This window comes from Diadema antillarum, unplaced genomic scaffold (assembly GCF_040938485.1).
Source record: "Diadema antillarum isolate AM-2024a unplaced genomic scaffold, OU_Dant_1.0 scf00000036, whole genome shotgun sequence".
Taxonomy (NCBI): Eukaryota; Metazoa; Echinodermata; class Echinoidea; order Diadematoida; family Diadematidae; genus Diadema; species Diadema antillarum.
This window is the reverse complement of record NW_027270925.1, coordinates 3,824,411-3,882,378: the sequence shown is the minus strand read 5'-3', so window position 1 is coordinate 3,882,378 and position 57,968 is coordinate 3,824,411. Positions and strand designations below refer to the sequence as shown.

At 37.5% G+C, this 57,968-nt stretch overlaps 2 protein-coding genes across 2 annotated transcripts; both read right to left on the bottom strand.

The window, feature by feature from the left end:
* Nucleotides 1-3,969: 3,969 nt before the first annotated feature.
* LOC139708335 (uncharacterized) lies at nucleotides 3,970-34,959 on the bottom strand. Its single transcript, XM_071620299.1, has 26 exons — nucleotides 34,942-34,959; nucleotides 33,964-34,033; nucleotides 33,088-33,215; nucleotides 32,395-32,551; nucleotides 31,913-31,975; nucleotides 31,406-31,467; nucleotides 30,695-30,772; nucleotides 30,096-30,223; nucleotides 29,347-29,365; nucleotides 28,924-29,078; nucleotides 26,983-27,088; nucleotides 26,166-26,284; nucleotides 21,934-22,114; nucleotides 21,278-21,400; nucleotides 20,684-20,877; nucleotides 20,442-20,644; nucleotides 19,127-19,147; nucleotides 15,879-16,005; nucleotides 14,926-15,058; nucleotides 13,687-13,942; nucleotides 11,218-11,400; nucleotides 9,923-10,019; nucleotides 6,562-6,695; nucleotides 5,834-6,056; nucleotides 5,276-5,349; nucleotides 3,970-4,259 (listed from the first exon to the last, which is right to left on the bottom strand). The coding sequence occupies exons 1-26, from the start codon at nucleotides 34,957-34,959 to the stop codon at nucleotides 3,970-3,972; spliced, it is 3,342 nt and encodes a 1,113-aa protein (XP_071476400.1).
* Nucleotides 34,960-38,136: 3,177 nt separating this feature from the next.
* Nucleotides 38,137-43,923, bottom strand: LOC139745393 (sulfotransferase 1B1-like). The gene is made up of 6 exons (XM_071655787.1): nucleotides 43,725-43,923; nucleotides 42,346-42,590; nucleotides 41,160-41,280; nucleotides 40,589-40,686; nucleotides 39,735-39,921; nucleotides 38,137-38,613 (listed from the first exon to the last, which is right to left on the bottom strand). The coding sequence occupies exons 1-6, from the start codon at nucleotides 43,900-43,902 to the stop codon at nucleotides 38,504-38,506; spliced, it is 939 nt and encodes a 312-aa protein (XP_071511888.1). The 5' UTR covers nucleotides 43,903-43,923; the 3' UTR covers nucleotides 38,137-38,503.
* Between the last annotated feature and the right edge of the window lie 14,045 nt (nucleotides 43,924-57,968).

The window sequence follows — 57,968 nt, the reverse complement described above, 5'->3', positions numbered from 1 at the left end:
GTAGTCGACTGCTGTATAAGACAGAACACAAGTAAACTTGACTATGAAAACCAATTTAATTCTGCTAGTCTGTAGCACGTCATGACGAGAAAAACAAGTATTTTTTTACCATCCTCTTGGAGAAAGGCAATGATATATTTGGCCCATACTATAGAATATATTGGTTTTAAAAAAAAAAATCCTCTAGAAATTTGAGTCTCAGCTCATAAAGGAGAAGCATCAGATAATTGCCTGGCTTTGTGGACAGCTGTATTTGGACGGTTGAATTTGGACGGAGTAATATAACTTTGTACACAGCTGACCTTCCCGTTTGATAATCACACCCTTTAACTGTTTCATCTTCAATTGCTCCATACATCCCCTTCTCTCTCTCTCTCTCTCTCTCTCTCTCTCTCTCTCTCTCTCTCTCATTGCTAGTAACTCTCTTCCTTCTTTAAAGGAAAGGTCGCTAATAATGCTGAGTGGCAGACTATTTAGAAACAGTAACCCTCAACGACATTGTGAAGTTTAGTACTATGCAAATTACGGCAAATACTGTACCTGTACCTCATTCTGCCCTTCCATATAAATACTACATTTTGAGTAATCTTCAACAGCACCACTGACATCACAGGATACATTACCTATGACATCACCATGGTCCTTTCTCTTCAGCAATGCAAAAGAAAAATCTAATTGCTCTGTTTCAACAATCTACAGGAAGGCAGCGAGTACCAGTACACGCACGGAGGCCCTTCACATTAACAAAACTGAAAAACAATAATGAACTGTAATATCAAACATGTATGATGTTGGCAAAGTCATCAAACCTATCATCAGAGGGGTGCACAACCCCTGATTACCAGGCATGTAATCTTTAATTGTGACCCTGCACCTCAAAACAAACAAAAAGTCGCCAGACATTAATTTTTAATTAAGACCATATTCTGAAAGAGCAGACTTTAAGCTTTAAAATGATGTATAACTCAAATCAAATGGACTCTCCTAACCTATCTAAATATTGGAAAGAAAGCACAAACTCAGGAAAAGTGTGAACTGAGAAAAGAGGCTCTGAAGTACAGTGTCTATTCAAGCGCTTAATCTTTACCAAACCGTGCTGGCTGTGCGATGAATGGGACAAAAAACAGGAAGTAAACCACCAGAGTAACAACAATGAAGGGATTATCAGATTAAACTGAAATTAAGCATGCCTCATTAACACACTCTTTCCATAATCAATGCCAACTTTCAAAGCAGTAGCACTATCTTTTCAAATGTTATTAGAGTTGAAAGTGAAGAGTGTGGACAAGGTTTTTCAGAAATGAAAAAGGATTCTAAAGACACACCTAATCACACTATTCTACCAAAAATGTTCAGATAAACTGCTAAAAAAACACACTTTCCTGCCCGTTTTATGATACCAAATTTTAGCATAATGTAAAAGAAGACCCGGTCTTTCAGAAAATATGAAAAAGTCAAGTTCAGCTAGGTTGACCCATTTCACTTATTTTCAGTCCTCTCGCAAAATCAGTGTGTGCGACTTTATGTTCGTTTTGAGGTGCACGGTCACAATTAATAGCAAATAAAGGGAAACAGACCAGAAATGTATGTAATTCCTAAGTGAAAAACTGAGCATAGAAAATGGGATTCTATCAGGATGAAATCCTATTTTCTTTGCCCAATTTTTCACTTTAATGAAAAGGGCGTGAAGTTGACCAAAATTTAAGGATAAACTGTTAGCCATGCAAGATTCCAATAATACTACTATATGAACATACATTATATTCAGCCTGAACATGTATGTATGATACATATACACTGCACACATAAAAGGCACCCTTAAAATGATCTATCACCAAAAACAAACACAACGCAAAACAAAGTATATGCAGCCCACTGGCATATATCGTTGTTCATGTAGCATGCTGTTATAAGAGGAAAATTTGGTCACATGGAGATTAATACTGATATGAAATGATTTTATAACTCCAGGTTGCTTTGATCAAAAAGAGCAATATGCATACATGCACTGCTAAATGGTGAGTGTAAAAACTTTGTTCAGTTTGGCTGAGAATACTCCAGTGACGCATCAAGTTCGTACATCGTAACTTATAAAACACATAACATATGCTAGTACATATTTTGAGCATGGTGAGGTAGAGGATAAAAATTCTGTAATGTGGACGGAAACACAGAAATACTAGTTTCAAGTACAAGTACTAGTGTGCATAGGAAAATAAAAATCCAGCAATTATTCAAGAAGTATCTTCCCACGAATATAAATGTTAATAAGCTTCTATAGAAGAAACCCTTCTACACAGGCAAACCCATTCATATTGAGGTCATTTGTCCATGCGGGAATGTGGTCACAATAATAACATAGATCTCTCTCTCTTTTTTTTTTTCTCTCTCTTTTTTTTGACAGTTCCTTTTTGCTGCTGTGCCAGAAAAATGTTGCACTAGATCGGAAGTCCATCATGACCATGCTCATTAGAATAGAATTTGCCTGTGTAATGTAAAGGTGTTTTTCATATTATCTATAAAAACAAGGTCAAATGCTGCTTTCAGCTTTATCAAAAAACCTGCACTTTCCATTTTACAATGCATCCCACATGGATTTTGTTCATTGCACAATCACACAGTATCATGTATAATGTTGAATTCTCATTTTATCTCATCATAAAATTTCAATTTCACTCACAAATTTATGGAAAAATACCTCCAATTCATACTATAAAACTTTATCACAGATTTTCGTCAAGCCTATTGCACACAAACATATACATTGTATATGTATCTACATCTGAACTGACTATGTAGAATATTAAAACAAAAACTGAATCTTCAATCAGCTGTTTATCTTGATATCTAAATAACATATTCTTCAACAAAATGAAAAAGAATGGAAGGAACTGGGAAGATATACATTCCTTTAACTGTTTCTCTCGGTTCAAAATTCTCAATTTAACCTCCAACAAAATAGAAAGTTTGCTTCAAAAATCTATCAGCCATCTAGTCTAAAATACACATCATTATCTTAGTCTACAGGGGAAAAAGTGCCAAAAACTGCAATAAAATGAGTCAAGGTGAAAACCTGTTCTTCATAGAATTAATCTATTTGACCTAACTTGAAGAAATGGAGAATTCTAAAACACAGCCAAATACATATTCTTCTGCTATATTGGTTTTAAAACAGGCATCATCATTTAACCCATTGAGAACTGTTTGATTTTGCTACAACACGCATTTCCCATAGATGCTTGCCTGAGTATACTCGGGACTCGTCCTCAATGGGTTAACAACAAATTTCAATAATAAGAAGTCAGAACATACATGGCTAAACATGTTCTTCTTAATTTATATTCACCTACTTGACATCATCACAAAAATAAAGGAGTTCCAGAAATTTCCAGCAGCCATTAGTCTCATACACATACTTCGGTGAAGTGGGACAGTGGATATAAAATGTCTTGCTCAAGGCTGTAAATGTATATCCAGGCCTAGATATGAAGTGAGGGTTTTGTGTACAAGAGTTATCAGCCTCATCTGATGCACCATACACAGTGCTCCCACAACTCATTTGGAATCACTGTGATGCTGCAAAAGTACATGCTGTGTGTGTATGCCCCTTCATACACTTCGTAAACTGACAAAAAAAAAATGATAGAAATAATCGTGATTTATATAGGCCTAGTGCATAATAATGATCAATCATTTACACGCTCTGCAAATAAGTAGTGGCATTCAGATATATAGAAACACTAGAATAATTATCACTTTAGAGTGAAGAAAGTTATGAAATGAATTTCTTACAGGAATGCAGGACGGATTAATTGGAAGGCTGACTATGACCACAATTGGTAATGGGTAATGGTTGAATTATTATACAAATAATGGATGGACAGTATGACCCATGTGTGATGCGGATGAAGTGGGCAGATATCCAAAACATGAGGAGAATCAAGAACATTTATGGTCTCCATATATCACTTACAAGAACTTTACAGTCATGTGGAGTGGGGAAGAGGGCTTCTTAGGGGCGCCGTAAGGGGGCGTGGTCGGTCTGCGCACAGCGCAGGCAGCAGACGAGGGGCGCGAAGCGGGCGATGCCCCGCCAAGAGCTGCCTCATCCAAAGCGGCTCCGCCCGGAGCCGCATCGGTAAAGTTGTGCTGACGTGCCTGATGGAGGTAGCTAGGCCCGACCTCGTTACCAAGTTGGAGGTCGGTGAGGGTTAGATCGGTGGAGGCGGGGGAAGGGGGTGGATGAGATGACAGGATGTCTGGAATTGATGTGTGGAAGAAACATGCGACTGTTTATTTATCAACGTCTACCCATCATCGTGTCCTTCTCATTGCCATAGAAAATACAAATCAAATTGTATTCACCTACGGTACACATTAATAGTATATAATGTCATAATTAATGTCTGTTTTTTTGGTGAGAGAAAGCTCAGAATAAAATCTAATGATTTAATAGTTTAGTCTTGTCAAATGCCCCTCCCCCCCCCCCCCCCCCCCATTATGCCAAATATAATCAATGAGCAAAAAAAAAAAAAAAAAATGATGCAGTGACTATAAATAATAATTCGATTGTATCAACAACAATAACAATGAAAAATCCCTAACTTACCCTGCACGGTCTATTTTTTCTTGATGTTGTTATTGTTTCAAGACATTTCATGATTATATATATATCAAGACATCTACAGGAAATGGTGTAACAGCAATGAATACATGACTGCAAAAATACAGGCTTTGGGAGCTTTCTGAATTCTCTTGATATTTGTGATGTTTAAAGAGGAATTCAAATCTATCAGAGGCCAGTTTTGGGCTTTGCTTCAGGAAAAATAGGGGATCAAATATTATAAAGTGACCTGTATCACCAAACAAATGAAAGAGTGGTGACAATGTACATTGAATTAAAATGAAATATGAATGAATGAACAATGACATGGTCTGTTTTGGGCAGCAATGTAAGAAAAGCTGCCATTTAAAATTATCTAATTTAATCTAAATTCTAAGCATTGAGGCTTTCAACAACCATGAAGTACACTGAGCATCACTTATATGAAAAAAAAAAATCTTCAAATGCAGTATAATATTCATTACTACATGTACATCTCTCAACAAAGTGTAACAATTCTCTGCATATTCTTTTTCAACCAATTCACACAATCTTGAGCGATATACACATCTTGAGCAAATAAATGGCAAGACTTTCTCTGTCACACCCACAGACATTAAAAGCACACAGTGTTAGAGGGAACCAGGCTTAGAGGGGGAAGCTTGAAGCTACCTTGACTGGAGAATGACTTGACTCGGGGTCCAACAGCCGATCTGGCACGACGCTCCATCACAACCTTGCGTTGTCTGTCACAAGAAAAAACAAAAAGATTTGAATGAAAGAAATATCAGACTAAGTTACATGTGAAGGTAACAACAAGCACTTCCAGCACTTACAATTGTATTTGTGAATACAAACATTCTGTAAATATCAACACTGTGCCTCAACCTCAATCTTGATCCTAAAGATTCATTCTCAATCCACGCTTCATTAAGTTACTCAGTTGTATTTTTTTTGATAACAGAGCATGTCTTATCTTTTAGCTCTGATTCATTCGCAGCACTTATGACAAACTGTATAAACATCGGTAGTAATTTCTGGCTTTCGCAAATGAAAAGGTCACAAAGGGTTCTTTTAACCCGTTGAGGACAGACTGATTCTGCTACAACACGCATTTCCCATAGACACCTGCCCGAGTATGCTCGGGACTCGTCCTCAACGGGTTAATCACACTGCTCACACGCAGGCAGCTGGAGTGACATTGAAACCCTGTATGATACAGGAACTCACCTGTACTTGTACGGTCCAACCGACTTTGGTCTCCGTGGCAACGAAGTTCCCTCCATCCAGCCTGGAGTGTGGAGGGTCTTCATCCTGTTGCTGACCCGCTCCCAGGAGGCGATGTCACGCCCCCCTGCCAGCCAGTAGTTGCCCATCTGGATGAGGAGGGGGCTGCCCTGGGAGGCCGGGGTGCTGGCCCGGCTCTTAGCAGAGGATGCACGGGATGGCATATCTGTAGGGTGTGGCAGAAGGCGAACATGAGAATGAACCACATGGCACATATATTTGTGTTTAATTGTGACAGAAAAATCATTTGAGATTTTGTTGGGATTGATGCAAAAATCAAACACATAGCATTATATCACCTAGTGTTAGTAGGATACCATTTGTTTCTTAAAAAAAAAAAGGTTAACAACTTGAATATCCTGTGTGTTGAATTTCACTCTGATAAAGACTCAGCAAAGTAGCTGATGTATTTAGAAATGACATGTAAAACGATGCAAATGTTGACAATATGCACTGAGCATTTTTCAGTTAACAGCTGATCAAAATCTCTCATGCACATTTGGAACATCATCTTTATTTTCAAGACCTACTTTTGAAAAAATCATGTTGCTTTTTATTTTACTTCACTTTACTTCTTACTTCCACTGGTGCAGCTTACAAGATTCACATTTTGTAATTCATAGTTTGACTGGTATTATCAATAAGAAACATTTCAAATACATCATGGTTACCTGTGCTGCGTACTGAAGTGGATGACTTGGGACGATTGACCGCCCGGTCCCACACTTTGGTTCGCTCTCTCTGGTAGTCTGTGTACACTCCTGGGTCCGGCCAAATGTGTAGGTCCACAACCTTAACATCAGCACTATTTGGAATCACATCCACATGAGGAAAGGCACATAAGAATCCATATAAAAGCAACATCTTGTCACATGGCATCAAAAAGATAAGCTGATGTATATATTTTGCCATAAAAAGTGATGGTAATTACCAACAGATGAGCTACAGTATCTAACAATTACCCTTGACCTCCATCAATGTTGTCACAGCATATGTGACCCGCTACAACAAAAGGATCCTACAGTCGCTGACGGGTGAGCCGAGAAAATCGAGTTTGAAGTCAGTTCACCAAAATCTGTCGAAACGTTTGGATTTCTGTTTTAAACATAATTTTGTAGTCTAATTTATCTTCTATCATCTGCTGAAATTTCGAAGCTAAATGATCAAAGAAAAGGCCTGAAAATAGCATTTTTCTGGGCCATGCTCGGCTCACCCGTCAGCGACTTTAGGATCCTTTTGTTGTAGCGGGTCACATATATGGAAGAGCAACGGTAAAACTGGACCAATGAAACTATCCACATTACATGATTTGTATCTGTTTCAATTTTTCACAAATCATCTTTCTTATAGTAACATCAAGAGCAATGGTAACACTGGATAAACTAGAAATGTCGCTACAGCGACTGGTTATACCCCCACCAAACAACATTTTTCAAAGCTTTGGTCAAAACAACATTTCATAAGCTTTGGTCAAAAAACTGAGGAAGTAGTTAAATCCGCAAGATCTTTCCTTGATCTTCTGCCATTAATATGCCGTTACCATGGCAACGTACTTTCGGGTACTGTCGAAAAATGCGTCTTGCACATCTACAACCAAAGGCACACATCTGTACCAAGTTTCATGGAAATTGGGCAAAAACTGAGGAAGTAGTTTGCAACACAAAATTTTCCATCATTTTGGCTCATAATATGTGAGCTGTTACCATGGCAACATACTTTTTGTCACTGTCAAGAAATGTGTCATGCTGACCTATATCCTAAGACAAACATTCAATATGAATTCCATGAGAATTGGAAGAACACTGATGAAGCAGTTTTGCCATGAAGCATTTTGCCCTATATTTTACCAATAACATGCCGTTACCATGGCAACGCACTTTTTGCCACTGCGGAAATATGTGTCTTGCACATTAACATATTCAGATGAACATCTGTACCTAATTTCATAAAAATTGATCAAAAACTGTGGGAGGAGTTCGCGACGCAAGATTTGTACCCATTTTTGCCCATAATATGCCGTTACCATGGCAACGTACTTTTGGGTACTGTCAAAAAATATGTCTTGCACATCTACAACCCAAGGCACACATCTGTGCCAAGTTTTATGGGAATCGGTTGAAAACTGAGGAAGTAGTTCGCGACGCAAGATTTGCAACGGACCGACCGCCCGACCGACCGCCCGACCGCCCGACCGACCGCCCGACCGCCCGACCGACCGCCCGACCGACCGCCCGACCGCCCGACCGACCGTCCGCTGATTCCTATATACCCCCTTCAAACTTCGTTTGGCGGGGGTATAATAAAATCATCCACATAACATGCTGTTATGCACTTTTAAATTTTCACAAATTATTTCATCATATTAAATTGTATGAATATAGCACTCGGAAAATCATATATTAATCGGCATAGAACTGAAATTCAAACTGGTTGTTAACGTTTTCCACACTTTGGTTGTGAAAACAAAAAAATCATGTAAAATACATACATGATAATCCCATACAGACAAGTGGAATATCTTTACTGCATGGGGACAATTATGTGCCTTCTTTTGTAAGTTCAACATTTGTGGTACTGAACTTTTGTACCTTTGCAATCATAAATTTCTACGTACAGAGTGGGAAATGAACAGATGTCTTAAAATCTTGTAATCTTTGTGGTGACAACAGGGCTAGCGTTTCAGAAGAGTAAGCGAATTTCTACTCAAGCATGCAAAGCACTGGAACTAGATAGCTCTAATCCTTTCAACTACACGTACTAGTCAAGGTATGGTCTAGTGCTATCACAGACAAAGCAAACAGAAGTAAGACAAAAACAAAAAGAAGGACAGTAGAGGAAGGATAAGATGACACTCACTGAGCACGAGCAGAATCACGACCTGTGTTTATGGCTGTGGTTGGTCTGCTGTTCGTTTGGCCGGCGGGGCTACTCAGCATGCACCAAGAAACCAAAATGCAGAACACACACGCACATATTGCAGAAGAAGTAGCACAAGTACATGTACATATATAACACTCCAAGTTCAAATATATTGCACGTTAACCTGGCTACGGCAATCACACATAGCAAACACTGCCCTAAAAGTTATTTAAAGAGTTTGATTGCAAAAGGATTTAAATCCATTCATGTCAATTTGAGATATTTTTTATTAAGGCTGCTCAGAAACATAGAAAATGATAATAAAATATGGGATATTTTTTATCATAACTTCAAACTTATTCCTTGTATTGTAAAAAGTGAGGATCACTGGAAAGGTTTAATCTTGCTCTATCTGATGACGTACTTACTTTAAAATGTTTGAAAATGGCACTTACTCCATTTTGCAATGAAACTCTTCATTTCTCATCCAGACCATAAAGGAATATTGACAAGGGAACCGTTGAAGAACCCAATAAAATTGTGACCATTCCCTAAAACATGTACAACAAAAATAACCCACAATATCTTTTCTCTGCTTGCTTTAAACCTGAATACAGTGTGAAGACCAACCCTCAGTCTTTTATTTTTATCAAGGGCACATATAATCTCTATAACCTGAAAGACAAAAAGCAAACAAACACACGTAAAAGGCAAAATCTCATATTGATATACTGTACGAGCTGAAATTTTCACAGTGGTTTATTTTCGCAAATTTCGCGAATCGCCTTTGAACCGCAAAAATAACAACACACGAAAATAACAACGTGCCAATAAGTAAGTTCAGTTAGACCCTCGCAACCACGAAATTAACAACACGCGAAGATGTCCTCCAAGTAGCAATTCGCGAAAATATCTGTACGCGAAAATTTCAGCTCATACAGTAAATGGACGCAAAAAAAATAGAATTTACAAACACATGTAGTTCGATCTAAAATCCAAAGTTTATAAGGCAATCCACCCTCTTAATCAACCCAAGTGAAGATCACTCCAAGAAAAATACACACAAAATAACAACCACGGGAGAGTGTAAAACTTCTTCCTCCGAAAGCACAAACAGCAAATCAAAAGATTTACCCTCAATAGTTTCATGCAAAATGTATGTGTTGAACATACCTTGACCCAAAGTCCTCAACATTCCGGTGTTCCAAACAGGTGTTGACTTCGGCCACCTGAGAGACCATGGCACCATTCCTTGACCGTTCAGTAGCACCTCTGCAAAGCACATACCATTAAAAGGGTGGGGGATTAGTGGCACAAATATGACATTTACCTCTCAAACCAGAAATTTTCGCATGCATGAAATCATTGCACATCTTGCAAGGGGTTAAGATTCACAAAAATCAAAATGCACATGAAAGCTTTTGTCTCCACTATATGCACTGAATGTCAGTGGCTGTTTACGAAAATTTTATGCGGCAAATATTTCTGGTGTTACAGTACATATGTAGCCATTTATTTACGTAAAACATAGTTTCCATATGACTGCAAAAAATTTTAATATCTGCTCTAAAATGGAGACATTATGCATTAGGAATGTGCAAAACAAAGCTGTGATAACACAATTTAGTTGGGTAATGACAAAAATACACAATGTTACCCAAAAAGGTACGCTGGAAGTATTGCAATTTGAAAGCATTCCTGATCATGGATGCCATGTGATGTTTTCAAATTTATTACTAACATCAGTTACAACATATTGTGCAAGAGTAGATCATATACACAGCCTGCTTGCGGCATGCAAATCCGTAAAATTACTAGGGCACGTTTCGATCATCATGTACTAGTAACGTTCTGCTTACCCACTACTGAACGGGAGGGCGCTTCAAGAATAAAAATTGGGTACACTGACTGTAGGCCCTAATTATTTCACACTTTTGATGTAAAATTACTACAAAAAAAGTCATTATCCCTGCTAGCAAATCCCATCAGCTCGACAAGTTTTCTCGTGAGAACCTTTTGATATATTGCATGCAAACAGACTTGAGATCTGAAATAAACAGCGTATTTATTCTGAGGCTACTGTGATTTATTTTGGATCCAAAGTCGCTCAGTCGTGCGACCGAAAGTTGTATAGTGTGCGGTGGCCTTTAACCACATCACCATGACCATAATCTTATTTCTAGCATAAAAGAGCTCCACAGAAAACTTCAAAACATTCAACAACAAAAAGAGATTAATGCATGAAACAAATCCGCAACCTCCATTTTCAGTATCCAAGAGACAAAAGTTTGTTTTTAATTAGGGAAAGGTGAACGTACAGTAGTTGGCATCACCATTCCTCGTCTCCCATTAGAGATTTGAATCTCAGACCTTCCATGCAGAAAGGAGGCACACCAACCACTGAGCCAGCTCAGCAACCCACAATATCATTGACCAAGTGTGCATCAGGACTCACCCAATGTAGATGCCCCCACTGCCTGTTGGGGTGTTGGGCGGGGACAGGGTGTCGTTGTTGAGCCGGATGCTCTCCATGGCGCATCGCAGGCAACTGTAGAGGGACTCATCCCCCTCGTGGTGCACGGAGTGATCCCCAGCGGTCTCAACTTTCTCCGTCAGTCGAGCACTGAGAATCTCCGTCAGCGTTGTGTCTGGTGGAAATGAGGAAAAGTATGAAATGAGAAGTCTTTACTTTGTACCCTGCTGAATATGATGTAATGACATAAAATATGTGACCCTGCACCACAAAACAAACAAAAAGTTGCTAGACATTAATTTTTAGTTAAGAACATATTCTGAAAGAGCAGACTTTAAGCTTTAAAATGGTGTATAACTCAAATCAAATGGACTCTCCTAACCTATCTAAATATTGGAAAGAAAGCACAAACTCAGGAAAAGTGTGAACTGAGAAAAGAGGCTCTGAAGTACAGTGTCTATTCAAGCGTTTAATCTTTACCAAACCATGCTGGCTGTGCGATGAATGGGACAAAAATCAGGAAGTAAACTACCCAAGTAACAACAATGATGGGATTATCAGATTAAACTGAAATTAAGCATGCCTCATTAACACATTCTGTCCATAATTACTGCCAACTTTCAAAGCAGTAGCCCTATTCTTTCAAAAGTTATTTGAGTTGAAGTGAAGAGTGTGTACAAGGTTTTTCAGAAATTAAAAAGGGACTCTAAAGACATACCTAATCACAATATTCTACCAAAAATGTTCGAGATATACTGTTGAAAAACACATTTTCCGGCCCGTTTTTTTACCCAAAATTTTAGCATAATGTAAAAGAAGACTTGCTCTTTCAGAAAATATGAAAAAGTCAAGATTGGCTAGGTTGACCCATTTCACCTATTTTCAGTCCTCACACAAAATCAGTGTGTGCGACTTTTTGTTTGTTTTGTGATGCACAGTCACATATAAAATTTCACTATCTGGATATGTGTTAGCGATAGCATTGTACGCAGAGGACACAGAGAGGCTTCAAAGACTGGGTCATTGTCTTATAGCAGATACCAATGCCGTGATACACACTCACCTGTACATTAAAGGACAAGTTCACCTTCATATACATGTGGATTGAGTGAAGGCAACAATGTTAGTAGAACAAATCAGTGAAAGTTTGGGGAAAATCCGACAATCCGTTCAAAAGTTATGAATTTTTAAAATATCTGTGTAATCACTGCTGGAGGAGAAGACTACTACAGTGTATGATGTCACATGCGTACAACTATATAAGGAAAATAAAAAGAGAATTTAACAAAACTTGACTTTTTGAGTAAAGTGCACATTTCCTCGACTTGTCACTGACTTATGTTAGGGGTAATATCATTCCCCCTGACTTCTGAAAGTAGTAGTCTTCTCATCCAGCCATGACTGAGCATAAACTTCAAAAATTCATAACTTTTGAACGGATTGTCCGATTTTCCTCAAACTCTCATTGATGTGTTCTACTAATATTGCTGCATTCACTCAACCCACGTGTCTATGAAGGTGAACTTGTCCTTTAAGAAACAGTCCAGAGTTCTAGAGATGAGTAATATTATTTTGTAATAAGATATGGAAATCTTCCTTCTAGCTTTATACCTTGAAGAAAACATAATACCTCAGACCATCACATTTTTTTTTTTTCATAAAAAACAAACAAGAATCATTAATCATAATTATGCTATAATGTATGACATCTATATCAGGGCTCGACACTAACTTTTTTGTTTGGTGGCCCGATGGGGCCACCAAAATCCTCAATTTCAAATTTGTGGTGGCCCGAGAGAAAAATTTGGTGGCCCCGAATAAAAAAAACAATAAAAAAACATTAAAAGTCCTGTTTTTTTTTTTTTAATAAGTCAAATATCTAAGTTTTATCCAGTCATAGTAAGAATTGGAAGTCGGACATACATCTACTCATAAATAAACCTCAACAATAGGTTGATAATAATAAACTCGCAACACTCACTCTCAGGCACTCATTCAGTCTTTTTCATCCATCCTTTAAACAAATATAACTGCTAATTTCCGGCGCAAAAAGTTACGAATTAATTGACGTACTTTTCAAAAAAATTTGGTGGCCCGAGGCGGGCCACCAAATTTGCCCTTTTTTAAAATTTGGTGGCCCGACTTTCAATTGTGGTGGCCCCGGGCCACCGGGCCACCGTTAGCGTCGAGCCCTGCCTATATGCTGCTGCTCTGAGCTACAGCAAACATCTTTTGGCAATTTGCAAGTGAGAATTACCACCTTAATGGGGCAAGAAGCACTATATGATGAGAGTCAAGATTCTGGTAATTTGATGGTACTAACCTTCTGGCATCTCCATGTCTTCCTTTGACAGCTTTGCTTCTTTTGCCTCCTTGCCTTCATCCTCTTGATCGTTACCATGGATACCAGTTGTCTCCTCTTCCACTCTCTCCTCTTCCTTTGTCTCTTCCTTCTTCTCTCCATCCTCCTCCCGCCTCTCATCAGTCACATTCTTCTGCCTCTCTGCATCCTCTTTGTCCTCTCCATCCCCCATGTTCTCTGCATCGCCATCGCTCTTCTGTGCCTCCACGGCGGCATCCGAGACCTCCTCCTCGCATCCGTTCCCTAGCAACCCGCGCTCCTGCGACGCCCTCTCCTCCTCTATGGGCAGGATCTTCTCCGGGCTGAGTCGCAGCTTCTCGCGGAATCGCATCGAGATGGACTGGGGAAGGCTCTCCAGCTGAATATGCAAAAAAAGAAAAAGTATCTTTGATGCTTACAATAATACATCTGTCACTTTGGTACTCTGTAGAGATTGTTTTAATTCCATCACATGCTTTTGAAACAATTTTCGTAAGATGAGACCCTACTCTTGTTCCATATTTGACTAATAGAAACACATTGTGATGTGAAGGATTATGCAATGCTATTTTTAACACTCTTAAATGGTAATAATGCTTAATACCTCATCTATCATTCAGAGTTAACGTATACACACACATGCACAGAGTATTGTGATGTTACAGAAATCTTTGGATGAATGAAATGGAGGTATTAACTCCTGTATTTGCCATAGAATGTTGTCTTTTGGGTACCCCCTTGATTTCTAATGATTATTCAGTTTGTTTCCTTTATGTCTTACTTTTTATGCACCTTTATGTATCCCTGTAGTAGTTGTGTTATGAGATAACAGAAGTTTCAAAGAAAGAAGTAGGACAGAAAGAAGACACAAAAACCATTGCATCATAATTTTCTTTACGTGACCTCTCAATGAAGTTCCATCTACTGCTGTCAACAAACGACTACTGGTGAGATGAATTTTGCAGTTTTTAATTCACGGACAATCATGACAACTGAGCACGCATTTCAAACAGCTCTTTGCTGCCACAGCAATTAACCCGTTGAGGATGGGCTGATTTTGCCATCACAACATGCATTTCCCATAGAAAGCTGCCCAATTATACTCAGGACTCATCCTCAACGGGTTAATAAGGAGTTTGGCTGCACGTGTTACAGTAAAAGGTACACTAGTCCGCATTACAAAAGCAAATTCACTCACTCTACAGGACTAGCAATCATAATGAAAGTCAAGAATTCTGGAGGTTTCATTTTCATGCCAGTTTCACATCGAATGGAAAGTGTGAACATTTCAACACTACCAAAATTTTGGCTTTTACAGTATATAACATTATGTATGCAACACCTCAGGGAGTGGAGTCTCACCGATTCTCTTGGGGTGGTGTGGTGCGTAGTCTCAGTCTCAGCATCGTCTACTGACCTTGGGCTGAGGCTGGACGTTGGGCTGGTCGGTGGAGGCTTGGTCTCAAAGCTGTTCTGGACATGCTGCAACGTTATCCTGGAAACAAAGGGCATCATTACCAACCATTGCAACGATATCAGCGAATGAAAATGTGATGGAGTTTCTGCACCATGGAGTTTATAGACAGTAAGCTGAAGCCAAGACATGAAAGCTTATAATGTTCAGAAGTAGCCGTGTAAGATATTTACTTCACATTGCTCCAGTCGGAGCAGGTGAAGTGAGTAAATACACAGAACCTTACTGGAAGAAGTATGCAAATCAACGTCAGGTTGGTATCCCTTGCAAGAGAGATTAATTTTCTCTCAGTTGCAGTGTCATAGAAAGAGGAACAAGCATAAGCCTGGTGTAAGGCATGAGCTCAAACCACGCTATACTTGTTGATTAACTCCGTCAGGACAAGTAGCAATTAGGCTGTGTATAATCCCAATGGTACTTTGGATAATTGGTCCTGAATGAGCTAAATCAAAGCAAAGCAGGAGGGGGGGGGGAAGTATCCAGTGATATACCCTATTATTGCCAAAAAATAAGAGTGATGGGAAAAAAAATTATATATAAATTACCTCAAGAATCAGAGCCAGCCATTTTTACTAAAAGATAAATTCATGGTATGAAACAGAATAAGCATGAAGTGCTGGAACATGTACAATGTACTACAGAGAAAGACATCACAGTGGAATACAGATTATGACATGAAACGACAGGTGAATACTGCCTCATCATCATCATCATCATCATCATCATCATCATCATCATCATCATCCCTTCAAGCAATCCCTGAATTACCAGTACACTGTGTGAAAAAAACTCAAAGGGATGAGGACACGTCAGGGTAGAATAATATGAAACTTGTGCCTACCTGTCACCCACAGAACCAATCGGCTTCCAGTACCTGTGCCATGTGTCCCACTCCATATGGATCATGTTCATGTAGGCGTAGTGTTCATTCGCGTTCCGAGTGAAACTCACCACGGAGCCATTGGGAGCTACGGGTGCAAAAATACATTAAAGAATTCATAGCAAGTCTTTCTTGTCATGTTTAGTAAAATAAAAGCACTTGCAAAGACAACTGCTTTTGAATGAAGTGATATCATCAAACAATTCCAACTTTCAGAATTTTTTTTCCCCCAGCAATAAAGGACCTTTTGTCAAGAAGCTCCAACTCTCAAAATCTTCAAAATTTTGTCTGCCAAGTAAAACAGAAGCTGGCAAGCTAATGGGAATCTTACCACATTGCAATACTTACGGACTGCAATGATCATGGTCTACTTAACTCATTGAAGCCTCCTCCCTGAGTATACTCAGACAAATATCTACAGGCATTGCATATTATAGCAAAATCAGCTGATGTCAATGGGTTAAACCCTGTGTGTGAATTTACACTGACCAGTATGATGATCACCTCCTTCACACATTTTTCATTAGGGAGCTTTAGATTTTCGCGACGGGGACGTTCAGAGGGAAAAACATTGTTCTGAGCATGCGCAGAAGCGCGCGTCATGTCAATCTATTTTTAGCTTGCGTCATCTAAGTTTTTCACTACGCGTTCTTGGCTATTTCTACGTCCGCACAATTTGTGATGTAGGGAGCTACTTGATGCACCAATCATATGGGGGCGCCATTTTATTTTTTATATGTTGCGCCCCAGCGTACTCTAAAGTTACTTTTCAACACGACGCAGGGAAGAGGAGAACCTCCAACCCACTCGTCGTCTCAAACGTCCGCGCTTCAAAATCAAAAGCTCCCTATTTTAAACCGTAGCAGTGATGAACACATCACAGATTTAGATGCAGAGAGTCACTACTGGAGGATTTGTGGAGTTCACAACCTTCTGCAACTTGACTGACTCTATATTAGTGGATCTCCAGTAATGACATATGGTCAACCGAATATACTGTTACATAATTGTGTTAACATGATATCAACTTTTAAATACATGTACATGTATGTACTTTTAGCTGGGTACACATTAGTACTCCATTTTCAAAGAATAAACAGGAAATTAGAGAATGTTAATTACACAAACTTACACTACTAGGCAAAATGATGACATTTCAGGTTAAGAAATTGTCAAATGGAAATACTTTCACACATTATCTCTAGTCTACAACAACAGTATACTCTGCAATGGCAATGGCACTGTTTTGCAGCCATGGCGCATGTAGGCCAAGAAAGAACTTCCTCTTTCCTTAACATTTTTTTTTGGTACTACAACCAGCAACATGTCTTAATGTAATGTTGATGGAATTCATTGGTAGTGGACTTGAAAAGGTCAACAACAGATTACTTGAAGGCAAGATATTATTCAGAGGGGTGGAGGTTCAGGTGTGAGTTTCTTCAATTTGTCTCCCTCTACAAATGAAATGTAATTTTGTTAAAGATCACAACAGCTGATCTGTAAATTAACAAACATGTCGGAAAAAAGGAACCAGTGGGACAGGTTCGAGTCCCACTGGTTCCTTTTTTCCGACATGTTTGTTAATGGTAATTTACAGATCAGCAGTTGCGATCTTAACAAATTTCATTTGTAGAGGGAGTCATACTGAAGAAACTCACACCTGAATAAGTTCTTCTTCTTTTTTTTTCTTTTTTTCTTTTTTTTTCCTTTTTTTTTTGGGGGGGGGGTTATCTATGGCAGTGTCATGCCTTTGCATTAGTAATCACAGACTCACTGAAGAACAGCTTTTAGCTGAAGTGAGTGACCGTATTGAAATAGAATGAACTCAGAATACATTTTAATTCATCACTGCAACAGAACTTATTTTCATTGCTTCATCCTGATGACTGTTCATGATGTGATACGGATTAAAATGCAGGTACGTTTACTCATTTAGTATATAAAACAGCAGGTGTTCACAGGTTGAATTTACAATGAAGTTAAAAACTGCACTGTATTAGTTTCTGCACACGTTCATTCTTTCAACATATTTTACAATGTACCTAGAAAGACCCACACGTACATCAAAACAGCACTTGCACTTGCACTGAATTGGATAAAAAGGAAGATATACAATGTACAGTACATTGTAACCAACAATGGGCATCACCTTCAAACAAAGACACAACTTCCCTCAGTATTTATGCCTCAAGGGATGAATTGTTGTTAAACAATGTCATTATCTTGGGATTAAGTTCATTTAACTCTGTAATATTGTTGGCCATCACATATATTTTTTTTTTTTTTTACTTCCCATAAACACTGACAACTCACTCAAAGTTATCAAGTTATTACACTATTCACAAAGCACAGCACCTTTTCCTAAGAGATATTCAGTATTATGCCAGGGAAACTCAGTAAACAATAATGATAACTTTCATACACAACAACAACGGCAACTTTCATGCACCAAGGCACACCTGCAAACAGAAGCTTATAAATTACAAGTCAAATTCCGGTATCCATAGCTACTTTGTGGAGAAAAGGGACAAGGAAATATTACAACCTTCATAATGAGATTTTCAAGACTTCATTTTCATAGGTGTTTAATCTTTTCCCTACAATTTTGAGGAATAAACAGAACATAAGCAACTTTGCTTTTCTTTCTTTTTTGTTTTTCAGAAGAGGAGAATGAGTAGGTGATCTAGCATGACAAAATGGAGACAAAATATGATGAGACAACCATACCTAAAGGGAAATTTTAGGTATTATTTAAGAAGGCTGTATCTTTCCATATTAAGACCATAACAGTATGTATGCCAGAGTCAAATCTGTGTAATATTTTGCCTGGCACATACTAGTTAACCTTTAATTTGTATTTCATATGCAATGTTAAGGTTCTACAAAACTTGAGGGGGGGAACTTTTCACTTTATAACAAATGACCATCACTAGCGAATGTGAGATACTACAAAGAGATTCTCTGTTTTGAATATGCTATGAACCACAAAACATGAATGACATTAGGACATCTGAATACATCCCACACTCTCCATTGCACACCACTTGACAATATATAGGTAGGCAAACATACAAACATGATTTCGTTTCTGGTTACTGTTTGGATAATTTTAGTGATCATCAAAACAAAATGTTAGACTGTTATTGATCACACACACATGACACAACAACATTTCTTTTCATCTCTGGGCTTGAGGACAACAAACAAACCTTTCCACTCGTGGGATAGATCTGACAGAAGTAATGTGAAGGGAAGGAATAGGGTGATAAGCATGTGATTGTCAAATAGTTCTTCAAAACAAAATTATTTTTCTTCCAAGTAAAGATGATTTTCTTCCAAGTGACAATAATTTCATCATACACATAATGAAGTTGCACAACATGAAGTCTACACATGCACAAAATGTTTCATGAGCCCTTTGGGGTCTTTGTATTCAAACGAAATGTATAAGCCCTATATTTTGTTTTAGCGTCAATATAGGAAATCATTTTGGCATTTGTTGTAAATTTGGAGTCCATTTACTAAAGGCACGGAGTGAAAACTGTGATGCTGGTGCATTGTGTGGTCGTACATAGTGTGGCTGCATATTCCGGGTGAAACACATAAGTTTTTGGTGCAGCAAAAAGATTTCAGAGGTTTTCTCACAGGCATGTATCACAAATTCCTGTATGGATTTGCTCACACAAGATTCAGTGAGAAGTGTGAGAACTTCTTTCCTTTGAATAAGAGCATCGTTGCTACAACAGAGTCAAAAGCAACTTGTGAGAAAATTTATACTTACCATACATCATCCTGTACATTACAATTATGATAATTACGCAAACTGTACGACAGAATAATAAGCGCTCTGCAGACAGCACACAAACAAAATAACCAAGAAGTTAGATATTCAAACCTTGTAATCTGTAATCACATCCAAAAGGATGATTTACTCAGTGTTCTCAAGTTCAAGCTGTAGCTCTGAAATACTTGAGTTGATGAGTGTGCAGGGCAGTGCTTATGACAGGACAGCTCGAGTTGATTGTATTTTGCATTATTGCTTGATGCACCAGTGATTCTTATGCAACACAATTGACAACACGCAGCTCTTCTTGCATGTAAAGTGGATCCTTGTGACAAGTTTTCTAGTGCTGACCAGCAAGGAACGGCCTCTGTATGCTCCTGGGCCCTGTTTCATTAACATGGAAACTATATCAAGCTAAAAATTGAACACAAAGTTGGAACAGATTTAGATCAAGTCTAATTTGGTAAAGAGACATTCAAGATGTGGCAAGGTGGGTGAAAGACATTGTTCTTATATGGCTGTTATAGTGATACACTTTCTAACTTCTGAGGACTGATTGATCTCAAAATTGTATCTAAGATCAGTTGAATTGAATGTAGGAGCGATTTTAAAGCTGAGTGAAACAGCCCCGTGAGCATACTCAAACAGCAATTGAAAGAAAAAGAAGAATAAAGAAATGGCTATTGAGAGATATAGAGAGATAGATAGAGAAAGGATGAAAAAGGAGAGGATTCTGTTACCTGGGATTGACTCCATCTGCAGCAGGGCCACATCATACTCCGGCAGAGCTATGATGTAGGCCAGATTCTGGGGGCCGAGGAGTACCTTGTCGCCAAGCCTCGGTGGTTTAGCTGGCGTCCACTGCTCCTGCTTCTTGGGAAACCGGCACACATCCTGTGACGCAGATGAAGTTGACATTGAGGATGCGGTTGCCATTGGCGACCTTGACTGTACGCTCCTGGATGACGGCAGATGCTCCGACTTTGCGGACCTGATAGAGGATGCTGTCCCGGGCCTACTGGCCTGATGGGAATGAGGTTGCCATGTCCCTTTTGTCCCTTTGCCAGTGGTGGGTCGGGAGTACGGCTTCCCCACAGGACTGGGCTGACCCACTGCCAGGAAGTTGCTGGCGTACACGGGAGAAGACTGGGGCCGCTTGGGCAGTGCTCTTGGAGTCTAGGGATATAAAATGGACAATATGGCGTGAGATAAACATTCTCAATATCACTCCAAAGTGGGATACTGCCATTCTTCTGTGTAAAGTTTGCAGAGAAGATTGAAGCTGACCATGCAAACTTATTCCTCGATCTTCACTGACATTTCTTAGCAAGCATGTTTATGAAGCTTCGACAGTTTGTATATATATAAAAATATGACAATGACATATAAATCACACTGCTGGCCAGGTAACAAGTATGGAGATTTAATTGCAGTGACAAGCTCTTAAGACATTTAAACTCCATATTACATTTGAAATGACTACCTCCCAGGATACACTTCAAAGGGTACAAAAAGAAAAAAAAAAAGTTTATAAACTGTCAGACAGGGCAAGGTACAGAGTCTGTGGTAGTCTTACCTCCAGCACGTAATTAGACGAACTCTTGGTTGAGATCTTTTTGTGCAGCACCCGCTTTGTGTTCCTCTGAATGGACTCCATCAAATATTCTGAAATCTCCTCAATTGTACGATGGCTTCCACCCTGGGAATACATGTATATGAAAACAATGCTCACTCAGACTTTAAGAGACCTTGTACACTGCATAGATTCTGAAATTTTGTGGATTCTTTGGTCGTCAACCTTGCCATCTGTCATTATAAAACAGAATTTTCATCTGCTAGCTATTTTTTCTGCATCAACACAAGTTCATCTCAGAAATATTAATCTACAGGATGAGGTCACAATGCTATTCATTTAGTTAGTTATCAAAGCATCACCTAATAGAGACAGACATTTTCGGGAAGTATCACAAATATGACATTATAGTACAGTCAGGTAGCCCACGCATATTTTCACCTCAATACTATGCTTGCTGTTAATAATATTTCATTATAAAAGTGACACATTTGACTATTTTGTAAAGCTGAATTGACTTGTTACTAATAAACTGACTTGTTACTATTATCCCTAAATCAAGCCTCGAAAGTGTGAGGTTGCACATTTCAGCACCGTGCCTTCATCTCATGTCATTCACCAGAAGCCCGCAAGTGATTCGCACGTCTGTAAGTTCTTACCCCAGTATTCTTTATCCTCTCCATCAATGCTTCAACTCCTGACATTGCTGATGCACTCCCTGTTGCCTGGGTAACCAACTGGGCCAAGGAGGAGTCTTGCAGGAGGAGGTCGTAGAAGGAAGGGACGATGCAGAGGAGTTGGATCACCTCGGCAGCCAGCAAGGATCTGTACTCACGATATCTGTGGCAACACGATGGTTTCTTATGGAAGTCATTATCATCAACAATCATCATCATAATCATCATCATCATCATTGTCCCCATTATGCTCCCCGTCATCATCGTTGTAATCATCAACATCATATTGCCACTGTCATACTTAGCTGAAATCATCATCATCATCATCATAGCACTAAGGTAAGCTTTGATACCAAGACACTTTGCTTGTATGGAAATGGATTCATGATGCACAAGGATTAAAGTGAGAGAGGAAAAAAATACTACCCATACTGGAAGTTGCATCAGCACATATGGATGACATCGAAAGAAGATCGGCATGTGGAAAAAACAAATGGAAGTTGATGGTATAATTTTTGCCCTTGTTTTTTGTTTGTGTATTTCATAGTCTATACTTTATTTTCATAGCTGGGCAATTCCGTATGGGAAGGGCAAAAACAGCAAAATTCAAAGTTAAGTAAATGCTCAGAAATTTCAGTTTCCCGTACAGACGGATTGTTGTATTTACGGAAACAAAAAATCCTTTACCAATAACTTTCCTCGTTTTTGTTGTACACACTTTTGAAGTTGGAAGACTATTTATTGTATTTATCTAAAATCTTACAATATTAAATGAAAATTTAAAATGAAACAACTTAAATATATCTCTGCATTATCCATACTTCCACATCTTTATTCCTATGCTTCAACAATCACATTTAATGAAGCATTCAGTCACTCTCATTATGATATTTTTTGGAGAAATTTTCAAAATCTACTGACAAATTGACGTAATTCCGTTACCATAAAATTGAAAAAAGTTTTCTCCTGAACAAACTAATCACTGATTTTTTTCTCCCCTTGTAAATTTTTTCTCTACATGTGACTCCCTGAAAAGTCACAAAACATTTTGTGAAATATCTCCTTCAGTTCTTCTGTAATTGTGGTAACGGAATAACATGGTAACGGAATTACACGCACATCTAATATGGAAGAGAATGACATATCCTACTTTCGTGCCAATATGTATGTGAACTGTCCATGAAATAGCTTCAGGGCATTATTATTGAGCTTAACAGTGTTAGTGATTGGCAGTAAAGGAGTGAAAGTTGAAATATATGTATGGTGTGATACACTGACATGACTCAGCATACAGTGTAGCTGGATGCCTCTGACAGTGAGTCCTGACATCAGGGTACACGCTTGACAAGACTTCTTGTGCTGAAAGTCTCCTCCCTTCCTTCACCTTCTCTCATGTACAAGAACTACATGTGTACATGGAGACTGTGCTAACTGATAACTTTATAAGGTTTGCTACAGATACTCATTCTCAAATGTTAAAAATCATACTGAATTCTGAGATATCAATTTGTATATTTTCTTGCTAAAAAGTCTCATGGTTTCATACAAAATCTAAGTATAGTGATGAGGGACTATTAAATGGATGTGATGCAGCATAAATTGAACAAAGGTTACAAAGAAGAGGAAGGACATAAAATTTCTTTAAAAGGAAAAGAGAGCACTGCTACTGACAGAGAGAAATGAACAGGATAATTTTTGTGAGGAAAGATCAAGAATTTAAGAGAAGGATCATACACAATGTGATAGAAGTCATTACTTGACACGGGATGCCCACTGAATGTGACACCTTTGATCTTTCTGTATGCTAAAGGCTTTATTATCACCAAGTCGATAGTCTGACCTTTTATTGAACATGTCCTGTTTTCATCCTCAAGTCCTTTATCTTTAATGGTAAGTGTATGACTATTACCTTCTTTCATTTGTTTCTTAGATCTTTCCTCCACAGAGACATATATTTTGATTTTCATGCCCATTTGATACAGAGCATCTGCTACCCTTTGAAATTTGTTCTTTAATCCTTTCTTTTTAAAAGGAATAAAGACAAAAATACCATTTGTGATGAACATTTACCCTGTCAGTAATTGTGATACAGCTCTAAAATGTAACATTTAGGCCTCTACTTTCCAATCCTAAGAAGATTTTAAATATTAAAGTCAATGGGCTTCTGCTTCTACCTTTACTCTTCATGTTACCATTTGCTGTACAATCCAGTTTCCTTTCATACAAGTGCCATTACAGTGTATTTTATAATTTGCTTTCAGGCAGTCAAAATAACACTTACTGCAAAAGAGAAGATGCACACTTCTTGTGAGTAAATATATGGCAACACTCAGGAAGAGAAAATAGACAAAGTCAAAGAAAAAAGACAGAGACAGGAAACTTGTAGGAAAATTATAGGCCAAGCCATGATTGTGTTTCTGAAGATGTCATTTGGAAATGTTGTGTGGTCAGAAGTAAATACTAACATTATTCACAGGTTGATTAATCTAAACTCTAACACAGTGAGCTGCAGATGGATAAAAGAGGCCCTCTTACCTTTCTATGAATTAACAGAATTTGGTGGACTCACTCTAATGGTTCAAAAAGTTGTAGTTTGTTAAAGTTATTTTGCTGTTTTCTATTTCCTTTTAGTTTAGTTCATTTTATTTTGGTGGGCTTAAGTAGGACTTACACTGTAAGGGAATTATCAAATTATGCACTACATTATATACCAGGGGACAACTTCAGCTATTAGTAAAATGTCACAAGTTTTTAGTGACTAATATATGCCACAACATATAGATGATAATAATTAAGCACTGGTGCAGTACCATAATCATATAAGAAAATTTTCTTTTCTATTTATGATTGAATTGTAATTTGTTATATTTGTCACTGAACCACAACTGCATCTTTTCACTTAACAAATTAAAAGTTTCAAGCATCTTTAGTGTTCATCCTTAATATTAAACATTGTGTTCAATGATGGGGCTGCACACTGTGCTCTTGCACTGTAAATTGGCACTTATGATTTAGATTTAAATTCAGTGTCAATCCGGACAGTTTTTTATTATTTTCTTATGCATGTGCACATAATATTTATGTAGAATACTTGTAAGTAATTCACACATATTGTCAATTATTGGCATATTTAGGAAGAAGAAAACAGAGAAATCTGTCTTGCATGATATCAACAAAAGAAATACAAGAAAATTTGAGTATTGTTGACTGGATTTATAGAATTGTACTTGTGTAGGGCTATTCTAGCGTAATTCCGTTACCATGTGTCTTAGATGTCATTTACCTGGAGAGTGTGAAATTTTTAACTTGAAAGTAGACAAATTTTGATGGATGTGGTACTTAGAAGTTACGAGATCTTGATTGACGTAGTTACAACTTCAAATCACAGTCGTTAGCATGAACATTTTATGTTTTTTGACAATAAAAACTCATTTGGCACCTATACACTTGTAGCAGTTCAAGGTCAAAGGCTAGAGAGTACTTATTTAGTGGTTATATTATAGCTAAAGGCATAAACAATCTTTATCAAGACATTTCAGAATACATGAGTACCAAGAATGTGTATTTTTTCCAGTGTATTTCAGAAGGAGTAATTCCGTTACCATTTGTGTAATTCCGTTACCACTGACTTTACAGGGAAAAAGCGTGCTGCTTGGAAAATGTGATGAAATATTTGAAAAACAATACAACCGAATTGAAGTCGAGACAATCAAAGATGAAATCAGATAACAACCTACAGTGTATGTGTTATAGAATTCAGAGAAACAACTCCCAAAGTCAGAGTTGAAGTTGTGACTAAATTCTCTGGTAATTCCGTTACCATCGCACATAGACCTCCTTTGTAACCAACCAAGTGAGAACATTTAACAAATTTGTATTTGGGGTGACAGTGTGAGTACCTCTGCATCTTTTAAATGTATCAAGAGAAGGCAAAGTAATCAATTCTGTATACAGGGTGAAAGAATATGAGCCAAAATTCTCTGATTTGTAATTCCGTTACCGTGGAATTGCCCAGCTATATCTTGTAGTCAAAGGGTGGACTCTTCTGATATCATGAAGCATGGCAGTGTATAGGTCTTTCCTGACAAAATTGTGCTAACCACACTGTGCAAGAAGCATTGAAATATATACCATGTGATCAATTTGACATACATGTAATGTCCAGCTGGTTGAAATCCTATCTAACAAGCGGGAATGTGAGGTATTTTACTCACATCGGGTTGGTGCGGTCGAGGGTCACAGCATTCTTGGGACTGCCCACATCAAACCTCTTCACCAGCTCAGCCACAGTGTAGTAGAGGCACAGATACAACTTGTCATACAACCCTCCATCCTGTGAGCATAAGAATATTACATGTACATCACATTCTATTATTGAGTGGCAGTATCTAACACTGATATACTAACAATTACATTGTACATGTTCGCAACAAGAAAACTTTTTGGACAATGTTTTTGTGAGATCAAGTACATGACAGGAGTATTTGCAGACAGAGATACTGTATGTGGTTCAACTTTTGCAAGTATAATATTGCACAAATCTGGGATTGCACAATTTAGCAACAAGAACATGATTAGCAGACCAAGAAAACAATGTACAACACAAGTTTGTGAAATCAAGCAAGGTATCAAATCTCAAACAAAAATTTATTACAGTAATTGCTAACTTATCAATTTCAGAACCAATGTTGCCAGGCATCTTTTTGTATTTGTTTTAATCTTTCACACAAATAAATGTCAGCAGATACTGAAAGGAGGGTTTTACTGTGTGAAATGTTCAGTGGTGTATGAAGACCTTGTGCAAAGAAGGAAATAATAATAAGAAGAAGGCTGTTAGTGGCTGCATCCCAAAAAGGGTGTTTTGGGGTTTGGGGTTTTTTTTCAAAATAAGAGGACATAATTACCCTTCCTCAGTTTGGAGAGTAAATATCTTTCTAAACACAATGACACTGGGATAACAACATGGAAGTTTGACTTGTTTATAATGGTCACTACTGGTGAACTAAAGAAACAAAAGGAAAGACTGAGCACCTTGTGGTCATCTCTGTCCACCTTGACCGCACTCAGAAGCAGAGATAGGATGCGACATCGATGGACCTCTGCCATCGCAAACAAATCCAGAGTGTCGAAATCAGAGCTGACGTGAGATGAATAAACACAGACAATATTTCTACACCAATAAGGATGTAAATGTTCAATTCAGAGAACTTATTCACTTCTGTTATACATGTTCTGCTTTGGAATTGTAAAGTAGGGCAAAAAAAAAAGAGAAAAACCAAAACCCAAGATGGTTCTTATGCTGTTTATGAAAAGAAAGCTGCTATTCACAACAGGTAAAAACAAACAAACAAAAAAGGTGAACTGCTCATAGACTGTCATCTAACTGAGACTATAACTTACATACCTAAATGTTTCTGTGGGTAATGCATGGGTGTGTAAGCCTGATTTGTTTTTCCAATAATGTAATCATTCCTCTTTCTTTAAATATGTCCTTGCTGCCAGGCATTCTTTAAGACAAATCTTTCAAATACAGCAGGGTACATTATACCATTGTATTATACACTGATACATGTATTGCCATTTCAGAGATGTAATATGACATCTGCCATCACAGCATTTGTGATCGTGCACCTCAAAACGAACATAAAGTCGCACACACTGATTTTGCGTGAGGACTAAAAATAAGTGAAGTGGGTCAACCTAGCCGAACTTGACTTTTTCATATTTTCTGAAAGAGAGGGTCTTCTTTTACATTATGCTCAAATTTGGTATCATAAAACGGGCAGGAAAGTGTGTTTTTTTAACAGTATATCTTGAACATTTTTGGTAGAATAGTGTGATTAGGTGTGTCTTTAGAATCCCTTTTTCATTTCTGAAAAACCTTGTCCACACTCTTCACTTTTAACTCTAATAACTTATGAAAGGATAGTGCTCCTGCTTTGAAAGTTGGCATTAATTATGGACAGAATGTGTTAATGAGGCATATTTAATTCCAGTTTAATTTGATAATCCCTTCATTGTTTTTACTCTGATGGTTTACTTCCTGTTTTTTGTCCCATTCATTGCACAGCCAGCACGGTTTGGTAAAGATTAAGCGCTTGAATAGACACTGTACTTCAGAGCCTCTTTTCTCAGTTCACACTTTTCCTGAGTTTGTGCTTTCTTTCCAATATTTAGATAGGTTAGGAGAGTCCATTTGATTAGAGTTATACATCATTTTAAAGCTTAAAGTCTGCTCTTTCAGAATATGGTCTTAACTAAAAATTCATGTCTGGCGATTTTTTTGTTTGTTTTGAGGTGCAGGGTCACATTTGACAAACTTTTTGGTGGTTTTGTGATGCAGTGCACATATGATATATGGGTAAGTCACAGAAGGTTAATTACGTGCCTCTAATTTTAACATGCGCTGCCTCTCCCTTGTTTGCCATTTGTTCACACTCACATTTCTTCCTATGGGCAAACATTACAAAATGGTCCAGGATCATGTGATCATGTTTACCCAATCACTGATTGGTACTTGAATAACCCATATAGTGCTGTAAAAGCAAATATTTTCACCTGAGTGATTTTTTCGCACCTGGCCAGGTATGATGTTTATCCAATCAATGATTGTTACTTGAAAACCCATACAGTACTGTAAAAGTGGATATTTTTGCCTGGGTAATTTTTCGCGCCTGGCCAGGTATGATGAGCGCCGCATGACTTTAAAGGCATAATTTACCATTTGCAGATGAAACAAAAACCCAGCATCAGTGCTTTTACATAGTTCTAAAATGTGAGTTAGGAATAGAGACAACCACTGTAAAAATTTGAATCCGTATAATCAATGTTAAGTATTGTTAAATACACAAAATGTGAACAATAGCTATGCATCAAATGTGATATCGTGAACATCTTTAAAATCACTGCTCCCAAAGGTAAACTGGACCTTTAATTCCACAAAATCTAGACATGAACTCATGAAGGACTCACATGATTTCTCTGAGCTTGGTGATGGTGAGAGTGTCCTGCAGGATGACATGTGGGAGGGAGAACTCCAGGGAGGCTACCAGGAGCAGCAGAAGGACGTTACACTTCTCCCTCTCCGCCAACCTCGTCTCCAGCAGCCTCTCCATAAAATCACTGCACTGCAGCTTCCTGTATACACACATCCATGGAAATCAAAATTAAATGACACGCACCTACTACTACTGCTAATCTAAAGACGATTACAGTGGACTCCCATTATAACGAAGTCATCAGGACCAGCAGTTTTCTTTTGCTATATTGATATTTCGTTTTAACTGAACAAATAAACAATAAAAATACAAAGAGTGGATAAAGTTGCGGCCTGAATTTTTACTTCGCTGTAACCAGAATTTTGTTATAACTGTGTTTGTTATAACGGGAGTGCACTGTAACACCATTATCATTTCTTTTATCATCATCTGACATAATCATCATCATATCATTATCATTATTATTATCATTATTATTATTATTATTATTATTATTATTATTATTAATATCATTATTATCATTACTATGATTGTCATCATTATTATTATTATTAATATCATTATCATCATTACTATGATTGTCATCATTATTATTATTATTAATATCATTATCATCATTACTATGATTGTCATCATTATTATTATTATTAATATCATTATCATTATCATCAAAATAATAACATTGAAGGTAACAATCATTAGTAGATAGTATTAAGAATATGTAAAAAGAACAAATTCAAAGTTTTCTTATCAAATCTGGAAGTCGAATATGGAATTGAGAATGACTAGTACTGTGAAACCAGAGCTTTGCTCGCTTCACACAGGCTTCTGTAATACAATTGCTTCAAATCCTGTCAATTTCTGTAGCATATTATTTTCAGTGCAGAAATTACAAGTGACTTTTTTAATCAGGAGGCATGGTAACAATCAGCTTGCTTAGCAATGGGTTAAAAGTGACAGATATTTTGCCCTAAAGATCTGCAAGTGAGCTATTCCTTTCACACTATTTCCAATTTAACAGGTGAAATCTAGATTGGACACATTTTGTTGCTGGTGCTTAATTGGTAATCCTTAACATCATAAACAAAATGTTTGTATAGAATTTTGATTTTGCTACCCAAGAGGTCCACTGGAAATATTACTTACATTTTCCTTTGTTGAAGCTCTAATTCCATGTCATTCTGCAGATTGTATGCCATGTATGCCAACCTCCTGCGATCAGTGTCGACATTGAGGGCGCCATTGGTTGGAAACCTCATCATGAAGTGTGTTGTCTACAGAAACACCCAAAACAGCAAATGCACATTAAAACACATAAACACACATACATACACAATGAATATTCACAACTAGTGTTTCAAGATATTTGCTAAGTCACGCGACTAATGTATCATCACATGGTGTAGTATCAAAGATTATGAAAATTTCTTCACAAAATCTCATTCTGTACATTGCTCAAGTTGATAACCTGTCAAAATATGTAAACATTAACAAAGGCTCATTATGGACTGGACTTATATCTGAAATCTGATCGATGCGATGTCAAGATCATTGCAAACAAATTTTCAGTGCACAAGCATAAAGCAATCGATTTTCATATGTACTGCATACAGAGTTGTACATCCCCACTGAAAGGAATTGCAGAAATCATGGAGAATTAAAATCATGGAGAATTAAAATTTTATAACAATTTGTGTCATTTTACATTTCGAAATTCCTTGAGAGATGGAACAGAGATAGCTCACCTTGCTTCCATATATTCCATGGACTTGAATCTTCTTGAGAGATGAAGGCACAAACTGAACTTTGGTGAGCTTGTGTCTCTGCAACAAAAAATCAAGCAGTGGATGAATTTTTACATAATTAACAATCTTATCTTTACGATTTGCACACGTATATGTATACACACATGCATGTATTTACTTCTCCTTTATAGATACATGCATAATCATTGTGGCATTCTTCGCTGTGATACTTCATATTGACAATGATCTACTCCTGATTTTTGCAGTTACCACGAGACTGCTTTGCAAAGTGATATCAATTATATCTGATGCAACATATAGGGTACAAAAATGAAATGCTGTAGTCCCAAAATCCACACTATTACAAAGAGAAAGACAGAGTGAGTGAAGAAGCAGTGTGGCATGCCTTGGTGTAGCTAACTGCTTTACTCTCTGTACCAGAACAATGAATATATTAAGTAATGATCAGACATCTCCCCTAAAAACAAGGTGATGATGAAATACAAAACTAATACAGCAAACTATGAATAGGAAGAACTTACAGGGAAAAAATTGAAATGTTCATGCTCAATGAAATACATAACCATTAGTCCAAACTTTGTGCATAAACAGGTTCATACATATCTCTGTACATGCATTCTCAAAATGAAACAGATGTGGTAAAAAGATAAGACAGGAACTGTGGTACTACTCAATAACATCATATCTTACCACTGGGTGTTCAGACACAGCTGAGTCTTGGAAGAAATGTTGCACCTGCACCCGTTCCGCCGCTGAAAATGGTAGACAAAATTACATGTTACAGAAGAGTGCAGTATTGATACTGTCTGATTATACTGATATTATGACACTTAATCAAACTCTTATCAAGAGGTTGAACATTTTGAATGAAGCAGAAAAGCAAACAATTTTATGCTAGTAACTAGATGTGACAATTACAAAAACTGTGTGTAAAAAGAGCAACAGCAAAATAATGCAATAACTTATAATACGCAGAATTGATCGATCAATGAACCCTGGACTGAATTTCAGTGGATTGCATTTGGATGCATTTGACATGCCCACGAAGAAAAGGTTTAAATGCTGAAACAAACACCCATAGAGTCAATGGCTCTTTCTGAAATGGTTTTTAAAAATATATGATCAGTTTGATCATTGAGTGTTTCTGTTCTTTGCATTCTTGTGATGAAGGAAGAGACAACGGGTGAGATAACTTACAGGTAATGAGTCTGCCATCCAGCATCCACACATTGGGAAGACAGTCAGTGGCATGGATGCGATCTGGTCAACAAAGAACAACAAGGAAAAATACAAGGCAATCATAGTGTGTACATTTCAAGAGTCACCATGAACTGAATACCCTGATTTGTTTTGTGTTGTTTTTTTCTTCATGACAGTAAGTAGATGTCATAACCTGTATGCAAGTTTGATTATACCTTTAAAGAATATTTACAAATCTTCTTCTCTAGAACCAGAAGTTAATCTGAATAATTCTGTCAAATTTTACTAAACATGTCAGCGTTTCTGCTAGTGTATCTAAAATTTCATGTTTTATTGTTTATTAATGACACTTTGTCCTTGCAGGACAAACACCAGAAAACTTCAAATTAAATCTACAATTAAACATTATATCTTTATTCAAATATCAATGCCTCATTCAAATCGAACCTCTATATTCACTGTTACATTACATCACTTACAATATGGATCCTTATCCAACTTTTGGTTGCCATGGAGACTGAGTTCTAGAATGTACATATGTCTGATGTGCCGGAGGTCATTCCAGGTCAAGTTGTTGAGGCTCAGGTTCAATGTCCCCAGGGCGACAAACTTGCTCAGCCCATCAAGGTCACTGACCTGTGAATATGGAATAACATCACATAAATGTCACAATGGCTCTTCATTGAACACTTTTTTTAACTCCATGAATCTTGAAAAATAAAAAAAAATGTGAGATGGCAACTTAGATGAAGACAGTGATGAGGATTAATACATGGTTAAGGATTATCATAACTAAGTAAAGGATAACACAGGATATTTCTTTCATAAGAATGAACTGTGTAATATCTAAATCCGTAGACTTCAGCAATGTCAACTTTATGTCAAGTAAGTTTAGTACTGTTAAAGATTTTTTTCCTTACCTGACACAATATGAGATGAAGAGAACGAATGTTTTACATAATTGCCATATTTAATGAAATATCCCACTTTTTTGTGTTACCATGAAATACTAGCCATTTCAGCTGCAATTGCATTTCTCCCTTTGTCAGCTCAACTCCCAAAATATTGTTATATGCTTACAGGTGTGTATATCTCTCATCATAAGCATGTTACCCTGGTCTCATGTTATTTATAACTAACATTCAGCGGAAACAATCATTGTGAATGCTGACCTGATTGTTGCCAAGGTCAAGGTGCCAGAGGTGATGGCAGACCGAGATGTTCTGGACCAGGGTGATGTCATTCCCCCGCAAGACCAGACTCTGCAGCTTTGGCACAGCGTGCAGATTCTCGATCCGTGCTGCAGATGAAAAGATGAATCATCATTAATCAACATGGTGGATATCTGTACTATGCACAAGCATATGTAGCATCTAAGCTAGAGAGATTTGTCATTTTTAAATCATCTCATAAAGGGAAGGGGTCTTTTTCAAGAATGCTCCACATTGCAAACTAATTATTTCTTTTTAGGCTGTAGCTGTAACTACAAGAAGATTGTCAGCAACTAAGTAGTGTCAAATTTCAGATCAAGGTACAGTGTAGCTCCTTCTAAAGAAACGAGGAAAGGGGAAAAAATGATGAATCTGGTTTTATTTGGTAGAAAGCTTAGGAGCTTTTCCCTAATCTAAACTCCTCAAGGCAAGAAAATTGTTATCATTTTCCATGCAAGCTCTGCATTTTCATTTGAAGTTCATACAATTACATGTAAATGACACACCATAATTCCATTTCAAATTTCCTAGCAATGTCCAGATTAGTGCAATGAACTCGAAAGAGTTTGGTATTGGACACATACATTAACACATACACACACACACACACACACACACACACACACACACACATGTATACATAATTATGTGTGATATCAAAAGCTTCACAAGCAGTAATGGATATAGGATATCTATATATACACACACAACATTTATATTCATAATATCTATCTAGGCTAGAGAGAGAGACAGACAGAGACAGAGACAGAGACAGACAGAGACAGATAGACAGACAGACAGTTACATAGATACATATGCATAAGAGCATTATCTTACCAAGGCCAACATCAGTCAGATCCACATGAGTTACTGTGTTCAGAGGACCAGCACATCTCCTCCTCAGCAACTGCATAACCAAGTGTAACATGTAGATTAGAAATTCTACTTGATAACTAGTAGTGTTACTTAATTGTTTGAGCAATCCCTTTAATCTTTATGTACAAGCAGCTCAATCAACAAGTAATACATAGTGGGATGATAACTCCATGCAGGAAAGTCATGTAGCAGCAAGATGGCTGGACAAACATTTTTTGTTTGAAAAGCCAAAAGGTACTACTTTAGCACTACTAGATCTAACGGTGTTAGACCGAGGTCTAGACGTCTAATCATAGAATCTAGCCATTCTCTGGAGTTTGCGATTCGGCAATGTAGAATTTTATCTCTGTGTTCCCAACCACAGACGCTGTGCGAAGCTATTTAAAATAAAGGCCAAGGGCTAAGCAAGGCGTCCTGCACATGGATCTAGAATAACTAGATGTACTACACTTTCACAGAACACCACTCATAAACAGCCTAGGCCTACATTGTTCAAAACATTATCATATTGTTACATTCAGCTTCAAATTTTACATTTTACTCACGTATCACAATAATTCACACATGAATGAAATCAACTTGCTGAGCTATAATGCACTGCAACGACAGGGTCCCGGATGGCTAGATCATTCATAGTCGACTGCAATAATTAATGGTTACTTGTAATGGTTGTGATGGTTATGTTGTCGGAACAGAGCACACAGCCCAAACAGTGCTTACCCACAGAATCTCACTATAAAAAGTATTTCCCCACTCAAATAATAAGGTATGGGACCGAACAAGATTCTACAGTAAATCGCAGCGGTAGACCTGCGAGGAGATTAGAAAAGTCTAAATATAAACAATTTTATACGTTTCGTCCTGGTAAAATAAAACCCTCACAGAAATCTGCATTGAAAAGTGTAAAACGTCTCACGTATAAATACACGGAAAACCAACCTGCACTGAAAGAGGCATCTCTTTCAAGGTATCATTCCAGCATCATTACGAACACATTTTGCGGAGCTCGGAGTTCGCGGACTATAAATAATCGCATGGATATCTCCAAGGGTATTATTTTGACGTATCACGCCTTGGTAATGAAAGACGTGCGCAAATTAAGAAAGTTCCTAGGCTCGACGGATACCGTTTTTAGGAAGACCCGTCTTTTTTTCCTCTATCGCATTGCTTTATATTTTGGCTCTTTCTAAACCGTAAAATCTCCTCAAACCATAATTAGACTTCCCTACAAACACATCATACAGCTGTAGCTGCCACGGGGAATATCAATTCGGTCCGTTTCCTATGGTGATGTATTTATGGTCCCCTGTCCCCACTGAATGGGCAACAAGTGTTTTTGAGCAGTGGAAGAGATCAGTGTGCATCATGATAATCATCATCTCTTCTGGAGTCCAGAAATATATGCAAAAGTGTGAATATGAGTTGTATGTCGTGAGAATATCTGAAACTGTACCCTCACTGGAAAGTATAGTTCTTTCTTTATCTATATGTTAGACGGTATAAATGCATGTAAAGTCGAGTAATTTTGATTTTTATCATGTCAATTTTTGCGAAATGTTGTATGTACCTGTAAGCCTATGTATCAGGCATGTTTTATAAGAAGGGACGGTGAAAAGTAATAAACATCATAAAAACATGTCTTCCTCAGAGAGTGACTAGTTATGATGCAATGACGCATGAATCAGTTATTGTCTTCCTATCTGTGAGACAGCTCCAGTTTATAGTACATACTTGAATTATCTTAGTGGTGGCCGCATTAAACATGGTTTCAAAGGGAACAAGACTGTTGTTACTCCATCTCTTGAACTCCTTGACTAGTTGATCTTTGAATATCTTACAAACACACACACGTACACACACACACACACACACACACACACACATATATATATATATATATATATATATATATATAATTATAGGCTTACCCTACCGGCCATCTGCCCTATATACGGCCACTTAAAAAAAAAAAAAAAAAAAAAGATCCGAGAGAAAAGCCATGTGACCGCTATAGAGTGGTTTTGACTGCATGCATATTGATGACCCGATGGGGAAACTAACATTCTACATTCTGGGGGAAACCAGCCAACATGTATCTTTTCGGGCCACCAAAATTTCAGATTTGAAAACTTTAGTGACCCAAACGAGCCACCAGACAAAAGGTTATTGTCGAGCTCTGATATATAGGCCTATACGCAAACACACACACACACACACACACACATATATATATATATATATATATATATATATATATATGTATATACAAGTGTATATATTTTTTTTTGGGGGGGGGGTAAACGTCCTCTTAAATTGCATGTATTTCTATGTTCTATTCTACTGAAACATCCCGAAACGTGAGAGTTTTTCATCTCGACTGGCATTTGCCCGAATTCTTTACCATTCCCAACTTTCACCGTGTGCTTCACTCATCTTTATGAATTCTTTATGTTGTGGGATATTATTTTATTCTCCTTTCGAAATATAGCTATAGAGATATAGAGAGAGATAGAAAAAATGTTAGGTAAACCAAGTTACATGAACAGAGTATCTTATGATCAGAACTTTGATTTCATACTTAAAAAGAATGAAACACAACAAAATATTCTATTTTTTCAGGTGTTTAAAAGGTTGAAATATTTGCGTTTAATGCTTTCATCAATACTATTTGGTGTGATGATCTAAAGTGTCACTATACATAGAATAATTCAACAACCATTAATGTGAAACGTGCATGACAAGATGCAACGGGGCAGCGGATGAGACTTGAGTGAAAATACGCAATTTGCTACCGTAAAGATATGTTAGAACTGTGTGAAGGGAGGAGAGAGTCTCTCTCCCATGCCCACTCCCCGGTGCCGGGTGATGCGGGGTGATGATTGTCGAAGATTCCGAAGATTCGTTAATTCGAAAATAAAATAAGGTTACTTATTGCCAAGGTCTGTTATTCCGAAACACACAAATATCGTATAACTAGAGGTTCGATAATCGGAAGATGAAAAGGGGTCCGTTATTTCGAAGGCTCGTAATTCCAAAAATGAAATAAGGTTCGTTATTCCGAAGCTCCGTTTATCCAAAGATGAATAAAAAAGACCTACAAAGGTTCGACAAGGGTTTGACAATCATGGTACGTTCTAACAAACCTTACTTCGTTTTGGGTAACGAACATTAGGATTAACGAACCTCTTTTTATATTCGGATTAATGGACCTTTGGAAAAACGAATTTTATTTCACCTTTGTATTACAGAGCCTTCGGAATAACGCACCTTATTAAATCTTCGGATTAAAGTACATTCAATGTGCCAATCCTTCGGATTAATGAACCTTCGAAATAACGAACATTCGGAATATAGCGAACTGTAACTCCATCTCCCTAGTGAAGTCTGTAATGTCCGCAAATTTTTCCTTTTCAGTCAGATGTTTTGTATAACACATCGACCAACCTTGTGACGTATTGTTCGTTCTCAGACATGTCAGAAGATCGCTAAATTCATGACATGATGAGAACCCAGCAGAAGACAGAATAGCATTAATGTTTAAAAAAATAGAGAGAGTCTTTTCAAGTCTTGAATAAAGTGGACTTTGGACGTTCATTCCAGTATCGCCCTGTGCTCCGCAAACATTAATAGCATAATACATCGATCACTTCTTCCTTGATGATAATGAAGTACATGTAATCATACTGGGGAAAACTATATTAGTCTTATACGTGAAAATTACGGCACCTGTAAAATCATACAACTATTTTGCTTTATTCTGCTTCGCAACAATTATTTGAAACGTATCTATATAGGTGCCTGGAACACACGATAAATTCTGTGATCTCGTGTGCTATAATCAATTTCCATTCAATATATTCTCCTTCAATGCAGCAAATGGAAAGATTAAATGAGTGTGATTTTTTTTAATAGTTATGTAACTATGACCTCAACAGTTACTCAGTTGTATATGTTCTAACAGCAGAGTATGTCTTATCATTTCGATTTGAGAATCTCTGATTCATTCGCAGCACATTATGACATATAAACACTGGCAGTATTTACTGGCTTTCGCTGTGAGATATCTTTAAACAAACAACAACAGATCATTATCAAAATCCCAAACATGCGACAAAAGGTTGATGTATATATATAACTGTCGATTTTAAGTAACAAGGAAATTAAGCCTTGGGTTAATTACGGGAGTAGGTAGCAATGCAATACATCCTTGTCATATTTCAGTCTATTTCATTTCATTTCATTTCATCATCTTATGCAGTGACAACTGTAACGTTCAGACGTTAACATCGAGGATATCTAACCTTGAGGATCTTAATATGGGGAGCCAAGTGTCGCAAAATCGATTTCGTAACGAAATCAGTCATTTCGTCGACGAAATGACCAGTTCGACACCTAGCGTCCCATAGAACTTGTCCTCCAGGTTAGCTATTCTCGACATGCTCGAGGTTCACGGATCACCGTCTGAACGACGTCGTCACTTATGTCGAGTCACCGCTGATGATTATTCAAATTCGAACGTCAAGTCAGTGTCAGCCATTTGCTCTTCGTACACTTTGTCAAATTCCTCATTTTCTCTGACCGTAAATCGGCTCTTCCAATTTCCGATGATACCTGTCAGAAAATAAAATGAAATCATAATGTTACAATAACGTTAATGAATGGTAATGCATGTACTGGTACCAAACATACTAGGACAGTTCCATTGAAGCGAAGTTCGGCTATTCATCTGTGCCTTTTTTTGCCTTGTCTTCACATTACATCCCTATAAATCTTTTTTTTTTTTTTAATATCACCGTTGTATATCGCTAATGATGATAAAACTGCAAATTCAACAAAGTTTAAAACGAGGAAAATGTGGCTTCAGACAATTTCCAAGCAGGCAAAACTACAGGGCCTATCGTAATAACACTTAATTTGTCATCTTTGGCTTTCAATTCACTCGTAGAAAGCGGAAATGGAGAGAGAAAAAAAAAGTACCGGTACACTTTTTTTAGTGAAATGAACCTGATGCGAAAAAGTTCAAATCAATAACAAAAAAATAGTCCGTACTTCCCCACATTATTGTAACGTTCCTCAAAGAGACACATGTATCCTAATACGTTTCTTTCCTTATCTTGGATATCATTTCACATACAGCAGATGTATCTGCTACTTATTCAATTTGTATTTTTTTTAATACCCTAACCACTATTTTTTTTCCAAAGGCAAACTATAGCTTCATGATAATTTTACCATAGAGTCAAGTTTGCTTTGGTGTGTCTGTGTGTGTGTGTGTGTGTGTGTGCACATATGCATGTGTGGAATGCTAATAAAGTGTTTTGTGCATGTTATTTCTTTGTGAATAGGATTTATATCTAATAAAATGACACGAAAAAAAGGTTTTGTGTGTATGTGTCTCGTGCTAGACACCAACGGGTCATACTGTCTATACGTCTACGACACATACAGCCTACAGTTACACAAACAACCAACGATCTACAGACACTAATAGAACAAGGCCTATAGCCACGAGCAATGCGGTCCACGAGCCAGACTAGGCAAATAAAGTCACATATTGTCTAGCTCGTGGGCTGTGTGACTCGTGGACTGTAAGACTCATAGGCCAGTACTAGTATATGACTCATGGGCCTTTTTACAAGGTCTTCAACTCGTGGGCAGTGAATAGAACTCGTGGGTGTCTAGCTTGTGGGATGCCCCCATTTATCATGGGCGTGTTATCTTAGGCGTCGAACCTTTGCTCATGTAAGGCTGCTTCCCGAGCGACTTGGTGAGCATCTGACCGTCCTTCTGTTCCTCCACTTTCTGGTAAGATTTCTTCATCCCGCTGAACGAGCTGTGCTCCACCACTTTATCCAGCACTTCGTCGGTCAGAGGGCGCCCGAGGAAATTTGCAATCGTGACGACAGACTGTCGCAAGTCCTGCACAACACGTGTGAGGTCAATACGAAGTGAGATGCACAATATCTGCACTCGAGTGGTGCAAAATGTGCATATTAATGTGCGCATACAATAGTAATTCGACTGTTACCAAGACTCCCTCTGTAGAGGGAGTCTTGGTAACAGTGGAAGTCGAATTACTATTGTATGCGCACATTAATATGCACATTTTGCACCACTCGAGTGCAGATATTGTTTTGTATTCATTTTTTCCGTTTTTCTTCACCTGTATTATACTTTGTAATGTCAATAGAATGTGCACTTATATTCCGTTAAAAAAAAATCGTATTTTCATGTTTTGTTGAAGATGGAGAATGAATGAATGAATGTATATCATCTTATTTGCATATAGTACTGCTATAAATGCTGCTATACACTACAAAATCTGACTCATTTGTTTTTACGTTTTAAAGATTGTTTTCTTTCTCTCCTTTCCATTTTCACTTTTTTTTTCAGATATTGCGACTTTTGTTTGTCTTTACATGAAATAATCATTTATAACGTCGGCCATAATAGCACAGCTTTCAGGTATATAAAGAGTAACTGCGTGCATTTTGGTTGTGCGCGTATATAATCCAAAGAGATCGTAAAAGGAAACCTTGTTGCAACTAATATGATTGCGAATCAAGAAATGACATTATTGATATACCTGCTTCATGTCCTCGTATTTAATGAACAGCTGATTTTCCTCATGCCGAAGATTCCAAGACGTCTTCACGTGGTGGAACCAAGAGCCATAATTTCGCGCTGGAGGGGAATAGACATCAATAAAAAGGTCATAAGAGTGAAGACCAAGATGGTCAAAAGGGGTGCATCATGGGAAATTAACAAGTACTTGTTAAGACTTCATCATGGCGTTATCAGGAAATGTTATTAGTTTGTCATTGTCTTGATCGCATTTTGCTTATGAATGGCCTAAAAGATCGACAATCTATCTCAAGGGGATAGCATGCTACTAAACCATCATGATTTTCTGTCTATCTTTGCTATAATTTCCGTCCGTCTTAAAGTAGTAATCATTCTGAAGTAAGTACACCGTACAAGGAGCCAAATCCCAAACAATCATCCTATAATATTATCGCCTCCTGTCGTAGTTGTGTGACGTCACATATCATTTCCTTTTCTTTTCTGTAGGGGGAGGGGGAAGTACTACTAGTAATATCGAATTGTACAATATCAATCCTGAGGGATAGTAATACAACAAAAATACTCTTCTTTACTTCCATCCATGAATTCCTGGAGTGCTTCCTTCCATTTGATGAAGTTTCCCATCTCGGTTCCGCCTATGAAGCGATCAAGAGAGGTGATCACATCTTTGGGATTTCTGGCAACATAGATCACCTGGCGGTAAACAGACAGAAATTATGTCAGCACTTTCTCTACGACGTATACAGAGACAACACAAAACGGTACCAACAAAATAAATGTCGCCAGCCCTCCCACACTGTAACCGAGCCGATAATCTTGCAAAATTTTACCAGGCAGAACGATCTCAGCCAAAAGGCCAGAAAACGATTACTATTCATTGATCATTTCTTAACTGTATCCTTGAAAGCGAAAGAAAAGGGAAATCTGAACAGCTTTCAATTTGGTTTACGTATGTGGTGATATCGCATCAACTTTCCATCTATCCCTCCAAGGTCCTATCTCACTGGAGGAGACTCACTGGAATCGACTGCCGCGACTCATGCAACTCTCAAGACCAAGTAATAGCTTACGCTATCAACAAGACAGCGACATAAGAGCGACGACCGCGGGAAGTCTCCAAACAAGTTGACAAAGGAAGTCGAGGAAATATTGGTGTTCTCAGTAGCGGAGACGTCTCCGCGACGTCTTCGGTAGATAAGCAAATTGGTCTCTCCATGGTAGTCTCAGTGACTTATTGTCCGCAACTGACAAGACATTGCGGAGACGTCTCCGAGACCAGCTGGTGACTCGAAAAAGTCTCCGAAAAAAAAAGAAAAAAATAGAATTCCTTTGATTCTCTCGAGACCCCTCAAAGATCACAGGCTGGTCACCAGGAGACGTCGGGAAGATGCCGCAGAGACATCTCTAAGACCAGCAAAGTCGAGTCACCACTAGGACCTAGTCATCAAGCCAATGAGATATATACCAACTTTAGTGGACAATGACTCTTCTGTGATGTCCTTAGAACTCTGCACTATGTCATACGTCTTCTTCTTCTTCTTCTTCTTCTTCTTCTTTTTCTTCTTCTTCTTCTTCTTCTTCCTTGTGGTCTTTCTGATGTGCATGTCAGCTCGTGTCCTATGCTGTGAAGGCTGCGTCTTTCAGCCAGGACCTGCCAGCAGGAGGCTACGGACGGTCATAAGTGATAATCTTCTTTTTGAATTTGCACAACTAATGGCTCAGTCGATATTTAAGAAAACGAGCAGATATCTATAATACCTTTGTCTTCTTGCTCTTTATCTCCGGAGGGAGGAACCTCACCGGAAGGTGAGACTGGATGATCCGCGGTGAGGGCGCCTTTTCTATAACCTTGTAGAACGGCAGGTGGCGCTTTTTGGACGTATCATAGGAGTCCTTCTGAAAGTAGACCATCTCGATGTTGCCCTGTGTTGTCGTGCGGTCGATGGTGTCAGGGTTGCCATCGTTAAAGATGAGGTGTACGATCTCGGACGCCCAGTGCGTACCTGAATAGAAGTACAGAAGGGAAATTGCCATTGTTTAGAGAGTTCTTAAAGTACAATACCCCTCCATGTTAAAGTTGACTTTACTAGACATTAGAGTTGAATTACTCTAAAGAATAGTGGAATTGTCATCAAACAGAAATTAGATTATGGAATTGGAGATTATAGTGACTTGTGATTTTTAAGCAATGTGCACCATTACTATCATTTGAACAAGAAAATCATAGCATTTTCAATTTTTACTTGTTTTTACCTATTGGTGATTTGGTAGTAAAACCACGTCAGTTGAGGTGATGACGTCATTGTCTACCTTTGGTTTGTACACGGAAATGTTACAGATGCTCATGTTTTTGGTACATGATCTACCGTTGCGCCACGGCCGAATAATGTCGCTTTTATATGGGGAAAAACATAAATTGTCAAGAAATCACATTTATTGAAGATTTTTGTGTAGATCAGAGGAGGACTTGTGAGCTCATGACACTATTACCTTTCTTGATTTACTCAGTACTTGATACTTACAGCAACCTGTCGGATAAGCCAAGTGAAGCATTGATATTCCACAATTTCCGTAAGCCAGTGAAATTTGAAATTAACGAAACCTTGAAGTGATTACTGTGTCTGCATGATTCACTCCATTAAGAAATTAAGTAAAACAAAGTGGTTGTAATAGAAGGTGGGTTGCACCTTTTATTGGGACATTTTTGATGTCTTTTCTTTATATCTCAGCCATTTTCAAAATCGAAATTAATCGGATAAACTTCGAATTCCTTTTAGAATCGTGTGCTCTTTTATATTTCATAAGAGGTTTCATTATCTCACAAAAAAGTTGGAAACCTGAAGCCCCATTTTAACCAAAAGTACCATTCCTTTAAACAGAGTCATTCACTTTTAGTATCCAGATGAAGGTATTATATAAACCAATGATTGTTCTTTTACAAGCAAAAGTATATTCCATGGGTTTAATCGTATGATTCTGACATTCAAGCATACTCAGGAGTTCGTCATTTGGCCAATTAATTTAACAAATTTGTCAAATTTTGGTAGTGGATAAACTCTGGGGAATATCTATCTGCCCTCCAGTCACCAGTGTGGTATTCGGTTGAAGAGGTAATATTTCAGAGAAGTGAAGCCCACCAGATTTTGAATAGGTGTTAATCCAGATATCGTCTTCTCGAACGTCAAAAGTCTTTAACCGCTCAATGCTCGACGGAATGACCAGGGCGCTGAACTTGACCCCTTCATAGTAGACGCTGCCGCCGACGTTATGATCTACCCAGTCGCTGTCATCGAAGACGGAAAGATCCACAGCCATGGTCGATCACGATATGGAGGCGGAATCCTTTAAAATCAATAACAAAGACAGTAGTGTAAATAGTTGTGTTAGCGAAATGATTGCAAGGTCCGCGGCAAGGGGAGTTGCATTAACGCTAGCCATAGAAGACATTAAGTTTTGTTGCAGTGCTATTGTTGCAGTTTACAGCAGCTTAAAAGCGGGGTCATCCCACTAGACCGACACCCACGAGTCATACAGCCCACGATTTCGACATTAAAAACAGGCTCTTGAGTCATACAGTTCACTAGTCACACAGCCCATGTGTTCGACACTAGGCAAATAAAGCCCATGAGTTCGACACTAGGTAAAAACAGCCCACGAGTTCGACAGATACAACACGCCGCTTAATGTGTCGGTCTCATGGGCCTTATAGCTAAATAGTGTCGAACTCATTGGGCTGTGTGACTCGTGAGCTGTATAACTCATTGGCTGTATATACACTCGTGAGCTCTATAACCCGTGAGCTGTTTGACTCGTGGGTGTCGGTCTCGTGACGTACACCCTTAAAAGCTACCCCCACTTCCAAGATTTGTTGTTGTTGTTGTTTCATGAAGATTGTTTTAAAACTGATCGGACGTCAAATTCAATTGGTGACAGAGACTCCATTAAGAGTTTTAAGTAATTAACCCAGAACTGCAAAAAGGCATCAAATTTTTGTAGCATCGCATGATTATGTGCATAACTTTCCCTTTGCTGCGCTGCCAATTTCAGCAGCCCTGTTAATGAACTATGAGAAAAGTACAACGGACAAATATCTTTACCCTTACTTTCCCTCATATCCATTACCCAAGAACGTGTCTATGACGCCGTTCATGTATTTTGAATTCCTATACATGTATAACTAAAAGATCTGCACTTACCACAGAGAGCTGTATAGCAAAACAAGCAAACGGTGATGTGGAATCGGAAAGATCCATTAGTGCCTGCTCTGTATAATGTACGTATATACACGGCTCACACACTCAGAGACCTTACAAATCGTCTGAGCGACCGTCCGTTCAGGAAGTCTAAAGTTCGACAGAAGTCTACAATATTATTACACATCGAGTGTAGTATTTTGACCTGATGAAATCTTGCATGGCATCCAACGGTATCAAATATTGCGATGTATGCAAACATACCTTACTGTTTACATTATAAAGATCCTTACATGCAGTCGCGACTGATTCCCTGCAATGTAAGTTATATAGGCCTACATATGTTAAATGGCATAAAGAGTAAAACACATTTCCGCAGAGACGTTTCATATCACTGTTTAAGTGTCTTGTCTATGTGTGTTTATTTGATCTACAAGATCTCTGCATGATATTACTAACACCAATGACATTGAAAATGACATTTGATTCTTGACTTCTGTGCTGTGTTCAGTGCAGGAAGAGGTATAAGCCCTAACGTTAAAAATTAATAGGGCCTACTTTGTGAACATTTGACTTGGCATAGACGGAATGTCAAATACCTGCCGTACTACTCTATTTCGTATAAACAATGATAATCATAATCAAAGGCGAACGGCAAGCTATCATATACGACTCTACCAGTGCAATTTGTGGAATGACCTCATTAAAGCATTGTATTTCATGTTTGCTAATTTAAAGAACTTGTAAGTGGACAACAGGTGACCCATGCCCGTTTCCACAATATGTTGGTAAATCACGAGTGTACACTACATTACTCCGTGACTATCAAGATCCTTGCCTTGCTAGAAGTAATATTTCTTCGCCGCATATTACACCTGAGAAGAGTCAGCGCCACACATGGAATATTTCCCATGGGTAAGTGAATCAAAAGTGATATCGTATAGGGAGATACGGATTCTGGTTGTACTTGTTAGGGTACTATCTGCATTAAGCATATTCCTAAGCGAACGCAGAAACATATTACTTTTACATCTATTTCGCTGATTACATTACAATCGGAGCTGTGAATATATTGGTTTGATTTATCCTCTTATTTTTCTATAAATGTTTGATTATGAGCTACATACTTACTTTTTGTGGCACGCTGCTTCACGAAACGTTCGAGTAGCATTCGCAACTTACGCTCCTTCTGATAGCGTTGAGCCTGTACACCTAATCTTTCCTTCTGAAGTTTTCTAGTTCAAGTTTGACAGTACGGTCCTACTCAGCTCCTTCCCGTCCACTTGAAAAAAAAAATGTATATCAATACAAGCACTGCACATGCGGAAAACTGCATCACACGCAAGCAGACGGGTGGCAAAACAGTAAGCGATCGCGTTCTGCCGTTTTGTCGAAAGACTTTGGTGCAGCACTCACATTGAGCGAAAAATGGGTCAAGAGGGGAAGAGGTGTGTAATCTTTTCGTGACCCAGGACTCCCTTACCGTTAAAGAGAAAGGCCTGATATATTTCTTGGTTGAGATTGGGGATTCGGATTTTAACTCTTTTGCGAGATATTAACGTAGATATACGACTCATAAAAATGATAGTAAAGAGCTTGCCATTCTAAGATGAATTTCAAGGTTTGATTTAACGAAAATCGATTTGAAAGGGCTGAGCTATCCAAAAAAAAAGTAAAACAAATTTAGTGTAATAAAAGGTCGATCCAACCTTTTATTATGACATGCTGATATCTAAGCCATTCCAAAACCAATTTTCATTAGATAAACTTTGAATTCCCCAGAAAATCATATACCATTATCTCACAAAAAAAAAAGAGTTGTGAAATATCTCAACAAAGATTATACCCTTCCTTTAACTGCCAAGGTTCTTTTCAGTAGATCCTTTGTTCTATGCTATATCGAAGAATACCATACTGACATCACTCTTACACTGCAAAGAGTCCGGTGTTAAATAGTGAACACCGAGCTGGTGTTAAATTTTCGGTGCTCATTTATGGTGTTAAATTAACATCTCCGGGTGTCATTTCCAAATTCTAAACTGTTTTTTGAAGAATTTCTTGGTAACTGCACTTCTTGTTGATTTTTAATTTAAACAAGACGATCAAGAATTTTACATTAAAATACTAGATTTTTGAAAAAATGTGAAAATAAAGTTACACCAAAGTAACACCAGCTGGTGTGGTCTCTTATTGAAGCTGGACGGGTGTTAAACCATTGATATTAACACCAACAAATATCAAATCAACACCATTTGGTGTCATTTTTAAATTAACACCAGTACAGTGTCAAAATAACACCAGGTACAGTGTCAAATTAACACCACGAAGTGTCAGGTGAACACTTTTCAACACCATCACAGTGCATTTTTAACACCTGTGGGTGTGGTCCTATAATGAAGTTTGATCGGTGTTAGATTTAACACCCGTGGTGTTAAATCTAACACCGATGTTTTTACAGTGCACACTTGAAAGCAAAGGTGCAGGACGCGTGTCCGACTCGGCGTTGTTGGTGCCCTGTTGACCGTTTCGTGATGAAAATAATTTGTATTTCGTGTTGTTTGTATTGTTCGTTTGTTCGTGTGTGTGTGTGTGTGTGTGTGTGTGTTTATGTGCGTGTGAAGTTTGTTTTCTACTCACCAATGTGTTTTTTTTTCATATAATTTGTCTTCATGGAAACGAATAAATCACATTACACGAACAATATGAGGCATAAATATATCGAAAAGGATAGAGAGAAAACACACACACACAAACACACACACACATTCATCTCAAAGAGCTGGTATTGACGTAACACTTAACTAGATGCTCTGATGCTGTTCTGAAAGTGAACCTTATCATAGCATACGATTATGATGAACGTTAAAAGCGATGCTGGGCAGGAAACCATTACAGACCTGTTCCTATGTACATGTACCATCTTGTATTTGATGATATTCCTCCCCCCCCCCCCCCGCCCCAACAGGTTTAGTTACAAATAAAGCGATAATGATCCCAATTTTACTAGTCAAAAAGGAACTATCAAAGACCAAATTGTACCATCTTGATATGAATGAATTACGTGTAAAGTCCCTACAATTTTCACTATACAACATACAATCTGATAGATGTCAATTCATTTGGCAAAACTGTGTAGGTGTGTAATCATCAATGATCTGGCTTCAAATGCAGTCCATCAGCGGTGCTTTTACTCAGAAGGCAACGGAAAGCACACAACGCTACAAATTATAATGAAGATGCCGCGAGTTTCTTCTTGATCTCTTTGTATTTATTTTTCATAAGTGGTAAGGATTGCCCTTTCAGTATTAGACCTGGTTTCAAGAGAGGTCCTTACGGCAGTGGTGCTCACAGAATTACACACACAAACACACACACACACACACACACATACACACATATATATATATATATATATATATATATATATGTTCACGTATATATGTATATGAGTATGTGTGTGTGTGCGTCTTGTGTGTGTTTGCGTGTTTTTCTTCATTATACACATAAAATATTGCTATCTTTGCTTTTTTGTATTTCATGCAAATACATGCCCAAAAACAGTCAAATTGCATTGTATGTGCTTTTGAAACGTGGAAATATAAAAATGAAATTTGAACTAAACTGATTAATACTAATTAACTTACATTGCAATAAACACTCAAAGCAAAGTAGGGGGCCTTGTGTATGGCCATCTATTGTCTATATCTTATAAAAAGTCTTTCATCCATCCTTCCGTTGAGCAAATAACCTGCTATCTTTTTAAGTAAATTTATGTGATTTTAAATCTCCATGTTTAGGGCCTGCAAGCACAATATCCTCATTTGCATGTCAGTCTCGTGGGATGACCCCGTCGATACACATCAGAGCTTCTTTATCCGAGTGATTCCTTGCGGTCATGAAAATCTAATCTTTTCATTTAACCTATAAAGCTTCCATCTCCAACACGAGCATTTACAGAATTTTACAGAAAATAAGTGCAATACACGGTTCTGTATAGCATTACAAAATACAATAAACGAGATTTTGAAGTATGCATTTAATACAGAAGGTAAAAAAAAATAAGTATATGAAAATGCTGGAAATAGAGATGAATGCTAAAGAAGCAACGTTTGTGTAGAATGCTTAGCTTCATAATGATACAGAAACTTAATCATCATCAATAATTTCATCAATATGTCACATTACATTCAATAACATAAATGCCGATCTATATCATATGCCATTTACTTTAAGGCAGAAATAAAGCATATCAAAGCGACCATTATAGGAGGTAAGATTACGGAGATAACAAGAGTATTAGTTGTATTCAATTTTCAATTACAGTCTATCTATTTTTCTCTCCTAATTATTGTCTTAGAGGTGTATATACCCAAATATTATGCAAATTAATGAAAGCAGAAATAGCGGTATATAGAACACACTATCCGAGGAAAAGCGACCAATCCATTCAAATGTAATGAATTGTCAAAGCTTTGATGCCCCTATCGCATCGCCTAAGAAGGCTACAACAGTTTTTGACGTCACAGTGAAGTAGAAAGATATTAAGATTAAGACAATGTTACATTTATTTTCCTTTTCAGTCATAAAGAAAACAAAAACATAAGGAGCAATTGACTTGTCTCTTTCAGGGCATATTATCACCGTTATGTCATTGACAAGTCGAGAGAATTGTGTAGATTTCATATATAATGAATTTTCATAATTTATGATTTTTCAAAATGCCCAGGTTTATAACGGCATATCCAAGTTTCCTCAAACTTTCCTACTTATCCAAATGATCTGCCGATTTTTCCGCATTCAATGGTTTCACCTATGCGTGTTTGAAGTAAATTTCCATTTACACCATCGATTTAAGATACGATATATTACATTAGAGGGAGACAATCCTAACTCGAGAAAAACCTGAAAAACTCGCACCTATCGATTTTCACATAATCGTGCAATGCAGAGTTTTTGTCTTCGTTGTTGAGCTGGCAAAGTTGCGCGTCCGGGTAAAAGTTCAGCGAGACGCATCCGCCGTTCATCAGACAAGCGCTGGCGCAACGAATTGGTGATGACGTATGGAAAGCGAGCATCACGTGGTTTTGTAGGCAGCGACCTGGATTGATGATGTCTTTCCACAAGAGAGCGCTACGAAAGTTAGTCGCAGTTGGTCCTGAAAGCGTTGTGCTCATTGGTACGGTCGTGCTGGAATGAACTGAGAGGACAGCTTCCACTATAAACCAAACCTTTGTTACTCAATCATTGTTTTTCTTCTTCTTTTTTTTTTTTTGTCGTCAATTCAATTTTACTCAACCATTCAGTAAAAACATACGTATACACACTCACAAGCAAACAAAAATATGCATGTAATGATATCGAAAAGTGTACATATATAAAAGACATTGAAAGGTTATGGACCCCTGTGAATGAGGGCGTCTATCGATGGGGCCCAGTAACAAAATCTTATTCTGACAGAAATCAAACTTCATATTATACAAACATCTTAAAAGTTTAACACATTACCCACCCACTCACACACAAGCACTTTTCTACAGTTTACAATTAAACGAAAATCATGCATAAACAGATTATATTTTAGAATGTAAAGTAAAAATCTATAAGCATAAGCGACATGATTACAAAACAATCAAAATTTCACTTTCCAAATTCTCATTTTGTTAAATATTTCCCTTGTTCATATCACTTTGAAACTTGACAAAATTTAGCATGATTTAACATTTTCATTTAAATCATTCTATATGATTATTCCTGCTTATCGTAATGATTTGAATGCTTGAGTCCTGTTGGTTTATGTAACAATAATTTCTGCTATCTATTATAAGTATGAAGAGATGAGTTGCACTTAAACATATTCTCAAATATACTAGGAACATTTCCAATATACTCGTTTATGAAAAGGTTGTAGAGAAGGCTAAATAGAGAGACAGCAGTTGTGTTGTAGTCAAAGTTTCGACCAGAATAAGGGAATAGAAGAAATAGAAAAAAAAAAGTATAGCATTGTAAGAGGTATTGTTGTAGAACTGGGAGGATCAAACGTATCGTAAATATTAGTGCTATCATTATTGTCACTGTTGCTATGGTTATCATTATCACACTGTCAACACCACTTACACTGCTATAGTAATCACAGCTTCATTTATGTTACACTCATCACATAAGAATGGCAAATGAATCTGGATAGGCCAATTAGGTTTGCACGTAAATATTACCCTGGTGTAAATTTTGATGAAGTCCTTGATTGAGCATCATGCCGTATTAAAAAAATCATGTTTGAACACACAATGATTGTGGAAAATTTAATATTCAGAGAATGAGCATTACAACATAAACAGAGTGTCATTCCAAATCCAGTTAGGAATTGAATAAATTATATATACAAACTAAGTATATCAAGCCTTTCTTTGTAGGAGCCCATGCTGCTATATCTATTCATAGACACATTTCGTTCGTTGTCATAATGCACTGTACCTTACTTGTTATAATGAACAGTCTAGGCCTATATGTTAGCTGGCTCGATACAGATTCAAGTTGATTTATACTAAATAAAGTGAATCCAAATAAAAAGAATGGTAGAGGCTCTTTTTCAAAATCAGCCTTATCATTGATACAGTTATGCCCTTATAGAGTTTCAAAATCGTTTATAAAACAGTGTTATGATATTAGCAAGCACATAATGGACATTAATGAGGTGATGATGTTATAACCTCACGAGTCTCCCCATGCACGGACCAACATACAAATTTGAGGAAAGTTAATTTTTGTTCATTCTAACTTGAAACTAACAAGAAGAGCATATTATGGACTCTAACAACTAACCGCAAACATGACTTTACTGATTATATACACAAATGCAGACAGGCATGATGGGAGTTAGGCGAAGATGACATCGCTCCCTCAGCAAACATGTGACATGGTGGAATCATACTTTCTCATTTTAGTAAAATTAATCATGATACCTTGTGTGCAAATGCGCACGCATGCATGAGACCATTACCTTGTTCGCTACAACTCGGGAGAAAGAAAATATAATAGCAAAAAAAGAAACGAAGGAAACTTTAAAGACAACATATACTACTTTTGACGAAACCTCTACTATTCTTCATTCTGATTTTGCGCCATTGATTAAAGACAACTTGAGCATGACGATCTGAGCTTTGAATTGGAAGTGATATCTCTGCAGGAAAAACAGTGTCCCACAGAGTGAGAAATGCAATGTGAACACATTGTGAACATAGTGTGAAATCGCTTCGAGTGTTTTAACAGTGTGACCACATTGTGAATTATCAATTCACAGTGCCGTGATATAGAGCATTATATACCATGTGCCATGTGAACACTCTGTGAAAACCAAACCACAATGTGAAATCATCTCCACTTTGTTACATTCAAGCGTTTTCACATAGTCGACCATGTGACCACACTGTGAACACACTTTGGGACACTGTGTTCTTTCAAGTATAATAATCGACTGGGCGATACAGTGTAGTTGAGATAATTAATACTCACAAGGTTTCTCGCAGACGACTTTCTTTGACGAATCCCAGCACGGGTTATCATTCCAGAAACCGGAACCGGTAATTTCAGCACAGGGTTCATTCCCGTTACTATTGGGTTCATTTGGGGCCCAGTCTTCAAGTTACCGCATTCATTGTCATGAGATGAAAATGACAAAAAAAGTGTTAAGACAAATTCTCTCCGTTGTGAATCGGAAAAAAACAACAACAACAGCAAACAACAGGACGATTCATTACCTAAAGCAATAAAAAAAACATAATTGTTGGCATGGAGACTGGGCTAGAGTCAAGCTCTTATAAAAAAAAAAACTGGCAGAAAATTAACGTACTTCTCTTCGGTTCGTAGGTCTGAAAGCATGACCATGTGTTTGATATTCAGGAAAGATGAGGGTTTTTGTCCAGTTTAACAATAGGCAAATTTCATTTGGGTTATTTCTGTGATTTGTTTTTACAAATGAATGGCTTTGGTCTAATTCAAGAAAAGTACTCTTTGGTTGCTCCATTCGCCCCATAGTACAAGTCCAATGTTTCTTTACCCTTCCTATAAGATTATATTACAATACATACGCTTTTATATTACACTTATGCAACTCTTACGAAAAACTATACAGGTGTATAGCAACGATAATTTACAAGATGTTAGCCCTTGATGCAAGGCGACCCGTACAATCCACAGCTCATCAAGCATCTCTCATTATACGTCAGTCTGAAGTCAAAGCGATAATGCGCGGTCAATTCATCAATCATTTTCAATCAATTTCTGGGTCACGAGTGAGCAAGCAAAGAATGGTATAACAATTGCAATAAAATGAACTGATAAAGCTCTAATCCCTCTCTAATTTGACCATGTGTGCGCTATTCACTCCGCCCATTCAATAATTCCGGTTACGAGTACAGCTGTATTACTATTGTGTTGTGCCAATGTTCAATCGAGTGCAAAGAGCAATCGAGGCAACCACGGTTGTACATCTTTGCCTCAACCTTCTATAATGAACAAAGTCTCTATGTAAAAGGAGATCTTAAAGGTCACGGGCAGATTAAGTCAGTTGTGTAATACGTCTTTTTGTTGATGACATAATAACAACATGAAAAAAAAAGTAGGAGAATGCGATTTTGTGCAAATTAAGGGCAAGGTTGTCGACACAAAGTTACGAGAATAGCAGCTTTGTCCAAGAATGTAGCAATAGGTAAAAACATAACAGGTAATAGATAAAAGGTAAAAAAAAAAACGTTCCTCTTAACAATACAGATTATTATCATAGTGATTGTAATATGCTTCTAATCATCACGCTGCTATATAAGATTCTCATCCATAATAAAGGGCCTCTTGGAAAAATATGCCCAAAATTTGTTATTACCTCTTGGTTTAGATGGCTTCATCTATGTGCTATATGTTTCTTTTATATAAGTGAAGATTGTATCTCGAAGTGAGAAAAACAGGACGTAACAATTCTTGCTTGTATTTGTGCTTTGATTATTTCACTTGGTCACTAAGCGAACGAGCTACCACGACGGTTTGTAGACCTTGGCAATGAAGAAATAGTCCTTGAACTATGCATAATATACGTATAAGGGGTCAGGCAACTACAGCTATATACATAGGGGACTTGAACCAAATAACCCCAGGTTGTGAGACCGTGATTTTATCCGCTGTGCCCAAATTCATAGATGTACAACGGACCAAGCTGTAGGCTTATATGAAACGATATAATGTATGCTGTTATCATAGTCATTGTGCCTATATACCCCGGATCATAATGCTATTATTGATTGATTGATTGATTGATTGATTGATTGATTGATTGATTGATTGATTGATTGATTGATTGATTGATTGATTTGATTTGATTTCTGAATTTCTAGTTCATACATAAATGAAATACAAAGTCAATTAAACGAACTAATTGAGCACAGTATAATTTGAATCTGACAGTTAAAACAAATAAACATTTAATTCAAGTATCCAACATTGTTACTAACACAATGCAAAATTAAAACAAACAGGCATTATTTTATATTGATTTAACATTATCTTTAAGCTGTCTTTTAAATAGATGAATAGATCTACATTATTTTTAAAAAAAAAAATCCGAACATGAGGACTATGGTGATTTAAGGATTTTTGTGCTAAAACAATTCTTTGGTTTTCAAGATGATAATCAGATGAACGGCGAATTGGGAAAGAATTAATATTTAAATTAGGAATTAGGAAGTCATTGAACACCGAGGGAAGTTGGTTGAAGGCCTAGTGTATTTGTACATAATATCAGCCAGATTCAATGAATATGTATGTGCTGCAACATTGACATTCCTTCTTTTTTTTTTTTTGCATTCGTATGTCTTCTGTACTATACTGTTGACAAATTCGTAATATATATGCTTTTATCATCCAGATAACAAATGCAGTAGCTGTATCACAGATACAATTGTGATAGATGTATTTGCATATTGTTTGTCAAGGCATTCACGTCTTAGAAGCTCTGTTTTCCGTGGCTCTCTCTTTTCCATCTCTTTATTCACTTCTTAAAGGACAAGTTCACCTTCATAAACATAAGGATTGAGAGAATGCAGCAATATTAGTAGAACACAATAGTGAAAGTTTGAGGAAAATTGGACAATCCGTTCAAAAGTTACGAATATTTTAAGTATCTGCGCAGTCACTGCTGGAAGAGAGGACTACTACAGTGTATGATGTCACATGCGTACAATTATATAAGGAAAATAAAAAGAGAATTTCACAAAACTTTACTTTCTGAATAAAGTGCACATTTCTTAGACTTGCTACTGACGTATGTTAAGGGTAACATTTTTTCCCCTGCCTTCTGAAAGAGAGAAGTCGAGTGTTCATTTATTATGCGAGAAAAATGGAAATATGTTGAATTTTCTTTATTCTTTCTTTATATCGTTGTACTCATGTGACATCACAAGCTATAGTAGTCTTTTCATCCCGCCGCGACTGAGCAGAAACTTCAAAAATTCATAACTTTTTAACGGATTGTCCGATTTTGCTCAAACTCTCGCTGATGTGTTCTACTAATATCGCTGCATTCACTCAACCCACATGTCTATGAAGGTGAACTTGTCCTTTAACGTCAACTTTTCAAACATGCATTGTTCACTTTATACCTAACACTTATTATTTTGTACGCATACTTGTACAATACTTTTAACTTGTTATTCCTTACTTCCTTCCTTGTATGCTTTGTATTATGTATCGCATTTTGTTCTATGGAAATACAGTAATGGAGTTAACGTATTAGGACGACCAAAATGTGCAAATGTCAGAGAGCGAAGGCAGCGATCGAGGTGTCGAACATGCTCAGTTTGATATAAAGACTATATTGTAATTGGTTAGACCTTTGGCGAAACCATTCTATGGTATATCTAATAGCCTGTTGATGTGCATATCACTTTCATTTAGATACAAATGTCAGTATAAACACACGAGGAGGGTGAGACGGGTACAAACACATGGGCATGTTCATCTGTACACACACACACACGCGCGCACACATTCATACATAATACAGTTGTACATGCATGAATTTTCTAGAAGTATATGTACAATGACAACATCGATAATATTGACCATCCGTGCAACAAATGATCCGTGAAGGCCATTATGGTCACTCGTGGTCGTCTTGCTTTAAATATTTGGAATATTGTATTATGCTGATAGCATGACTAAAATGATGCCATTGATATAATCACGAAGTGTGTTTAAAAATATGATAGAATAAAACATTTGGTCGTTTCTGGTTCAAGGTATCCTCGTTTACCGCTGTGTTATTACATGCAGACAGAGCTGTTAGAACACACGCCACAAAAATGGTCATAAAAGCCTTTTCTATACTCGAGTACACTTTGGTTGGATACTATGAATGGATGTCTTACCGGTTGCAATGAATCGATCATGAAGTGGATTTTTTTTTTTTTTTTTTGCCTTATTCATATTCTCACGGTTTGACAGGTATAGACAATAGCGTGGCCTTTTCGATCTGCAAAAAACTGTCGATGCTTTTACCCTCTGTTTATCTCTGTGTCATGCAAATAATGTGCACGACCACCTCACCACTTACCTGGAAACTGGCGAAGGTCATTAATGTGTCTACTATATAAACTTGGTGCAATAAATCTTTGCGTCCACTTGTAGCCAAGCTGATTTGATTTCGTCTTTATCCGTAATTTCCCGAGGATTTGGTTGTGCTGGACAGCTCTTATTTTAATTATTATTTCAATTGTTTTTGCGGATTCCCCCTCCCCGATTTACATTTGAAAGAGATTTAAATCTAACCGATTGTATCTTTATTTGGATGAGCAGGAAAATGTCATCTATTTTTTCCAAACAGGACTTGAGAGCTATTTTGAAAGAGTTATCACTTCAAACAAACGTATACGTTTCTTTAGACTAGCAGGAAACCTCATTTCTAGAGTGCTAATGACTTTTGTTGCTGAATATGAACTGTATACCAAGACCGAATGATTTCAGATTTTCTCACTCAGTCTATCCATGCTTGTTACACGACAATGATTATGTAATACCATATTACATGATAAGTAAAGGAATTAATCATTCATTTTCAGCAATGAATATGATTTTACCTCTCAAAGCTAGAAACTCATCGACATTTCGGCGAACTAAAACGAACAACTAAATTTACATGTTTGACTGCAAGACAGTTCAATAATCAAAATTATAATTTTAAATCTTGTGATAGCGCTTATTGGATAGGCCTTGGAATATCACCGTGAATGAAAAGCTTTGTCAGTCTGAAAGACTATATTATCCAATTTTTAACACCTTTGACATCTCCGATGGTATCGCTGATACATCAATGTAATAATAGCAGAGTGTAAAGGGAACGAAACCAAAATATACATTCGGATTGAGAAAATGTAGCAATATCAGTACAGAACACATCTCGGAGAATCCGTTGAAAAATTGAGAATATTTAAAATTTCAGTGATGTCACAGCTAAATGAGAAGACTACAACACTTTGTAATGACATGCATGGAAAACAATATAAAGAAAACATGCAGAAATGTTAACATCTGTTCTTACTTTCCTATAGCATGATAAAAGAGCATTTGACTTACCCCTTGCAGAGGGGGAATTATAAATGATTAAACTTTCCATGACGTCAGGAGGTCGAGGGAATGTGCACTTTCCATAAAAGAAAATGTTGTGATATGTTCTTTGTATTCTCTTTATATATTATGTATTATTCCGAAAAACTTCAGAGATTACTCAGTAGAAGACACAATATAGTTTTGTTATGAATGTGAAGTTGAGATCTAAAAATGAAGCATTATTCAATTTGACGCAAACTAACCAAGAGCACAGGGCAGACATATTTGCTCAAGCAACACTGTGAAGGAAGTGACAAACATCTTCGTGTATTACAGTACACAGCAGTACAAGTAATGTATATAGAATTACAAATATGACTATGGCACCAACCATTTTATTTTCATTCAAGCAGTGTATATCCTTTGAGAAAGGCAATATCAAAATTAGATATGCCCCATCCAAAGACAAACTTCAAGAAACATAGTGTATAATATATCGCGGTGCCCAACTGTGGATCAGTGTTTTAGGTAATGTAAATCGAAATGCTTCTTTCTCTATAATCTAAAAACAAGACAGATGGATCTTAGAAGAAAGAGTGA

Coding starts and splice junctions, on each gene's coding strand:
- LOC139708335 (XM_071620299.1), bottom strand. Junction 32,552..33,087: donor TTGACCTTGGCAACAATCAG/GTCAGCATTCAC, acceptor CCATATTCACAG/GTCAGTGACCTTGATGGGCT. Junction 22,115..26,165: donor CTCGACCGCACCAACCCGAT/GTGAGTAAAATA, acceptor GTGTTGCCACAG/ATATCGTGAGTACAGATCCT.
- LOC139745393 (XM_071655787.1), bottom strand. CDS start 43,902: ATGGCTGTGGATCTTTCCGTCTTCGATGACAGCGACTGGGTAGATCAT. Junction 41,281..42,345: donor TAAAGAGCAAGAAGACAAAG/GTATTATAGATA, acceptor GTTTACCGCCAG/GTGATCTATGTTGCCAGAAA. Junction 38,614..39,734: donor GCAGCCTTACATGAGCAAAG/GTTCGACGCCTA, acceptor ATTTTCTGACAG/GTATCATCGGAAATTGGAAG.